The following is a 72089-nucleotide window of genomic DNA, read 5'->3' on the forward strand; positions in this document are numbered from 1 at the left end:
GCGAGGTGGTGTAATCGGTTTGAGAAATCCGGAAAGCTAAAGTGAAGCTTCTGGCGCTGGCATTCAGGGAGTCACATCACATCGCTTTATTACCTTAAATGCCCCCAGTTCGGGGGTATTACATAAGGGTGGGTACACGTATGAACATTATATACAAAATAAACATTATATTAGTTAAATATGGCAGTTATACAATTACAAAATATGGATGGGCAGATGATTCCAGCAACGTCGTGTGGAAGGACATTCCAGTCTAAGGCTGAGCGAGGAAAGAATTATGCCGCCAACGTTGTAGTATGGGATTGTGGACGGGCAACGTGCAGGGGATGCCCGATGCTGGATGAAATGTGTGCCGGAGGGCTGACGTAGGGCGGAATTCGAAAGGAGCCGGGAATAAACTTGTGGAACAAACACATACTGGTGATTCGACGACGACATGCAAGATTTGTTAGACCGGACTATAGCATTTAAATATGAAATACTGGCATTGTATGCACAGCAGCAATGAATGAATTTAGCGGCTCGATTGTGTAGGGATTCAAGTGGAGTTAGATAGAATTGGTTTGGACTCCAGATGGGAGATGTATATTCTAGTTTTTTTCGTATCAGTGACTTGTAAGCGAGAAGTTTTACGTCTTGTGGTGCGTGGCGCAAGTGTCGTCTTAAGAAACCAAGAGATCCGTTAGCGGATGATAGGATGTTGGTGATATGCGCATCCTAGGTTAGATATTTGCACAGGGTACGCCTAGGTATTTATAAAGTTTGGTTAGTTCAACTCAGACACCTGAGATTAGGTAGGGGAAAAGAATGGGGTTACGTTTGTGGTGGAACAACACGTGCTTGTATTTAGTTGGATTGAGTTTCATGAACCATTGGCTGCACAAGTCTTGTACACAGATTAAATCGTTTTGAAGGGCTAGCTGATCAGATGTGTTGGTAACCGGGCGGTAGACGACGCAGTCATCGGCAAACATGCGGATTTTAGAAGTAACTGGGAGGGTAAGTCCTTTATGTATAGAAAAAATAATAGAGTGCCAAGCCCAGACCCTAGAGGGATGCCTGATAATACTAGAAGAGAGTCAGAAGACTGGTTAATAATATAGATGAACTGCGGGAGGGGAAGGGGGGGGGGGGGGGGGGGTGATAAAAATTTCTTTATCCATTCTAGTACATTAGGGTGTAAATTTAACTGCGCAACCTTAAGTATCAAGCGTTTGTGAGGCACTTTGTCGAAAGCCTTAAAGAAGTCGAGAAATATTGCGTCAGTTTGAATGTTAGAATCAAGATTCATATGCAAATCATGAATAAAAAAGGCTATTGTGTTTCACAAGAAAATTGCTTGCAAAAGCCGTGCTATGAAGGATGAAACAAATTGTTCGAGTCAAGAAATTGCATTCATCATCATCATCAGCCTGACTATACCTACTGCAGGGCGATAGCCTCGCCCATATTCCTCCAATTAACCCGGTCCTGTGTTAGCTGCATCCACTTGACCCCTGCGAACTTCTTAACCTGATCCGCCCACGTAACTTCTTGCTTCCCCCTGCTACGCTTTCCTTCCTTTGGAATCCAGTTTGATACCTTAAGCGACCATCGGTTATCATTTCTTCGCACTACATGTCCTTTTATTATATTTTTCAGAATTTTCTTTTCAGAAATTTCATTATATGGGAATAAAGGACATGTTCAAAGATTTTGCATGGTGCACTATTTAAAGAAATGGGACGGTAGTTAAGAGGGGTTTCTTTGCTACCTGATTTGTAGACTGGAATGACCTTCCCCACTTTCCAATCGCTGGGTATGTTATCTGTGTGAAGTGATTACGCGAAAAGTAGTGAAAGGTATTATGCACATACATTCCGAGTATTTTTTAAGAGTCTAAAAGTGATTTAATCAGCACCCGCTGAGGATGACAACTTTATGTTTTCGATAATACAAGCAATCTGATGTGCTTGGGGATATCGGCATTGGGGATATCGGATAAGTAGCCGCAGCAGATAGTGGCACATCAGTTTCTTAAGCGAAAATGGATAAAAAAGCAGTGTTAAACATGTTTGCACATTATACGTGGCTGGCCTTCTGCCCTAGTGCAGAAGGCCCCATCCTTTTGCACAGCGTTTGAATGCAGAGAACTGGTACCTGTCGCACGCTCGACGATTGTCTGCAACAGATACATTGTATACGGCAATGTATACGAGATACATTGCCGCAAACCGAGATGTTGGGAGAAGTATAGAGCCATCCTTGTCAAAGTAGTCAGTCAAAGGGTCGGGGTCAGCTCGCTGCCGAGACAAAAGATGTAATGCACTGAGGATGCCAGAAATGATCCGGTCGTTTTCGGTCTCGGCATCGCCATTATCGACGGGTACGGGTGCGATCAGCATTTTCATGTTTCGCCCGACTTCTGTGCTTAAGTGATGTCAAATTCTTGAAGCCGTTAAACCACAGTGCGGTAGTTGTCCCGATAGGTCTCGCATATACTTCCCAATGAGCATAATGAGGGATGCGGACGACTGTAAACGGGCGAAACTTCATGCTACCCACCGACCGCAGGGCATTCTTTCTCCGACAGGGAATAATTCCTTTTGTCGAGGGACTGAGTATGAATAACATAGGGTATTGCCATCCCAATGCCATCTTGATGTTCGACGGGGGCAGCGCCAATATAGTTCTTACAGGTTGCAAAAAATATATGTACCAGCTTCATTGGTGTGGAAGTTCTCGCTTGAATGTATATCTTGCTCAACCGAAGAATTGCAAGAGATCGGGATATACTAGTTCGTTTCACAAAGCTTTGTGCAACGGAAGGAACGAAAGCATGTAGCTGTTATTTGGTGTGAAATTAAGCTTGAGCATGTCATACGCACCATTTCCTCTCTGAAAACTGCAATCATAATGTTGACTGGAAATTTATGCTATGGGTCATGAGTAAATAGCCATACAACAAAGACTTTGGTGCTGCAAAGGCGAAGATCGACGCAGAAAAATGAGTCATTTCTTGCGGTCCTTCTTATGAACAGCTTCCTTCAATCTCCTTCTATGTCACCCTTCACCACGCTTCCCAGACACACTTCTAAAAATTGAGCGAAAAATGCGTTAATATGGTATGTCAGCCTCTGGCGCCAGATAATGTACCATCAAAGAGCCAGCTCATGAATATATATGCCTCCCAGGCGAAGGTTCCTTCCCGAAACACGCCTGCTCTCCTAACGAGCTCGTAGGTTAAACGCCAGGGTTGGGCCTCGCACGCAGGCCTAACTAAAGCGGCTACCGTTTACGCCTTTAGAACCGCGCCAACAGATTCCCGAGCCCCGTGGAAGGCAGGTAGCCGGTCGGCAGGCCCCCGGAACCCAATCTCGTGCCAATGCCAATCTGCGTGTAAGGCCGCTTTCGGGGCCTGTTTTATGGGTTCCTTCTAGGCGTTTCTCTCAAGGTGTCTGTGTTGTTCGCTGTGCCCCGCTCCATACTTTGCAGCTCCGAAGCCGTGTTTCCGACAAGGCACCAGCACGTGGTCTTCGACGGAGCCCGCCTTACCGGCGCCCTCTCACAAACGACGTGTTCTACGCGTTTCGAAGCTCGTGACAGCTAATTAAGAGCCTGCATCGCTCACCCGAAGCGGACATTTTCTTGTCTTTTTTATTTATGATTTTCTTTCATTTTGTATTTTTTTCCGATTTTGTGGCAACATGGAGTTCGGCGTGCTGCTGCTGCGGGGATTCGGCGTTTATGCGGTTTCAGCGGCTGCTTCTCGCCTGGCGGCTGATGAGCACTTTGGACTCCAAAATAATAGCAGCGGTGAAGAATATATTAATTGAAATGCAAGGGTCGAAAAGTGAAGAATTTGTTCCCGAGAGTCGAAATGGTTCCGCAGCCACACACAGGAAGCGTTTTACGCGCCACCTTTCAGTGCGAATAAGGGTCACCTAAACTGGTGCAGTGCGATGGTTGTGACAATGGAGGCGGATTGCTCGAAGGCCGTGGCATCAAATGTGTGGCGGGGCAGCCAAATATCAAAATAGTAGGCACACCTATTCTACATCGAGTTGAGGCAGACAAAGGAACCACTTATAATTTCAAACTTTGCTGCCAGTACCGGGCTTTCGTTTCAAGCACACGAAGAAAATGCTATCTCGTGTGAGCTGGTACCAGAACGCGGCATCTATATTTCATATTACAATTCAGCGGCAGTGTTGTTTATTACGAATGAAGTCCTTGGCACAATCACTACCTAATGGACAGGGTGCAAGTGTTCCCAGCTGAAGGCCGATGTCCCTTTTTGTCAGTAACTTCTCACAATCTGCTTGAGAGGATAATTAGTCTGCATGGTGGTATGAGGCGGGTTCGGAAACTAAATAGAAAAGCAGCACAATTCTGGAGAATTATCATATTTCACAAAATTTTACCCCAGAAAAGAATATTTTGCATTTTTTTTTTTCATTTTTCTAAATATTTTGCATCATTATATAAACTCCTAACCAGCTTTGGAATGCCGTGGTCATAGGTGTATCGAGTTTCTCGTGTAAAACATGCCATAACGTTTTGTATCAATTCTTTGTTAACGGTAAGCCGCTAACATGCCGTTTTCCTTTGAGATGTTTATTGAGAAGTAAAAGCAACAATCATTGAACTCTAGTCACGCGGGCTACACGCGGGCTACACGGGGGCGCTCAAAAGTCTTGCTTTTCATTTTCGTCTCAATCGAGGCCCTTGTATCTCGTGAAGCAATATGCGCCATTTATCAGTTGCCTCCTCTGTTTTGTTCAACACATCGCCACAGCTTGCAAGTTCATGAATCGCATACTGCAGGACGCTTTGACAACGTGGTCATGCGTTCCGCTCATCATCAAAAGGCTATTCCAATAATTTGTTTTTCTTCAGTTAGGCGCAGGTCTCCAGTGACAACAAACGCTCCTCCTGTTTCTTTATAAATCAAGAATATCTGTCCTATCTTCTTGGCCCACTTTGTCGATTCCCAGCATTCCTCCGCTGGGGGTTCGTATCTTGCGTGCAGGAAGCATATCAAGCATCTAGCTTCGCATTGGGCACTATAGTCTGGATCAACGTAGACGTTCCTTGCACGTGCTTCTCGATATGCTCTGACGGAGTGCAGAAAACGGGACCAGAAGGTTCAAGTTTTGCGGAGGACCTGCGCACACGCTTCGTGATTGTAGCTTATCAGCCACAGGGCGTCGTTTTCGTACTTTCTAGACACGCATCGTATATTCTTAAGCAACTTCCATCAGCGGAATAAACTCCTGCAGGCGCCAAACGGTCTGCTTGGTGTTTTGGAACTGTGATTAAACCAGCTTCAGAACTAGGGGGACTACATCAGAGTGCACAGAGATGACCCTTACTCAGACGGAAACATGTTAATACTGGATACAGAAACCATGGGGCCAATAATCAACGTCACCTCCTCACATTAGCTACCAGTGTCACGTGCTTTGCAGAAAAGAGCAGGAGCATCACAAGCGCACAAACGGATCTCGCTGATGCAGGGCATACAGCGTGAGGGACGTCATACTCTTAACGCATACAAAATTCTGCCCACTGCTCCCCATATACTATAGACAAAGCACGTATACATAATGAATGATCCGTTGCAATCACTCCTACACACCCTAGCACAGAACGCACTCTCGATTTGCTGGTCTATAAATAGTTCAGGGCCCTAGACCCAGACTAATTTCTGTATTCCGTCCCGGATAAATAAAAAAATATATTAGGTGCGTTTCGGAAAAGCGGAACTCTGCCGTGAACCCTTTTTGCTGGGCGCGCGAGGAGCATATAAGACCAGAAATCCTTGTCACTGCACTATATAACGCCGCGGGAGAGGCGAGTGCACATGTCTTTGGCTTCTGCCTCCATGCAAGAGACAAAATATAAAGCCTTCCGTGTCTTCCATTTCCTGAAAAACTCCAAGCGCGCCAACATCGCGGTATCGAAGCAGATATCAAAGAAGGGAATTCCCCCTTACACGACGCGGCCATGACCTTAACGGAGAAGACTGAGGGCATCAGCAGGCCCAAGACAGAAGGATTCCTTCTTCAACTCTTAACGTGCACTTCTCTCCTGAAAAAATGACATCTGCAAAATAAGGAAAAAAAAATTCCGAGAGCGCTGTGGAATCTGCACTGCAGAAATGCGAAAGCCTTGCTTTGCTGGTTCGCACGGTGCATCACGTTTGTTCTCATTATCATTATCAACTAAATGAACCATTATTATCATTTCTAATCCTATCATTGTCATTATCAATAATCGCAGCGTCATTGTCATCGCTACTATTATCCTCTTGGTAGACAAGAAGAATTATGATACGCGTTTCACTGTCCAGGAAGTTGCCGACAGATTCCATTTCCTCACCATAAGGTTTTCCTCAGAATACCTATACAATCTATCCAGAAGACAGATGACAAAAGTTCTGATTGACACGTTATTTCCTGTACCGTTGTATAGGCAGCCTTACCTCTCCTTTCTAGACAATACTGTAATAAAGCGGGTGGCAGCGGATGTAGATACAGTCAGCCGCAAAGACTCTTTTTTAAACTTCACACGTCAACCCACCTGTCAAAGCGTGCCTTCGTGCAAAAGGCACTTTGGTGGCTCTTGGTCCGTGGACTGTCGCCTGTGTCAGCAGCCAGACACTATAGATAATTGTTTTATGTATTGCCGTGACGCAGTGCTTGTTTTCTTTTGGAGGGGGAGGGGGAGGGGAACGATTTCAACGGACTCTCAAAAAGGACATTGATATTACGCCCTATCTTATAAGATTTTTGCCTACAGTGGATGCTTCTGAGGTTTCATGTGATCTTTTTCTGCTCATGCGACTGTTTAGCCTGTGGAAAAGCCGCATGACAGATCGTCATGCAGAGTCACCACGTTTATCGAAGTCTCTGTTCAGAGAACAGTGTGCTATGGCGCTGGGGTTACAAGCTGCGCAGCAGCGACCTCCTGCCTGGTGACCTTTACTCGATGTATGTATATTGCCACACGGATGGATGAATGGAATATAGGAGCGTCCCCTTTGAAACGGGGTGGTAGCAGTTGTTATCATGCTCGTTTTTTTCCTTATATATTAAATACTGTTTTAGATTTGTTAACTATACCATCATTCTATTTAGCCCCGCCGGGGCGCGCAGTGGTTACGGCGCTCGACTACTGTTCCCAAGGATGCGGAATCGAATCCCGGCCTTGGCGGCCGCTTTTCGATGAAGGCGAAAAACAAGGAGTCCGTGGGCTGTGCGATGTCAGTGCACGTTAAAGAACCCCAGGTGGTAAAAATTTCTGGAGTCCTCCACTACGGCGTCTCTCATAGCCTGAGTCGCTTTGGGACGTTAAACTCCACAAACCAAACCATCATTATATTTATTAAAATTTTGTTTCTACATTACTAACATTATATTACTTTTCTGCTTTTAAGCCACCAATCTTCCAATTACGTTTTGCTAGTTTCCACTGCAGGTTCATTCATCCGGCCACTGGTACCTCTAAACCCCAGGGCCTCAGGAAGAGTGATTGCGCCTGCATCGACTTCCGGATGGATACCATCACATTCGAGTATAAGACGTTGAATTGTTTCCAAATATTTACCGCATACTGCACACTGTCATCTTCTTGGTTAAATTTCTTTTTGTAGCTGCTTGTTCTAAAGCACCTAGCAGACCTAAAACTTCTTATATGGCAATGTGAGTCGCTTTCACGAGGAAGAAAGAAAATTGCGCATATTCCGCACGACCACATGCCCACCCTAGCAGATCAGATTATATCAAGCACACCAATACAACATTCCATTGCCACCTATGGCAGTGAGAGTGGCCTGCTTCGAGTAATGTGATAGAGGTCGATTTACAGCGCGCAGATAGGCAGCATGGGAAGCAACGAGAAGCAGCTTGAAGAACAGTGAAGAAGAAGCTACACTTCCATTCCTCCTAACTCCCTAATTACCCAAACAGCGGCCGAGAGCCACCCCTTTGTTCAAATAAAAGATTCATTCATTCATTCATTCATTCATTCATTCATTCATTCATTCATTCATTCATTCATTCATTCATTCATTCATTCCCGCATATATGCCCATCCCCAATGCGCTGCACGTAACTAACACTTTGGCGCACTTCTATTCGCGTCGCACCTCTGTTCAAGCCTGGCGTCACGACAAGCATTGATGCAGCGCCTTTCGCGACAGCAGACCCAGATTCACCAATACCCGTCCTGTCCTGTTACCTTTCTTTTATTAGTACCAATCAAGATTCCGCCTACCATCACTGTCATCTTCTTCGTTTTGCCCCTTGCCACACCTTAACGCAGTGCAGTTAAAAACGCACGAAAAGCATGAGTTGCGTCTTTTCCCAGCTCTGAGCCCTCCCTCTTCACGGCAGGGTCGGACCCCCCTCGTGCCGTATGTATCCTACGGCCAGCGCACTCCGCGCGACCGCATGCAAGCAAGACACCTAGTGCCAAGTTTGCCCTACAAAGGTGCGAAGTAGCGGTGGTCTAAGAATAAACAGCGTCTCGAAGCAGCGGGGTACCGAGCGCTATAAATCAGACCACGCGACTACCTACTCGCACAGGCGAGAAAAGCAATAAAAGAAAAAAAAAAGAAAAAGAGGACGGAGAAACGGAGAAAATGTACTCGAACGTTTGGCGAGGCCCCACGTCTTTTCGCGCCGATACGGCGAGAAGATTGGCTAACGAGAGAAAAATCGGGTGTTTTTTTTTTCTCTCTCTCTAGAAGCAGCCATATTTCCTGCCCTTCTGTCTTTACTTCTTGTCGTGAGATACGCCTATATTCATAGATAAAGAGCGAACCAGTGCGTCCACTCTTCTCTGACGCTTCCAATGGAGGACTTTGCGATGGTATATTAGATGGGAGTAATCGTTAGCGCTCTTAAAAAGGAATTCTAAGAGTTTATAGACTGTGCAACTTTGCGCTATTTTTTCGCTAAATTCCTCATAAACGGCGTGCATTAAAAGGCAATTAATTTCAATCTACCAACTTCTTATTAGCATTGTAAGGCGATAATATGAGGCTAAGCAGAAGAAAAGACTAGCGCCGCATGCACAACGTGAGAGGTAAGGTTCATCATGACTGAGTTTCCCTGCAAGGTAACTGCAGCATCCATGGTGGCTGGGAGACGTCCACAGTTATAATTATGCGTTAATTTCTACGGGTTTGCTCAAAAGAAAAAAAAAATCAAATAAAATAGACATGAAAGGGGCCCAAACTCACCCGGGACATATTTGAGAAACAAATGGCCGCAGAATAGAAGTGAATAACAATAAATTGACAGCTCCTCCTCTAATTTTGCTCAACATGAAAGCGCCCCATTTAAGTGATGTCATGCGTACGATCATCCAGAATCGATGACTGAATAAGGCACTCTCTTTTGAACGTTTTCGGTGCGGGGCTCACGCAGATACACTGATAAAATTCTAAAACGTCGTCGTCTAGTGGACACGCAGTTACCGCCTACTGCATTGCTGCCCTTTACTGAGAAGAAGGCCCCATACATGGCTATCGCTCTGAAGCACACGTTGACCGCAACCATTCAAAGGCGGCTCGTCAGTCTCACACCAAGAGCCACAGTGAGCACCGGTGCAGGCCCCGTCGCGGTGTACGAAGATCCTCAAAGGGAGGGTGCAGTCAGAGGCGGGAATGATGAGAGCAACGGGGTGTGCCTAAGAGAACTGGACGCCCAAAGCGCGCGCGCCTATTTCATCGGCACCATTGCCTCGTTAATTCCTATCGCCACGGGCTCTGTACCGATTCGTCACATCCAGAGCGGCCCCCCGGAAGCGATTCATTACAAGAGCCGTCCCACCCTCAGAGACTTGCGCATGAAACAAGTGAGAAAGTGGGGAGGTGCAGCAGTAGAAAGAGCTCGATGCAGTTGTGGCTACTGGTTTTTTCAGGGATGTATGCTACATAGATACCGGCGGCTTCTGAGCCTCGGGCGACAAAGCGCGAATGTCTGCCTGCATAGTTAAGTTGGCTCTCATCCCTGCACACTGGCTAAGCTAACCTGATTTCCTCCCCGCTGTGTGTCTATGCCAGAACCACACCATTAAAGTCCAACGCCTTATAGCTGGCCTCTCGAGGAAGGCTTTCAGCAGATGTGTCTTCGTCCGTCATCATCATTATTCCGACATTCATCAGAAGCCGGAACGTGTTTATAGCGCGAGAGGTTATACCCAACTGCTCTTAAGTCTTTCGCGACAGCAGGTTTGGCCTTCCGTGGCCATAACCGGGATTTTATATCAGGACACTCCTGGCAATTACTAACTTGACTACGAGTAAGGAGTCAGCAAAGCAAGTATATATATGCAGAATATTTTAGCACTTCGCTTTCTCGAGGTCAAGACTAGCGACTAAACGAAGTCTGCGCTCTTAATTCATCAATAGAGAGGCACAAAGCCGCACAAAAATGTCAGGCATTATATTTAACTGCGCCGTAAGACTGCAAAGTTTTCAAGACATGCTATGCTTTTCGGGAGAGGCTCCAAAGCTACCTTTTCTCGAAGAGTACGTTGCGCCAACTTTGTTCCACTCCTTTTTTGTACTCTAAAAGTCAGCATATGATGAACTGATGAGCGTACAAATGCGCTCAGCTTTTTTTTTTTTTTTTTGACGTTATATTTTAAAATGTAACATTATTTCCTCCATCCCTGGAGTAGCATCTACACTACTCACATTGCTAGCGTCGTTTCCCGGTGATGAATGCATATATATACGGACAAAACACAGTGGCAGCACAGCCGGGGTGTACGAAGAAAACACAGATTTGTTGTGTGGATCCTTTGGTGTCTTGGCACACCTCAGGCTTGATTACAAAGAAAATTACGTTTGGGCAAGCAGACACCACTATTACACAATTTTCAGTACTCTTTGTTCATTCCCAGCCACCGCCGCTTCTACCTGGGGCGTAGTCTCCCGGAAACAACCTCAAAACTCCGACTCCTTTCGAATCGGTACAGAAAAGGTAAAGTGATTTACGGTGAAATAGTCGTTGTATTCTGGACCGTTTACAGACATGTCAAGCCACAGCTTGCTACTGCGAAAAATCGTTGGGCTTGGGGAGTATAAAAAGCTCCCCTGCCAATAAGGGCGGCAGCCGTTCGACTGCAAGCCGTAGATGTTCGCCCGGTGAAATTGCAACGGACATTCGTTAACTACCTCTTCATACACATCCATACACGTGTTGATATTAATGAGTTTGTCGGTTTTCTTCTTCCCAGTACATAAAGTGTCCCCTTTTCTATGTGCTAATGGGACCTTGGGCGGGTTATTGTTGAGTCATAAACACCACTTGATGTGCCGCGGATGATTCATGCAGTCGCTTTTTATAGTCACTGGTGTGTTGCACGACATATAGTTAACGGGCTGTTTCTTACTCGTGGCCAAAGCGGATGACGTGTGGCGTTGCGCATATGCTCTGTGCTCAGCGAAAGGGCAATCAGTGATCATAAGGCCCCTGTAAGACTTCGCGGTAAAGCATTTGATGGAATCTTGTATAGGCTCCCAAAGCATCGCTGGGCGGCGCTGCGACTCCTTTATTAATTTAAACAGCGCTGTACTGTGGCTTCCTTTTATCTTGTCCTGTGTCTCTTGTTCGCGCTGTTTAAATTAATAATGGATGTTTACCAACTCGCCCAATAAAGTATCTTGGTAAGCTACGGCTCCTGATGGACAGCGCCATCTGTGACAAAAAAGCACAAACTGGGACGCTGTTGGCTCAGCTCGCTGACTTCGCCTGCGTGCGCCGCGCGCTTTCTCTCGCACGCACATGCGCCGTGACGTGCCCGCTCAGACGCATTGCGACACACCGCCTGAATTCCTTCTTAATGACTGGGCAACCTACCGCGGATTTCCATGGAGGAAACTTAATTAAAAGCGAGAAACTTTTTATTTACGTCTGCACTGTAGCCAGACGACGATGATTAACTCTTGATCGTAAAATTCGTTTTCCACGTGAGCGAGAACATAGTGTAGCAAGTACATTTCGAGGTAAGTCTGCCGTGTAATTATACTGTCACAAATAATATATTTTAAAATGCTAAGGTATTATCAGCGCTGTGAAATAAAGCGGCTCGCTCGTTGACCATCGTTTTGAACTGTCGCATATGGGATCAATATACGATTTTGCTTTATATTAAGACATTACTAAAAGCAAATCTCGCAGTCGAAGAATAAGTATAAAGTCCTAAAGAGATGTTTATTGAAAGGCGAAGACAGTCTCAAAAGCACATGTGTGCTCCGTGCGGTGCAGGCTACATAACCGGTTCGCTGGCTCGAAAGGCAGGTGAAATCTAAGCTTGCACTGTACGTTCGTGTTTCACTTGAGTTCTTAATAAACGGGTGTGCTTCATTATTGATAATGTTAAATGTCGCTATGTTAAATGACGCAAGCCTGGTGTGCTTGAATGAAATCAGAAAAAAATTGAGAATTAAATTTCTTAATCGCTTATATTTTTCGAAACTACGTATTGATCCATGTTCGTTATTCCATGACGTTAGGGAGAACTTTTGAAACAACAACAACATGAATTTTAATTCTCCAAACTGCACTCACTATGGACACTGTCCGGAGAGCGTCTCCATGAACTATGCGCCGCACTGCTCCGTAAACGCTGAGTGTCTCTCACTTGAAGGGAGCACGCGCACGAGCGTCCCTCTCTCGCGCCACCTACCGACCACAACACTACACACGCGCACACAGCTGTACCCCGCGGTGAAGAATGGATGGTTCCAGTCCGTGTACGTCCCTCCCCCGTTGTAAGTGGGATGGCCCAAATGTCGTGCCGTGAACGCTACAGTAGCGGAGGCGGCACCCGGAATATTCAACAATCCACAAGAATACATAACTAAACACTCCTCAAGGAAGTCCCGTCATAAGCCCAAGCACTACATAGAACCTATTTTTGCTCGCCCAGATGTCTATAAAATCTCCTTTTTTCCTCACACGATCTCGGATTGGAATGCTCTGCCGCATGATTCCCCACTGCTTGTTTCCGACGAGTAACTGCATCATTAATTGACACTGTCTGTAATGCGGAGTGTTGTTGACTTAGTGCAGTGTTTCAACTAGAGTAGTCTTTTGATGTATGATTTCACCCCATTTGGTTTTGTATAAGTTATTCAATGATCGTTTTTTTTTTTTTTTTTTGTGCGTGTTCTGTCAATACCAATGCTGTCCAGGGTCAGTTTTTTGCACTTTGTTTTGTACCATACCTCTCCTGCTTGGACCATGTTTGGTCCGCAGTATGTGTTAAATAAATAAAAAAAATAAAAATGCTTGGTTTGCATTTACAAAACCTGCGACGTGAGTGGGGTGCTCCCTGCGAGTATAGTGTCGGTCAAGCCATAGCTAGGGGCGCTTTTGTATTGTGCTTTCGACATATTTTTGTTATTGTCCAATTTGCGGAACTCTGTAAAAGCGTCTTAGCAAATAGGAGAAATGCCGGGACGTCGACGGAGCAGACGTTCTGCTCGCTTCCTGTGCGCACGCAGCGACCGAGTTGTGCCTGGCGGTTATTTAGGGATTAATATAACCTGGTGCGGTGGAGATAGGAAACATGCTGAGTTAGAGAAATAACTTGTCACTGACATTCTAGTGGAAATCAAGAAGAAATGGACATGTAGCGCGAAGAAAGGATAACCAATGGTCGCTTAGGGCAACAAATTGTATTCCAATTGAAGGAAAGCGCAGCAGGGGGCGGCAGAAAGTTAAGTGGGCGGATGAGGTTAAGAAGTTCGCCGGGGTCAAGTGGATGCAGCTAGCACAGGACCGGGTTAATTGGAGGAATATGAAAGAGGCCTTCACCCTGCAGTGGGTATAGTCAGGCTGATGATGATTATAACCTGTTGTAGCGACGGACGTCTTCTGCCTCAAACTTCTCTAGCTTTTCTTTTGTTTTGTCTAGGCTCTAGATTTTTTTCTCTTCACCTCTCCCACGTGTTTGGTTTATCTGCACTTTCTCTCGTTTTTTTTTATGTTTCATTCTTCTGCTCCTTATTAGTTTTTTTTTTTTTTTTCTCTTTGTATGTGGACCTACCATTACAATACCATAGAAGACTGCCAGTTACTTGATTATCCACTCTAATCCAATTCTGTTTGTTGCGGACTATATCCTACTCACATTTTACTCCAGTCTCGTTTTTCTATGTTTTTGTGTTATGTTCTGTGCGTCTGTATCTCTCACCGCACGTTCTTGTCATTTTTTGCATATCCGTTGTTTTGCTGCTGTTCCTTGCTTTTCCGCGGTTTTGTTTGCTTTTTTTGTCGTGTTTGCAGGTCTGGATGTTGTTGTTGTTGTCCAAATAACATATGGCACATACCCACAGAGGGGATCGGCCAAGAATTGGGTAGCAAAGAAATTTTTTGAAGTATACATTCATGTAATGAGAAAAAAAAAAAGAATGTGATTGGAGGGGTAGAGGATAGGAAACGAAAAGGGAACAAAATAAATATAAAATGAAAAGTGTTACTTTCTGGAGTTTTCTTTTATTCTTCTTCTATTTTAGGCCGACGTGGTTCACCTTGTTATTCGGACCTCATTTTTTTTTTGTAATTGTTATTATGACTATAATCATTTCACTGATTTAAAAAGTTTTCTTTTTTAATCTTGAGCTTTTGCTCTTTTTATTTATTTTTAATTGCCTTCATGCCCGGCAAAGCTTTTGCTGGTCCGGACTCCCTCTCACTTCATATGTTTTTCTTTATCTTTCTGAAAGGATAAATAAAATGGGTAAAAAATGGCGGTTATTTGGCGATACGCCGATGCAAAACGGAGTTACTAAGTAGTGTTGTTTCTTGGGCCGCCACAACAGCTGGCGAAGCGCTAAGCGACGAGACTCAAGTGTGAAACTACGCAGATCCCTTTGTAAGCTTCTCCGCAAGCCCTGTTTTCCAACCGAATGGCCTCGTTCTAAGAGGTCTCGCATTCTCTGTTTAAACGAAAAGAGCCAATTTCCCCCTTTTCCGTAAGCTCATAAATGTTTCCAGTAGACAAAGACGGCTTGGAGAGGCGTCAAAAGTGTGCCACGGTTTCATACCACGCCTATAGGGATAAAGGAGTATATCCTGCGTCTCGCTCCCCGCGTTTCTTGTTTTGCCGATTTTCTGTGCTCTCTTCCTGCTTTGTGATTGATCTGAAACCAACCAAATCAACATATATTCAGATGTTTTGAGGTTATGACCAAGCATACTGTAATATCTTAATGGATGTAATGCGCATTAGTAGATTTTAATCACCTGACGTCCCTTTTCCTAAGAAGCATGACGACAGCCGTCTAGATGTTGCACAACCACTGGCGGGTGTCCAAAAATACAAGAATTCTGTTTATGCCCCTAAAACCGAATTAGTTACCATCTTCCCTCTGCGAAGTGCCCTCAAACCGGAGCCGAAACATTCCCGGTCCCCGAATACTTTAGTGAGGCTGTGGTAACAGGAAACTGAAAGAGTTAATCATTTTCAAACGCAAAAAAAAAAAAAAAATGAACAGTTTTCAGCAGCGACAGAACAAAAGAAGAAAACGTGAACGCCCCAACAGAACAGCTTTCCGGAACGAAGGCAACCCCCCCTCCTCCTCCCCAAGAAAAAAAAAAAAAACATTTCGCTGCTTGCGTGCTAGCTGGCATAAAGACATAAAGCAACGCACATTGCTCTTGTACCACCGGCGCCTCCATAGAGCGACCACTCCTTTCTGCAACTAGGCGACGGTGTCGGCGGCTTCTTTATCTTAGAGGGCCGAAAAGCCACCGGCAGCGCACTCGGTAACAAGAAAACCATACAAGTCCTTCTTTTATGCAGTTGTTCGCAGTGGCACGCATTCCGCGTTACGATGTACCTACCGCCATCACGTGCATACTGGCGAACGTACCAACGCGTGGTCACATCAGCGCCCCACAGGACAGCGAAGGAAAAGGCCAGACCGATGAACGGTGGGCTGGGCGGTCACCTCATGATGTTCAACGAATTTCGGTATGTGTTTGTGTGAGAGTGCGTTCGTAGTGCGTAATAGACCCTCGCCGGTTGCGCATTATACCTCTCGCAGCGCAAGCCCGTTGAGCGATCACAAATGCACGCCGCTTGTCATCGAGCTGCTGCTGCTGCCATGTTGCCGGCGAGGCACCGGAAGTTCCAGTAGTCGTACCCATGCATGCACCCGACGAAACAGCGTGTGCGTATGGTGCGGCCGCTTCGATAAGACACTCCCCTGGCCCCCCGACGGCTCGAAATTGAACTGCTCGCCAGCGTGTGAGGCCCTGCCCGACAGGTGGGTTTTTGTTTTGTTCTTTTTTTTTCCTTTCCCTCTCTCTTAGTCCAACCGGCCTCGCCTCTGTGAGCTGCTGTACGTGTCCCGTTCGCTGAAGTTCGGTGCACTGCACGGTCAGTGGTGGTTCGGTAACGAATGGCTGCAACTTGGCCTGTGGTTACATGTCTAGGTTGGTTAGGTGTTAGGTGTTGAATCAATTTAGGTAAGCCACGGTTCATTCGCAAATATGTTAGACAGAATCAGTCTGACAAAATTTTCATATAGCCTACATTATTAGTTTCATATTGTAGAAAATTTTCTTGAATCTCTGGTTATTCATGCAGCATAGAACACGGTATATGTTTTTGATTTACTGTAAATGGTCTAAATATGTAAAACAGTGAAGTCTAAAGAAAGTGTTGTCTGCTACCTGCCGTAGGCCGCGAAATTAAACACGCAACGTCTAGGTCAACGTCATAGCTTAATAGCAATTCGTCTGTATAAGCAATGTGCTTTTTTGTTATTGTAGTTTGGTATAGGTTGTCTGGTGATCCACCTTTGTACTTTGTAGCTTGATCATGGAAAGGCGCTAAATAAAAATAGTTTTTGTTTTTGTTTTTAGTTTTTAAAATGATGCATGAAGACAAAAAAAAAATGCCACAATACTTTAGCTGGGTTTTCTGGCGATCATCATCATCATCAGCCTGACTATACCCACTGCAGGGCGAAGGCCTCTCCCATATTTCTCCAAATAACCCAGTTCTGCGCTAGCTGCATCCACTTGACCCCAGCGAACTTATTCACCTCATCCACCCACCTAACTTTCTGCCGCCCCCTGCTACGCTTTCCTTCTCTTGGAATCCAGTTTGTTACCCTAAGCGACCATCGGTTATCCTCTCTTCGCACTACATGTCCCGCCCATGCCCATTTCTTCTCCTTAATTTCCAATATAATGTCGGTAACTTGAGTTATTTCTCTGACCCACTCTGCACGCTTCCTATCTTTTAATGTTACCCCTACCATTTTTCGTTCCATAGCGCTCTGCGTTGTCCTCAACTTAAGTAGAACCCTCTTGGTTAGCGTCCACGTTTCAGCCCCATAGGTGACTACGGGTAAGATGCAACTGTTGTATACTTTCCTCTTGAGCGATACCGGTAAGCTGCTAGTCATAATCTGCGAGTGTTTGCCAAATGCGCTCCATCCCAATCTTATTCTTCTTGTTATTTCCTTTTCATGGTCCGGATCTGCGGTTACTACCTGTCCTAAGTAGATATATTCGCCTACTACTTCCAGTACTTCGCTACCTAATGTAAACTGCTGTTCCTTCCCGAGGCTGTTGAACATTACCTTAGTCTTCTGCATATTGATTTTCAAGCCTACCTTTCCACATCTCCTGACTAGGTCATCAATCATTATTTGCAGTTCATCCCCCGAGTTGCTTTGCAAGGCAATGTCATCAGCAAATCGCAGATTACTGAGGTATTCTCCATCTACCTTTATCAACTAACTGCTCCCATTCCAAGTCTCTGAATACTTCCTCTAAGCAAGCTGTGAATAGTACTGGGGAGATTGTGTCTCCTTGCCTAACACCTTTCTTAATGGGAATTTTGTTACTTTCTTTATGCAAAACTATGGTTATTGTGCAGCCACTATATATATTTTCCAGCACTCACGTAGGGCTCGTCTATCCCCTGATTTCGCAATGCCTGCATCACCGCCGAGGTTTCAAACGAGTCAAATGCTTTTTCGTAATCAATAAATGCTATGTATAAGGGCTGGATATATTCCGAGCATTTTTTATCACCTGGCTGATGGTATGGATATGATCGATAGTAGAGTACCGTTTCCGAAAACCTGCTTGATCCTTTGCTTGATTGCAGTCTAAGGTTGTCCTGATTCTATTAGAGATCATCTTAGTAAATACCTTATACGTAGCAGACAGTAAGCTGATTGGTCTGTAATTTTTAAGGTCCTTAGAATCCCCTTTCTTATGAATGAGGATAATGTTTGCATTCTTCCATGGTTTCGGTACCGTCGATGACAGCAGGCACTGCGTATACAGGGTGGCCAATTTTTCTAGCACGATATCCCCCCCCCCCCCCCCCTCTCCCCTCCCCGTCCTTCAACAAATCTGTAGTTATCTGATCCTCTCCAGCTGATTTTTCCCTTTTTATAGTTTCTAATGCTTCCTTGACCTCGTCCTTCGTCACTGCTGGAACGTCAGACTGTCTTTCCCTACCGCCAATCTCATTACGGTCCTGCCTATACTTCGGCCACTGTAGAGATCTGTATAAAACTCCTCGGCTACTTTGACTATCTTGTCCACATTCGTAATGACGTTGCCCGCCTTGTCCCTTATCGCATACATCTGGTTTTTGCCTATGCTAAAATGTCTTCTTTACCGTTTTAAGGCTTCCCCTGTTCTTTACAGCATGCTCAATTTTCTCCATGTTATACTTCCTTATATCTGCCACTTGCGCTTATTGATTAGCTTTGATATCTCGGCCAATTCTATCTGGTCTGTTGGATCGGAAGCTTTCATACTCAGGCGTTTATAAAGCAAATCTTTCGTCTCCTTAGACAGCTTACCGATATCGTCTCTAAATATCCTTCCGCCTACTTCTACAGCGCACTCAGTAATGGTATCTGTGAAATTATTGTTCATTGCTTCTAGGGTAATGTCGCCATCCTCGGTTAGAGCTGAATATGTATTCTGTAGCGAGATCCTGAACTCTTCTGCCCTCCCCCTCACCGCTAATTCGTTGATAGGTTTCTTTCTTACTAATCTGTTGCGTTCCTTCTTCAGATTTAGGCTAATTCAGGACCTCACCATTCTGTGGTCCCTGCATCGCACTTTCCCGATTACTTCTACATCTTGCATAATAGCGGGGGTTGAGCACAGGATGAAGTCAATTTAATTTTAGTCTCCCCGTTAGGACTTTTCCATGTCCATTTCCGGTTCGTCTGTTTGCTGAAGAGGGTATTCATGATTCGTAAGTTATTGCGCTCTGCAAACTCAACTAGTAACTCCTCCTGCTATTCCTAGAACCAATGCCATAGTCACCTACTGCCTGGTCTCCTGCCTGCTTTTTCCCTACCTTGGCATTGAAGTCGCCCATTAGTACAGTATACTGCGTCTTTACTTTTCACATTGCTGTTTCTACATTTTCGTAAAAGCTTTCAACTACCTGGTCATCATAACTACATGTAGGTGCATAGGCCTGTACAACCTTCAGTTTATACAGCTTATATTAAGCCTAATAACGATGCCTGCCACCCTCTCATTAATACTATAGAATTCATCTATATTACCCGCTATATACTTATTGACAAGGAACCCTACTCCTAGTTGTCGCCTCCCTGGTAAACCTCGATAACACAGTACATGACCATCCTTCAGTACAGTATATGCCTCATTCGGCCTCCTAACCTCACTAGGCCATATGACATCCCATTTCATACCCTCTAGTTTCTCTAACAGCACTGCTAAACTAGCTTCACTAGCTAGGCTTCTTGCGGTAAACGTTGCCAGGGTCAGTTTCCTATAACGGCCTGTCCAGCGGAGTCAGGAATTCTTAGCACCCCCTGCTGCATCGCAGGTCTGACCGCCGCCGTGGTCAGTTGTTCCGCAGCCGCTGGTGACTGAGGGCCGAGGTTTTATGGAACTAATCATGAGAGGTTGCTGCTAATTACTGCACCAGGGTGGCCAACTCCTGTTCTGGTGAGGGAGTGCGTTGCCGGAGGTGTTCACCGGCATCAGGTCGCACCCCAAACCTGTTTATGGAATTCCATCAATACACGGATTCTTTTTTCTTTTTTTTTTTATCCGGTGGAGAATTGCGCGGCACCGGGATTTGAACCCCGGTCCTGTTGCATGCGAGGCGGATGCTCTACCGCTGTGCCACCGCTGCGCAACACATAGCCATCGGCATTTCTTTTTTTTTTTTTTTTTTGGGGGGGGGGGGAGGGGGGGGAGGGAGGGGAGGAGGGGTCAAAATATAATCGCTGAAAATACCACTCACAATTCTCATTCCCCAACAGCATACACACATTTCCGCCTTTAGGAACAGAAATATACACATATAGGAGCAGGGGCGTATTACATCTTGTCTCAGGAATAAGACCAACACAATGCGAAAACCGTCTGTCCAGCGGCGTCAAAGCCACACTCTCGATCTTCCGCAAGATGAAATACCGACGCACACGCAGGTATGCGCACACACTGGCATCCGGACTGCAGTGGCTCAACTCCCTCGAATGCGGACTCGCAATGACGTTGAGGAAGGAGGCGAAATGGCTTGTCATGGACGCGTGTCACCATACAGGGGCATGGGAAAGGAGGTACGTCCTGAAAGATGAACTGGTCTCTAGCAAGCGCACGTTCCCGCGTTCGTCTCGGGGCGAGAAAGTGCGCCCAACGCAGGATATCCATCTACCCCCCGGGGTTCCCTTGTCGAGGAGCGCGCAAGCGCGGTAGCTCCTGGACTCTGGTGGGAAAAGGAACACAAAAATTAAGAGACCTCCACTGGACGGCGCTTCGAAGGAAGGGGTCAACGCACTGCTCCACTTTCATCAAGCTTCTGCAGCCTAACGTTTTGCACGCGATTTTTCATTGACCACTACGTACTGACAGCTGTCACAGGTGACCTGGAGAGCGCCTCCGTAGCTACTCGCGCAAGTGTATGGCGTAGGTACACTTGCGTGCACGACAGCTATGATGGCGACGCGTTCTGCTTTACGGCACAATGAAAAGCAGCAATGAATATTTTCAAAAGTTTTATCATAACTATATCCCAAACAACTCCCTTCCTTTAGCCCCAATTATTACACAATGTACAGAAATCACAACAATGGATAATCCCCGGTATGCGACAGAAGCTCAACTGGTGTGGCTGGGAAGGGATATATATTTTTCTCAGCAACATAAATATTTATTTCCCATGATTACAGCCGCCATACCAGCGTGACTAACATCAAGTTGTCCTTATCACTCACAAGGTTACAATCACGTCGGGATATCGCGCTTATCTGCTTGCTACATAAACTAATCTACAGTCACCATGCATCAACAGTGCCACTTACTAGACCGACTCGCACCTCCCACCGCCTGAATAATAATATAAATTTTCAATGTCTATTCGGCCGAACAGATGCATTTAACTTCTCTGCCTTGCCACGGGCTATAAAGGGTTGGAATGGTCTTCCCGAACGCATCGCTAACATATCTGACCCACTAAAATTCAAAAACGAATTGAGTACCTTTTTGCAGTCAGAATAACTTTTTTATATTGCGTTCACTGTGTGCAGGTTGATTTCGTCCAATGCCTCTAACTATTGTATAATGTCATAATCCTCGGTTTATTACTTCCCATGCATGCTCTAATACTTATTTGCAGTTCCAGTCCTGTATTACTGTTAACTTTTGTATTTTAAACTATGTACCATTGTTTCTTTTGATACACTGTAACCCCTCCCCCTCACAGAATGTTCCTGTTTGGAACCTGTGAGGTATTTGTATAAATAAATAAATAAATTCTCAAGGAGAGAGTCGAGAAGTGCGAGACCATTGGCTTTTCCTTGTTTTCGTGTAAGGGTTAGCTCTTGGTTACCAAAGAAAGTCATGGTGAAGAGCGCAGTGTATGTAGTCATTGGCAAGAGGTGGCTGTACAGTGCCTTCCGCCCAAATTATGAGCAGGCAGCGTTAGAGGGGCTCGTGTATTTAGTTCAAACGTCAACTCGAAAAATGCCTACAAATTTAATCCGAATACCAGAGCAAATAATACAAGCGCCAGCGGATTCAATCCGGGTGCCAACCAATTTAATCCATATGTGGAAAATGAATGCGGTAGAGGGCTCCAAAGCACGAAACTTGAATTCAAGAAATAAATCGAAATTGAGATCATTTTTCAGACCGTGCGATGACTAAGCGAAGCGTCAACTTATAGGATAGCTAATAAGGGAGTACTTACTCATTGTCGTCCACCCGAGCGTAGCCATACGGCTACAAAGGACAGCTATATAGCTTTCTCAGAAACTTCGTAGTTGAAGAAAAATTCGTCCTGATCCGGGGATGACAATGAGTAATTACTCCCTTGTTAGAATTCTACTCCACCTTGGGGGTTTCCCCTAAATATTTGACCAACATTAAAGGATAGCTTTTGTCAATATTATGACAAATATTGCTTGATGCGAGTGTTTTTAGAAGTCGTTTGAAACGCATAATCTCGGTACTAAAAGGGTCCCAGGGCTGTGGCTTACTGGCTCTGTATTCCGGGAGAACAAATTAGCCCGCAAACAGTCGGCGAGGCCAAGGAAAGCATTGGGGATTATGTTTTATGTCTTTTATATCCCTGTCACACGGCCGACTCGGAACTACCTTGAACTTCCTTGGTCTAAAGGAGCGCAAGGGAGTCTCAGGGAGTTTCGCCTTAAAGGAGTTGTCCCCGTGTCACACGGCTTGCAGCGAGCTTCTCAGAGCAGCCAACAGGGGGCCATTAGGCGCTGTTTATTTTGCACAAAGATATAAAAAATAATGTCCAAAACAAACTGAAATATTTTTTATACTACTATTTTCCTCGCAAAATGCAATTAGCTTTAGTCATATCAATATAAAAGAACACACATTTGCTGAAAACAACGACCATGCTCTAAACATAGCCATTTTTTCCGCTCTGCTGGACACCATGCGCGGCGTTGTGCAATACGTGGTGCAGTCGCGACAATTAAACGCAACTAACCGAGGTAGAATACAATTTTATGCAATAAAACTAATATATTTAGGAGTAAAAATTACATTATTGAAGAAATATGTTATTTAATGACTCGGAAGCAAAGCACATTGGAAACGAGAGTACTCCCTTCGCCCATCAATGGAGATCGTCGATCTCCTTTGCTTCAAAACTCCATTTAACTTCCTTCCATAATGGACTGCCGTGTGACACGGCACGTATCTCCCTCGAGGTAATGGCTACCTTGGTTGAAGGGAGTTGAAAGGAGTTCAGCCGTGTCCGTGTGACAGAGGTATTATTCTTTAATTTTTACTTAGAGTAATGTAATTTGTTTAGGGGTAAGATAATTAAACACAAAGTAGAAGAAAAAACAACGGGCCGATGGTGGGAACCGAACCCACGACCCCCGAATATCGCATCCGGTGCTCTTCCAACTGAGCTACATCGGCCGCAGTCCCCCCTGCTACTTGCTTGGGTATTTATGTTGCCTGTATACGAACCTTGAGAGTGTTCACCAGCGCCACCCTCAACCATAGCGGCGGACGTGGAACGTCCTTTGTTACCGCCAGCGTCACGTAGAACCGGATCAAGAGCGAGGGCGAAAGCTGTGCTAGAACCCTCTTACGCTACCTATGGCTTCAAGACTGCCAGAACCGAGACCCCCGTAAGCTACAAGCAGATCAATTAAGGGGAAATGAGGGTGCTTGTTATAATGCATGAAGGAAAGAAGCCAACAGTCGGCGAGGCCAAGGAAAGCGTTGGGGAAGGTACTTTATGTATTTTTTTAATGTTTACTTGGATAATCACAGAAATTAGTAATGTAATCTGTTTAGGGGAAAGATAGTTAAACACAAAGTAGAAGAACGATGGTACGATGAACAGGAGTGGTCACGAGAGGCGGCCGCGTAGGGTCGTCCGCAGGAGAAGGGATCATCGATTGCACCTCCACCAGTGTCACGACTCAAGTCACAGGGAGCCGTGAAAGTACACGTAGCCGAGGACCCGAGAATAAGGTCGGCTTGTTGTTCCGATCACAGAATCCAGCACCAGTGCGCCGCTCGTGCCAACAACCGCTTCGTCGTCACCGGCACCAAGCACGGCTGTCGCGCGGCGCTAGGCACGTGGCAATACATACATATATATATATATATATATATATAGAATTAAATAATGTCTTAGAGGAAAGACAATTATTTTATCACACAGTTATAAACGTTTCAATAAACCGTATTTAATTTAGCTCTACGTAACTGCATCAGCAAAATGTTACACAGAGAATGCTAAAGAACTCCAGAGCAGACGCCAAGTTTTGCGCTTTAGTTTACTCGTTGCCGGATTGTCGTCTGCCTTTGTGCATTGTCAGGAGAGTAGAGGAGAGCACAGACACGTGCATTCACTATTAGAAATGGGTGTACTTTATTTTGTAAGAAATAGAAGTGTTTTCTCAAGAATATAAAAAAACAATTAGATGGAGCTTAGCTTTAGTTAAGCCCAGTAGGTTGCGAAACCAATAACAAGTGTATACGCTATAGTAGGCTATAGTACGCTATAGTACGCTATAGTAGTACGCTATAGTATCCTCGAGGATAGGCGGGTAACGATACCCGTTTAACACACTGTAAGGGGGGACCTTCTGGTCCTTAAGGCTAGCTCAACACGTTCTACACACCACCGCACTTCTCATAGTCTCCTCGTCCCATTCTGGATAAGCTAGGTGAAGAGTAGGATACATGAGCTCGTTTAACGGAGTCAAGCAGTCTTTATGCCATAGGTGATCCCACACCGAGCACACACTTCTGAAGGGATTATTCGTGAATTGTCTGTGAAATTCACGCGTAGCCGAGTCAAAATCACTAAATCTTCTCGCATACTCTGAACGTCGTTGCTCTTCCAAGTCCCCCGTTGACACAGTGAAACCAGCCTTCACAAGTGTCACATCCCGTTTCTTTTTCGCACGTACAGCTCGTTCTTGCGACGTCTCTTCTGCACGCCGTTTCCTCCGGGTATCGATATACTTTACTTGTCGAGCAGCACGACCAACACGCTCCTTTTCAAGCCGTTGTTGCCGTTCTTCTGTTTCCTGAACGGGTCGTTGCCGCCTTGTTGCATTCCAACGTTCCTGACTGCTGCTTGAACACGTCGACAAAGAGTCTTCACTGTTCAAAGCGTCCATTACAGTGTTGTTTTCCTCCTCTTCCTCTCAAGTTTGAGAGAAGAGGTGACAGCAGTGCCTCTACTTGGTAGCAGCGCGGCTCCAGCTGCAGCGCGCCGTGCCTACCGACCGCCGCCGCCACCCGACGACTCGACTTAGTAGCCCATCTCTCGCAGCTGGTATTACGTCACAGTGACGTCATCATCTCATCCGCGGCGCGCCGTGCCTACCATAGATTTTCTTACCGACCGCCGCCGCCCCGACGACTCGGCCTAGTAGCCAATCTATCGCAGCTGGTATGACGTCTAGCCATCACGTACCTACCGGCCGTAGCTACGCGAAGGGCTGAAAATGGGTGTAGTATTGCTTTCGCAATAAAACATTGCTAAAAACACACAAGACAAGAGAGTTTCAAAGCAGGGGACAGTATTTACGCCTCCATTGTGTGTGCCGCATTGTCGTCTGCATTTGCACGACGGAGTAGAGCCATGCGGTGGCGGTGCGCACTCGTATAGTATAAGCATGGTGGTAGTTTGCGCGTTTTCATTCATTTCGCATGAACTTTAACCAGCAGTATTTCCTTCCATGGAAGCCGATGAGCAGTGCTCTGGCATCCTAATCGGACATCGAAAACGGCGAGCACCGTTCAAGCCTCCGGGTGCACCAAGAAGAAAGAACGGCAAAGTCGCCTAGCTTGACTGGGCCAGAATTCTTGAAGTGTCGAGGCGTGGAGGTGTGAAAAAAAAAATGGCAGACACACTCGGCATCAATTTAAGAACGGCGAGATCCACTGCAGCTAACGATAGAGAAGCGTTGAAGAAAGGTGGAACATCGAAGAAATCCGGAAATAAGGTTGTAACGGCTCCAAACAGATATTGTGGATAACAACCCTACTTCCGTGCTAAAGCAAATAAAGCAAGCAGCGATAATAATAAATAAATAATAAATAAAGACGATGATGTTTCCTCCACAGCGCGACATGACAAACATGCAGCGCATGAGTATGTGGCGTCATCTGTGAGGCGCATGAAGTACTAGGTTCAGGAATAACACGAAACTCGCAGAAGAACACGTTACTGCTTACGCTCTAAAACCCGAACAGTGGAAAGGCTTAACGTCGTCAAGTACGTGTATTATTTGAGTCCCTTCCAAGGTGATATCACCGCTTCTTGTCTTCAGTATTCATCTTAAAAACAGATTATTGCGGCAGATTAAATTGGCATCATTTGCGTGACAAGATTGCGACCAAACGTTGATTCAGGCACCTGTACAAAGCCGCATTCTTTACACTCGGTGAAAAAGGTTTTTCATGAAGCCAGCACTTAATATACTTACGCGTAATAAGACAGGAGTTATGGCTCAAATACAAGTAAGGTGGGTCCCAGGTATGTAGCAGGAATGGGTTTGGGCGCGATATGAAATGCGCTCGCAGCATGCATGAAGTAGGCAAATATAAACGCCCGTCACGAAGTGACGGTTGCGGCGTGGCATGAGAGGGATATATCGATCACATCGCAGTTTAAAAATATCGATGTCTCGATGCCGTGTACTCCGTCCGGCCCCGCGCGGTGGGGCACTGTTGGAAGCTAATTCAAGTGCATCTAGTAAGTATGTATGCATGTCTGTCTCCCTTTCTTTCTGTCTCTCAATGAAATCGAAGAACGCAGTACCCAGATGTTTTGAAAAAACACACCGCTAGTAAGGCTGGAGTGCATGCATCGTGCGGGGATGAAATGAAGGAGCGGCCAGATGATTGAACCAGCTGCTCCTTCCCCTTGGCTTCGAGCTCTTGTTTTTCTCTCCACATGCGACCGTTCCATATCAGAGACTTCCCCCTTTGCTATAGCCGTCGTCGTCGCAGCGCACCATGTCCTGATGGAGAACTGATTTGCAATGAGGAAATTGTGCGGGAAGGGCAGGGCTTGAATTCTTTGGAGGATATGCGAGTCAAGCAATAGTGGATCTGTGACGTCATCTCTAACTTTTATGCAACAACAGTATTCGAGGCTGGCTGCTGGCTGGCGCATCGTCGTGCACTTCAAATGCACCAAGGCTTCGATATAAAGGAAAGTAAAATAAAACCTACTTTCAGGGAAAATAACGAAATTTACCTATAGATGTGCAGGCTTGCCTGGCTGTTCCTTTCTTGAGTTCGTGGGCAACAATAAAGTCTTATTTGCAGCGACAGGATGAGAGGTTGGCTTGAGTGATCGCTGGCCTAACTGCTTGCTACTCTTTGCCATGGAAGAACGACGAATTAAAGAGGCGTGTCATAGTTTATACCGAAAAGAGGGGCGAAATGTGTCAGACTACTAAATCGGACATGCGCCGCTTAAAAAGTGGAGTGACTCGGCAATGGCTTTCAAGATTTCCGCCATCGCGCTGAGAACGTCGGTATTACGTCTGATGGGGCCGAAACAAACGCCACTCTGGAGTGGCCAGCTCCCCTACCGATTTCGCCCCAGTACAGGGGTCATATCACAATAATGGGAATATCACAATATCACAAAGCCTAGTTTTTAGAGTCTGCACGAGAGCGACCAAGTGAAGGTGCACATCCACGTGAAATCACGCCCAGCCTATATATGCACAACTGTATCGCACTGCATTCACCACCCCGCAGTTTTAAGCGCGATGTTGATAATCATGTTTTGCGTCCCTGTGCGTGATGCCTATTGATCCTTGTGCCTACCCATCGCACGGGAAATGAAGGCAGGTGGTCTCCGTAACGGAATGACTGATCATACACTGCCTGTGAAAATGCTAAAGCCTAGGCGTTGCTGCTGCACACGGTACATCGCGAGCCCCTTGTCGAAATCAGCATTCCAGTGAACGCACAAAAGCTTACCGGCATTCTATAATTAGTTTACAAGAAGGGCGCAGTATCTGTCACGCGCAATCTCGCTGTTACATCTCGCGGATAAATGAACCTAGAAAGGCTTTCGCCTCAAAAAATAAAAGAACATGCGGAACATGTGTATTTAATTTTTTGTTATTGAATGTGACTACTGTATGTATGACAGATTTGGAGATTTCCTTCACCACTCCTCTGCTGCTTGTATGGGTTTTTTGGACACTGTCAAGCTGCGAAGGCAGCTTTTATCCGGGAAACCCTCCAGTTGAACCTGGAAATAAACTTATTATTGTATTGTATTTCATCACAATGTCGCCAGCTTCCCAGCTGCTATCATAATTTCCGCAGTGGGGAATCTCCACAAGGGGCGTACGATACACTGTGTGTAGCAGCAACGCCCAGGCTTACGCATTTCTCTTGTGCAGAATCTGCAGTGCTTCAGGAAAGTTTTCTTTTTTTTTTGCGTCTGGGGGATTTTTTTTTTTTTTGAAGCTTGAGAAATACACACGTAAGGCTTATTTATTGCAAATAATAAAATGGGGGTTGCTGAAAATGCTATCCAACATACTTCAAATCCCATTTACCACCTACAGCCAATATTTATTAATTTCGGTAAATAACCTTAATTGCGGATTAACCAATTGCTAAAACAAATTACCTGTGGGGTACAAGGCGGTATACCAACGGTATACAACGGGTTTCAATGATCTGACTCCACTGTTCCATTTTTTACCATTTGACCAAAATTCGCTGGGACATCTGGTTTTGTAGATATGGATTAGTTTATAGGGTTTAACCTCCCAGGCGACTCAGGCTATAAGGGCAGCCGTAGTAAAATCTGCGGAAGTTTCCGCCACGTGATTTTATTTAGCGCGCGCCGACATCGCACAGCACACGGGCACATTGTTTTTCACATCCATCGAAAAGCGGATGCCGCGGCCGGGATTCAATTCTGCGTCCTCAGGTTCAGCAGGCGAACACTGTAACCGCTGAGCTACCGTGGCCGGGTGGTATACAGATATTGCACATAGGTGTCTCTCATATAAATGTAGCCGAGGAGGCTATTATAACGCAAGAACCGGAGCAGACTTCGCGGCTCCAACTGTTGTCAGTTATCCATATGAAAATGTATTCCGTATATAGCTCTGCAATTTTCCTAATAATACCTCACCGTGCTATCTGACACACGACACAACGAAATGCTGAACAATTTCCGCACTGCCGTGTCTTGGTTGTAACATTCACGTTAGCAACAGTGAACAGAACTCCTAACGTGAGCTTGACAGCTATCCACTAGAGCGTCGGCATGTGCTCAAAAGACGCTCGCCGTCTCCGGTGTCTCGGTACGCAAACACAGAGACGGCTTAATCATGAAAGCCGACGCACTCCGTCAACTCGCAGCGGAAAGGCAAGCGGCCGTCGGTTGGTGTCGGCTCGGCTTTGAAGCTGAAGGCACTGGCTCTGCTGACCTTGTACGTTGAGTTTCCGAGCGAAGCGGCATCGCCAGACTGCGCGAGACGGTGGTATCCAGCGTTTCTCAGGAGTTGTATAGGACACGCTTTGCGCGCAGGTTCTTTCGTTCTTCTTGCCTGAGAACCATGACACTCCAGTGGTTTGGCACACCACCTGCAATGTCTCTGTCTCGGTGCAATAGATGGATATGATTGTGAGAATTAGATGCACCTAGATGTGTTTGCTTCTTCAGGTAAATGAGAATCGGTCTAAGTTTTGCCACACTTGCGTGTGCAACTTCTGTACTCACCTATGGAGCTGAACCGTGGAGCCTAGCAAAAAGGGTTCTACTTGAGCTACGGACAATACAAAGAGCTATGGAACGAAAAATGGTATTAAGAGATAGCAAGAGTACTGAGTGGGTCAGAGAAATAACTCGAGTTAATAATATTCTAGTGGAAATCAAAAAGAAGAAATGGGTATGGCCAGGGCATGTAGTGTGAAGAGAAGATAACCGATTATCGCCAAGGGTAACAAATCAGAATCCAAGTGAAGGAAATCGTAGCAGGGGAAGGCAGAATGTTCGGTGGGCGGATGAAATTATGAAGTTCGCAGGGGTCAAGTGAATGAGGCTAGCGTAGGACCGGATTAGTTGGAGTAATATGGGAGAGGCCTTCACCGCGCAGTGGGTATAATCCGGCTAATAATGATGATGATGAGTACAATTTCAGCCTCTATATTCTTTTTTTTTTTTCATTCTGAAATCATAGGTCCTACAGTGGGAACGCCAAAGAGTATTCGTTCATTCAGAAGCACGGCCGCTTTGTCTCCCCGCGAACACGACGTATCTGCTTCTACCACGGTTTCACGACGGCTCTGCAAGGAACACTCTTCAGAGGGATGACGTGGACGGCTTTTTATCGAACCGATGAAGCACTGCGCTTGTCGCCTTCTCGCCGTAAACAAAAAGCCCGTACTCTCAAGATTTCTTTTCAGCATATATAGGTAGCCCATAGAAGCGATGTGCCTCAATTTAACGTTGGCGCTCAAGCGCCTGCATGAGGAACCGAGGACTGATAGAAGCTAGACAGAGCTGATGGAGACTACGTGAACTAATAAGATTTCGTAGAAGCACATGTTTCAGCCTTTATTTTCAGTCCGTTTGCTTTCTGTTCTCTTAAGTGGTGAATAAAACACACTGTCCATGGTAACAGCCACTTGGAAGAACTCGTCTACAGCTGACGGCAAATTTTTTACAGAATGTGTGGGCCCGGTAACAATGTAACATGATAGTAACAATGGAGTCATGTAGTAACAATGTAGTAATACTGTAGTAACAGCACACTAGTTACTTGGCTTTGGCACTTGGAAAAGTTATGCTGCTGGCCGAGCTGGTTGGTCGCACTCATTCTGGGAAGAGCAGCGCTGGCAGACGAGAGCAAGAGTGCTTTGGGAACTCGGCCGAGCTGTGGACAAACGCTTGTGCGAAAAGGAGAGAATCGAAGTACTGAACACACATCACGACATTACGCGACATTACAGGCTAGAAGACTCTCCCTCCCACCTAAGCACAGATATTTAACGAAAGAAGAGGAAGCATACTTTGGAGGCAAATCCAAGCCAAATCGCTTCCAAGTCCCATCGCCCTTCATCACGTGTACCCGGATAGATAGAAGCCAGAGCGCCTCAAATGCGACAACAAAGCCACCGTTGCTCACATCTTCCCTGACTGCCGGGCAGATCCCATGTACTATATACGTTTCTTCCCGTGTATATACGTCCCGTAAACTTGTACTTCTTTTACTTCTGCCTGTACGCATATGTGTGTGTGCATGAGCGTCAGCGCGAGTGTGTGCGCACGTCTCTTTATTGCTTTTGTTTCCTAAACTGTCTTTGTTTCGAATACACGAGGACGGAGTTTTAGACAGTCTTGCAATGCGAAGATAATGAATTTGTGGCAGAATTAACCACAACGTTTGCGCACCCGAAAAACACAGACTCCGACACTAGTGCGTTTTGAAGCGCTATACTCGATCGACTGCCAGATGCCCTTTGTAGGCTCTGTGCAGATCAGACAACGTGCATTTCTTACATAGGCACAGTAACAGCAGGCAGTTGATTCAGTGATCTCAGCACAAACCTGTAATGCACATGCAGAACACCTTGGGCTTCAAAAGAAAATTCATAGGTGCAGCGCAACAAAAGACAAAAATGATACATAGCCCTGTCATACCACGCATTTTGACTATCTCTATTTCACGCAGTCAATGCATTCATTTTTTTAACAGTTCAGCTTAACTCGCAGCACCAAATATTCGTGCCTTCATTCTTTCTAGAGGCACTGAAGGTGACAAGATACCATTACTCACACGTACCTTGAAAACCACATCATCATTCCCCCTGATTCTGTACCATTCCTTGGCATGCATTAAGTAAAAAACTTTCGTTTGGAGTAACGGTAGTAATAACTAATATTTTCAACGAAATATTCGCCTGTCACATCATTATACATTCGCTTGTAGTAACCTTAATTAGTACTTAGTTACTTGGCGTTACAAACGGTGTCATCTTCCATCTCTTCCAAAAATAAGGTGTTCGCATATCACTTTTAGCTTACACCACACCCAGTGTTGCATTTACAATCTTCTTTATGTTTTGTCCTTCTATGTTCACAAAATCTGAAACTGATAATTTTTCTGAGAGAGTTAAGTTTATGATAAAGTACGTACCTGGGTGATGGAGACAGACCACAACGAAGGAACAGAGCGCAACTACCGAATGGATTATTTCTTAGAAAGGAGCTAAATTTGTAAAAGTGAGAGCAACCACAAAGATCAAAACATGCCATTCATGTCAGCTTTCCGGATGCATATTCCTCGGGAGTTGGGGTATCACTATACGGAGAGGAGGAATAAGAGAGCCGAAGCGCTAACAAAACGCTTCGGAAAAATGGATCCCGAAGAGGTTGCCTACGTGAACGCAGCTAGTGGGAAGTCTGGCGTGGCGGTTGCCTCAGTAGTCAACGGACTAGGAGCCCCCAAGTCGGCAGCCACTATTCGCAGCCGCAACATAGAGATGGCCGAAGAAGTTGCTGTAGCGCTCGCTTGCGTTGGAATGGAAGCAAAATTTGTAGTCAGCTATAGTAAAACTGCTATATGGAATTTCCTCAAGGGCAGAATCTCGCCGGAAGCGGCGAGGATCATAGCCGGCAAAGAGTTGACCCGCAAAGTCAACCTAATATGGACCCCAGCGCACGCGTCGGTTCCTGGCAATGAAACGGTACACGAGTTAGCCCTAGCTATCTCCTCCGGGCAACCGTAGAGCCGTCTGATTGCCAGAACTTAGATGAACGCGCGCAAACATATTGTAGCGTGTGCAACAGCAGCCGCTAGGCGGCTGCTCATCGAGAGTCTCGTGCACGGACACGAAGTGCCCCGTGGCGTTCGAGAAGAAGCTGAAGTTAGCTGCCATCTCTCGGTGCTCCGACCCTGTTCTTCTGCGCCTGCTAGCTCAACCCCCCATTAAAAACCCAACCTTCTGGTTACGGGCCTAAACGGCTACGTGACACTGGTGGAGGTGAGGCCTTGTTCTACATGTCTCGGGCCTCTCGCAGCCGCTCATCGAGTCCCAACCGGCTTCCGCTCGTATCTACACCTGTTCATCGCTGCAGCCGTCGCCTCCGGGGTCTGGCGCCGGAATTCGCTCCTCTACCTGAACCGACGCCAGCTGACCAGCAGTTAGAGACTTCTGCAATGGCCCAGGCAAGTGAGCATCAGTTGCTGCTTCAGCAGCCTCGTACGCCCCCCAGTTTCCATGGCGGTACTGGGGAAGATGTCGACGACTGGATCGACCAGTTCGAGCGAGTGGCGCAATTTAATCAGTGGAACCCGGCTCAGAAGCTGCGCAATGTGTATTTCGCGCTTGAAGACTGTGCTAAAACGTGGTATGAGAATAGGGAGGCCAGTCTTCAAAACTGGGATTCCTTTCGCCAGCAGCTGCGGGAAACCTTTGCCAACCACGACCGCCGTGATCGCGCACGCCGCCTCCTAGAAGCCCGTGTGCAACTGCCTAACGAAAGTGTGACCATGTTCGCCGAGGACGTGACGCGTCTTTGCCGACGGGCTGATACCGACATGACGGAAGCAGCGAAGTTGCGCCACCTGATGCAGGGCGTAAAAGAACCCCTCTTCGCTGGTCTGGTTCGGAGTCCACCTCAAACCGTCGCGGACTTCATCAATGAAGCTACCCTCATTGAGCGAGCCCTGCAGCAGAGATACCGGCGCACGGAGTCTGCCTGTGGTCAGCCCTTCAGCAGTGTGGCCACATTGAACAGGTCCACTGACGATCACTCTCTGCGTGAGTTGATCCGCGAGATAGTTCGCGAGGAGCTCCTCAAGTTCAATCTTGGATCGCCTAACCCGACTGCCGTGGCTGTCACCGAAGCCGTGCGGGAAGAAATACGTCAGACATTGTCACCGCTTGAGTCACTGTTGGAGCCACGTTCTATGAACTACGCAGCGGCTCTTCGTCGGCCTGCAGTGCCTCCTGCGCAACAGCTTCGTTTCGAAGCACAGCCGCCGCCCACTTTGCAACCACCGTTCTACCAACCGTCCTACCAGCCGCCATCCCAGCAGAGCCTCGTCATGCAGCCGTCCGCTCCTCAGCCACTGTTCTACCAGCCGCCATCCCAGCAGAGCCCCCTCATGCAGCAGCCGGTTCGGAAGGCAGACGTCTGGCGCACTCCTCGCCAACGGCCGCTGTGCTACCACTGCGGAGAACCCGGCCACTTGTACCGTCGTTGTCCATACCGGGAACTCGGTCTTCGGGGTTTTGCTCGTGATTCCCCGCGTCCCCGGGTCGGCGAACGCCCTCCAGAAATCGCAGAATATCTGGCAACCCGTGCAACCTCTTCGAGCGACAGTACACAGTCTTCTCCCGTGCGCTCCTCGTCATCCGGCCGCCGTGAGTTTAATCATGTGCCGAGGCGGCCGTCACCAAGCCCACACCGGGGAAACTGAAGGCGGCGACCTCAGGGGGGCAGGTTGCTGACGAACGGAATCGATGTCCCGAAGACCCTCCCGTGACGACTCAGCCCGATGCTGTGACTACGATGCCTCCGCCGCCCCGTGAACCCGAAACTCCCAGTCAACCTCAAGCCGATCACGTTGTTAGCGCCGACCTTTCCGTTCTCGTCGACGGACACCCAGTAACCGCTTTGGTAGATACCGGAGCAGACTTTTCAATAATAAGCAAGAATTTCGCAGATCGGCTCTCCAAGGTTAAAACTGAATGGCTGGGGCCGCAAATTCGTACTGCTGGCGGTCACCTTATGACGCCGATTGGACGATGCACTGCCCGAGTAACCATCGCTGATTCAGCCTTTGTAGCCGTTTTCGTTATACTGCCGCATTGCTGCAAGGATCTCATACTCGGCATGGACTTTTTACGTGAGCATGGAGCCATTATTAATGTTCCTCGCCGAACTGTCACGTTTTCGACGCCTGCAAGGACGACCGCTGACTCCGAACGACGCCACGCACCTTTACGCATCGTTGACGCGGATTTATCTATGCCGCCACGTTCGTCTGCTCTCGTCACAGTCAGGTGCGACGACCAGTCCTGTGCTGCCGGCGTCGCCGAACAGAACACAGAGCTTCTGTTGCATCATGGAGTCTGTGCTGCACGCGGTATAGTTCATCTGACTAATGGTCTAGCTCACGTGCTGATTACGAACTTCGGAAACGAACGGCAACGCATCGCTAAAGGCACCACGGTAGCCTACTTTGAAGGTGTCGTAGAAGCAGCCCACGACTGCTTTGTTCTTGAGACCAACACGTCTGCAAGCCAAACGCCCAACTTCGACCCTGATGTGAATCCCGCTCTATCACCGGCAGAGAAGGACAGACTCGTCGGGCTACTCTTTCAGTTTCAAGACTGTTTCTCATCCGCCTCCGCGGTTAAACAGACGCCCTTGACCAAGCACCGCATAATAACCGACGACCGCACCCGACCAGTCCGACAGAACCCCTACCGAGTGTCACCGCGGGAACGCGAAGTCATTGCTCAACAGGTAGACGAGATGTTAAATGACGGTGTCATACAACCATCGAGGAGTCCCTGGGCTTCGCCTGTTGTCCTCGTTAAGAAGAAAGACGGAAGTCTAAGGTTCTGTGTGGACTACCGTAAGCTCAATCAAGTCACAAAAAAAGACGTCTACCCGCTGCCACGCATTGATGACTCATTAGACCGGTTGCGCCACGCGCGCTACTTTTCATCGCTTGATCTTAAGAGCGGTTACTGGCAGATCGAAGTCGATGAACGTGATCGCGAGAAGACAGCGTTTGTCACGCCCGACGGACTTTATGAATTCAAAGTCTTACCTTTCGGATTGTGCTCCGCTCCAGCGACATTCCAGCGAATGATGGACGCAGTTCTATCTGGTCTTAAATGGCAGATGTGTCTAGTCCACCTGGACGACGTTGTGTTTTCACCGACGTTCGAGGAACACCTCCAACGTCTCTCCGCTGTGCTACGGGCTATCAGATCTGCCGGCCTCACGTTAAAACCACAAAAATGTCACTTTGGCTATGAAGAGCTCCTGTTCTTGGGCCACGTCGTCAGCCATCGAGGAGTTCGTCCCGATCCCGCTAAAACAACAGCCGTCACCAAATTCCCTACTCCATGTAACAAGAAGACAGTTCGCCGTTTCTTGGGCCTCTGCGCCTATTACCGCAGGTTTATTGAAAACTTTTCGCGCATTGCCGCTCCGTTGACACGTCTCACCCGGGATGATGTCACCTTCACCTGGACGGACGAAGAGCAAAAGGCATTCGACGAGTTACGGCACCGCTTGCATACAACACCTGTGCTTGCCCATTTCGATGCGAATGCCGAGACTCTGGTCCACACAGATGCAAGCAACGTGGGTCTAGGCGCTGTACTCGTCCAGTGGCAAGACGGTGCCGAGCGAGTTATTGCATACGCCAGCCGGACTTTGTCCCGTGCCGAATCGAACTATTCCACCACCGAAAAAGAATGTCTGGCTGTTGTATGGGCGGTGATGAAATTTCGACCCTATCTTTATGGCCGGCACTTTCGGGTTGTGAGTGACCATCACTCTTTGTGCTGGTTAACGAACTTGCGAGACCCCTCCGGACGCCTTGCACGATGGAGTTTACGGCTACAGGAGTTCGACATGACCATCGTGTATAAGTCTGGACGTCAGCACAACGACGCCGACTGCTTGTCCCGTTCACCTGTCGAGGCTGCGCGGGAAGACGAAGAACCAGACTTCCCCCTTATCGCAGCCGTCGACGCGCTCACTGTTTCGCAGCAGCAACGTGACGACCCGGCTCTCGCACCACTTATCAATTTTCTGGAAGCGCACTCTACAGAATTTCCCCGTCTCTTCGCCAGAACGCATTCATCGTTTTGCATGCGAAACAATGTTTTATACAAGATCAACTTCGCTTCAACGGGAAGAGATTACCTCCTCGTCGTACCAGAGTCTCTTCGAGAAGAAATCTTACAGGCATGTCATGACGAGCCCACCGCGGGTCACCTGGGGTATGCTCGAACTCTGGCCCGAATTAAAAAGAGTTATTACTGGCCAAACCTTGCGGCCGCAGTACGACATTACGTGAGGACATGCCATGATTGCCAGCGACGGAAAACACCGCCTGTGAAACCGGCCGGTTTACTGCATCCTGTTCAAGTGCCAAGATACCCATTCGAACAAGTTGGCATGGATCTGTTGGGTCCTTTTCCAATTTCTGATTCGGGCAACAGGTGGATAATTGTCGCTACAGATTACCTCACGCGTTTCGCTGAAACGAAGGCTCTCCAGCGCGGTACAGCAACCGAGGCAGCGAAATTTTTCATCGAACGCATCGTCCTGAGGCACGGCGCCCCGACAGTTATAATAACAGACCGAGGCACTGCTTTCACTGCCAAGCTACTGGAATCTGTCATGCAACTAAGCGGCACTACCCATCGCAGGTCAACCGCCTACCATCCACAAACTAATGGCTTAACAGAACGTCTGAACAAAACTCTCGCCGACATGATGTCCATGTACGTGGATGCTGAACATCGGTCGTGGGATAACGTCCTGCCGTACGTCACTTTTGCGTACAACACGGCGCAGCAGGAAACAACGCAAATGACGCCGTTCTCCTTATTGTATGGTCGCGAAGTTTCGACAATGCTCGAAGCCATGTTGCCCCACGACGGCCGGGGCCTCGAAGTTGGCGCCGAGGAGTTCACTCAACGCGCAGAAGAAGCGCGACAGCTGGCGAGGGCACGCATCCGGAACCAGCAAGGTCGAGACGCCCAGCGTTATGATCACCGCCACCGTGTAGTGACTTTCCAACCGGGCGATAGAGTGTGGCTTTGGACTCCGATTCGACGTCGGGGACTATCCGAAAAACTTCTGAAGCAGTACTTTGGCCCATACAAAGTGCTCCGTCAGCTGAGCGACGTCACGTACGAAGTGCTTCCGGACGGCTTTTCTTCTACTCGTCGCCAGCAGAAATCCGAGGTTGTCCATGTCGTGCGCATGAAGCCGTACTTTTCGCGAGGAAATTAGCGCACCGCCTACCGCATGTTTCTTGCTTTATTTTTTTTTATCTCTGCTTTCGAATTCATCAAGTTGACATTTATTTTTTTTAGAGAGGGGGGTAATGTAGCGTGTGCAACAGCAGCCGCTAGGCGGCTGCTCATCGAGAGTCTCGTGCACGGACACGAAGTGCCCCGTGGCGTTCGAGAAGAAGCTGAAGTTAGCTGCCATCTCTCGGTGCTCCGACCCTGTTCTTCTGCGCCTGCTAGCTCAACCCCCCATTAAAAACCCAACCTTCTGGTTACGGGCCTAAACGGCTACGTGACAATATTGTTACGGGGTGGCATGACAAGCGATGGAACACGGCGACACAACAGAAACAGAACGACGTGATTACATGACGATGAAATATGCTTTAATGGCCAGTGGGCCTGGCCCGAGCGCTCCGCCCCGCGCCACTGCCCGTTTCGTCATCTTCGTAGCACTACCCGGGGCCACCTAGCGATCGTCCCGATCGATTGCTAGAAATTAATTGCACGAAGTGACGATGAACATGGACACAGGATTAGGACATGAAATGCTGGACATCACAATGAATGTGAAGATGGGATGAATACTTGCCCCGGAGCATCAGGTCCAATTTTCACCGTTTGCTGAAGGCCAAGGCACATGGATACGCCGAACGGCTTGGGCTGGGGTGCTGTCTTCGCTCGAGTGGTCGTGAGGTAGGTCGCTTCGTCATAGGGTCAGTCGGGTCGGCTTTGGGCTCTTCTTGGTCGTCATGTGTTGTGGTCAAGGCTGGGGACGAGGCTGGGGAGAGCGGCTGGTCGGGTCTGAGCACAAAGGGCTGGGGTAAAGCTGGGCGGCCATCTCGACGGGCTTTCGGCCGATGGACCCGGCGTACGGGTGGCTTCAACGGGGCAAGGCGAGGATGGGAATGAACCGCACCTCCAACCAAATGTTACGGGGTGGCATGACAAGCGATGGAACACGGCGACACAATAGAAACAGAACGACGTGATTACATGACGATGAAATATGCTTTAATGGCCAGTGGGCCTGGCGCGAGCGCTCCGCTCCGCGCCACTGCCCGCTTCGTCATCTTCGTAGCAATATTGTAAAATCGTTCAGAATTATACATTAAACAGAAAACTACTGCCACCACCGGTACGAAGTAATAGCACGGCCGGTCTCGAGGGAGAGAGCGCGCTTTCTTACGGCCTTCTCAATCGCCGCGAGAGCAATGGGAACGTTTCTCCTTGAGTTGCGCTCTCCGCCGCCACAAGGGGCGCGACCTGCTCACTGTTCGCTCCGCGTCTGCTTCAGCGGCGGCGGGTGGCTTTTGCCTGGTTTCGCGCTGTCGCTCTCGGGTTTCGTGATGAGTGCATCCACGAAGTGAAAGAACACATAAAGTAGATGCTGCAGCGGCATGTCGTCATCTACTACACACGTGAACGGAGTCATTATATTTACACCGTCACTCAGCAAATGTTCGACAAACATATGACATACATTGCGGCATGGTAGCTAATTTTGTCCATTTTAGTCCAAATTTTTCTCAAGCCTGTACAATAAAAGGAATAAAAAACAACTAAAAGAGCAGTTATCACATCGAAGCTCCTTCAAGGCTAACATGACAGCAACTCGTCTGCAACAGCAAAACCGTCTTTCACCGCTAGATGCGAACCCATGTAGCACCGAAAATGAAAATAATTTCATAAAAATCTAATGTATATTGCAAAATGCTTGCATAATATAATATAGGTACATAGTGCATTAAAACCCTATTAAAGAGATTAAAGAGTACTTTGAGTAAAACAGCCCTATAGAGATGAGTGAGGGAAAGTTTATTTATAAGGCTCTTAGGCCTAAAGACAGGAAAAAGGGTAGGAAGGGTTTGTCAGAGACAATGAAAAAGGATCGACTCCAAGCGAAATCCAGAAGTGAGTAAAGCACTGTCTTTACAGAATCCGACGATCCTCCCGGTGTTCAGATGCAGGTCTCGCACGAGAGTACGTCAGCCCTAGGTCCGGGTAAACCCGTCACTCCTAGACCAACGGTAATGCGGCAGGCCCCTCGTCGAGAATCCACTTGGGGCACGCCGGTACGGGGCCCGCCTGGAAGTCAGGTCCTCGGACAAGGATTTCAAGGTTCAGCTAGTGCGTTGGGATCAGCTGGCGAAGCGGTAACGTCACTTCGTCGAGGCATGTACCCTCGTCATCATCGTCGTTGTCTGGAGCGATAAACAAACAAGACGTGTAAAGGCCGCCATAAATGGCAGCTTTTTTTTTTTTTTTTTGGTTTAGGGGACGCTGACCCTGTGAGAACTCGCGATCCCACGCATCTTCGCTACTAGCACGTCGGACCAGCCGCCGACGATGCCTGTCTCCTTTGCTGACCGGTTCAAGCTCCAGTCACTGCGGGGGATTAAGGGCCGGTGCCGTCACATCGCGACACCTTTCTTCGGAGGCGACTCGGAAGGGCGCACACTTCCCATTCAGGGACTTCAAGGAAGATTTACCAAACAATGCCCCTCTCTCTGGACGATAGGCGCTGGCTTACCCCTCAGCCATGAATAGACGCCCCCACGCGCGTCTGGATGATCCCTTTCAGGCCCCCGGGGGCTAGCAAAATAGCTTCCTCGTCTCAAACCTCCTCTCCCCGCGGCGCTTCTTCGAAGGAATGCGGCAGTTAATGGAGCCTTTGGACAGACGGCGTCTCTCCCGTTTCGGGCAGCAGGGACGGCAACGAGCATGTCTATTTTTCCATGTAGACCGTGGGGTAGAGAAAGGAGGACGAGCGCCGATGGAGAGAGGTTGTTAACCGTCGAGTGGAGAGAGTGTGCACCATCCACGCTGCATTTTTATTTTAAAGAAAAAAGGATCTAGGTCCGAGATTATGGCCGTCCCACCGGGGTAGGTCTTATTAACCGATTGGCTTGCGTAATTTTGAGGCGGATCATGTGAAGCGACCGCCCTCATGTCTTTGTTTGTCGTTGCCATGAAAAAGTGGCCATCAGACCCGGTTGAGAAGTTCTGTCCAGTCGAGCACAAGTTGGCGACTCCGTACTCGGCACATAGCTTTCCTCTGTGTGAGCTAAGCGGTTCTCTGTGTGAGATGTTTTGTGCTTGTGATGTACCATTTTGCTAGGGAACTGAAAGCTCTGCGTGAGGCCACCAGTATAAATTCAGTCGTCATTTGTGTATATAAACTGTAAATATATCATCCCTCTTCGTTCAACTTCAAGACTGCCTGACTGGCCATATTACTTCACCAACCTGCCGAACACGAACATCACTGGCGCAGTACGACAGGGTTCGGCGAGCGACTACGAGCATCACCCAGAGCACCCAGGCCCTGGGAACCCACTAGGCAACAAGCGTCCGCACGTCCAGCCAGAAGCTGCAAGGTGATCCAGGCCCCGAACCAGAGACAGCGTTCTGAGGAAGGACTCCGACGAGGCTGCGGCACCAAGGGACGGAGGCCCCAACTGGCGACACGAGCACGGGTAAGCTGGATTTCTTGCGCTTTGTTGAAGTGGCTATGACTCAAGTGTAAAGTGGCGTATGGTTTTAACACGGAGCATGATGGCGAGCGTAGGTGAGATAGTGACAGGGGCAGATATAACAGATGACAACGAGCAGTCGCAGCAAGCGACAACTCAACCTATAGCAGGAGTGCTATGTGAAGTACCGGTTGGTTGGTTGGTTCACAGGAAGGGAAAGGCGCAGTATCTGTCACACTTGCTCCGTGGACACCTGAACCGCGCCGTAAGGGAAGGGAGGAAGGTGGGAGTGAAAGTGGAAAGAGAGAAATGGGAGCCGTAGTGGAGGGCTACGGAGTAATTTCGACCACCTGGGGATCTTTAACGTGCGCTGACATCGCACAGCACACGGACGCCACTTCCGATGCGGTGGCAATTCGCCACATGGAGTTAAATTTTGAGGTGGAAAAAGTGAAAATTCTTTCACAGGAACGCCTAGAGTTATAAAAACTTGGGCTAGATCCAGTGGTTGCAATGGCGATAGCGGGAAGCGGGCAGACGTCTGTAAGGTCAGACATTGATGATCAGCGTCGAATGGGGCCCGATCCAGTCTCCCAATGTGCTAAATTCCTTAAGGGATTGAAGCTGCCGTGTGACGCGGACGTGCCGTTATGGTTCGAGGAAGTCGAGAGAATTTTTACGACGTACAAGGTGCCAAACGAAAGCCGCGTTCACTTAATCATGCCATCACTAGCTGAGCGTGTCAGGTGCCTTCTCCGTAACATCGGGGACGATGAGTGTGGCAGCTACGACTCGGTAAAAACAGCCGCTTTAATGAAGCTGAAACTTAACCCCGGAGAATACCTCGAACGCTTTGAGCGCACGACGAAACGCCGCAATGAAACTTGGACGCAGCTCTCTTCGCGCACTAAGACGTACCTCCAGTACTACCTTCGGTCACGGGACGTAGAAACTAACCCGGTATCACTGATCATTGTAGATCGCATGAAAGGCAGCTTGAGCCCTGATGGCTTAGAGTTTGTGCATCTTCGTGAGAGGTGGCTAAAACCGAATGAGATATGCGACGTTCTCCAGACGTTCGAACTGGCTAAGGGCGTGCAGCGAGACAAATTGTCGTGTAGGCGGAAAAACCGAAGGGACCCCCGCAAGCGGTGAACAATGATGGAAAACGGCCGATTCAGTGTTCTGAGTGCCGCGCATCTGGCCACCGGGCCAAAGAATGCCCTCGCGCTTCGCAATGTGCGCAGAAGTAGGAGAAACGCGCTCGAGCTCAAAAGGTAGCTGTAGCCGACGTAGAGGCATGCGAAACACCGGTGTCAGTAACCTCACAGACAACTCTGGTAGACATTGTATGCGCACTTTCTGATAAGCTGGCGGAGGGAGTAGATTGTTTGCTCTCCAGGGAGGATTGGGAACTGCTTTCGGAGATAGTCGTTACGAGGCACGTGTTACGAGTGAGGCTCGCCCTCTGTCTGAAGCAGTTAACGCGTCCGTCACCATGGCGGAGCAGAGCACAAAGCTGAGCTCTACATCACATGAGGAGCAAGCAGCGGGGCCTGAGGCAGACAAACTAATGAGTGGTGAGCGGGATGTAGCAACGGAACAGCCCTGTGAAGTAGACCGGGAAGAAAGCGAAAAGGAAGATGTTATCTCGACCCAGGATGACGCGGACAAAGCCCTAAAACAGCGCCAGGTATTCAGATCCGACCAAGTATCAGACGAAACCCTAAAGAAAGCGTGGGCTGACGCAAAGGCAGGGAAGGCCGGCATGTTTGTTTCATACGGCTTGTTGTATCACTGTGACTCGATCTCCGGTAGCAAAGTAAAACAGCTCGTGCTCCCCCTCAGCAAGCGCGAAGAGGTACTCTCCCTTGCGCACGAGTCTCTTTGGGGAGGGCATTTAGGGCCAATGAAGAGAAATACTAAAATTAAGTACAGCGTTTTCTGGCCAGGCCAGGGAGACATAACGCGACACTGCAGGACATGTCACGGCTGTCAAATCCGCTCAGACAGGCGAATTAAAGACAGGGTTCCCTTCACACCTCTCACCAGACCCTACCACCGGTTTCAGGTCGTAAATGTCGATATGATCGGGCCGCTCGATATTTCGTCAGGCAGGGGTCATAGGTACGCTCTCTGCCTAGTCGACTTCGGCACGCGGTGGCCAGAGGTGGTCTGTTTGCAATCCCTGACCGCTAGGGCAACATGCGATGCCTTGCTTACGATTTTTAGCCGCACGGGCATACCTGAGGTAGTCTGTTCGGATCAGGGAACAAACTTCACGGCGCAGCTAACGCGTGAGATATTAGCAAGACGGAGGAGAGCCGCGTTTTTCGACTCCTGAGCACCCGGAGAGCAACGGGACAGTGGAAACGTGGAATCGCGTGTTGAAGAACATGTTCCATGTTATTGAAAAAGATCCCAAGCACTGGGATAAACTGGTCCCGTTCGTTTTCGGGCGTACAGGGAAGTCCCTCATGACACTACAAGCGTGGCGCCGTTCCGACCTCTTATTCGGTAGGAACCCTATCAGACCGCTAGCAATTTTGTAGCGAACATGGACAGGCATGTGCACGAGTTGGTGCACATAAGATAGAGCGGCACGAAGGCCATCAGCTCAAAAGCACTTTCCCATATCGCGTGCCGGAGTTATTAAGGAGTGAGGTGAGCCGCCAGGTAAACGAGTTGCTGTATGCGGAGGAAAGCGAGTGCGCCCATCCCGTTGTATGCGTGGGTGAGAAGGATGGATCTGTGTGCATGTGTGTTGACTATCGCGCTCTAAACGCAGCGACGCGCGCCTTTCCAATGACACCCCCTAAAGAGCTAATCATGAGGTTGGACCTCGCTAGGTATATCACTCTTATCGAATTGCGAAGTGGGTATTGGCAAGTGTCGGTACCTCCAACATCTGATCGCTTCCGTAACCCATGAGTGACAATATGCTTGGCGCGTCATGCCGTTCGGGCTAAAGAACGCCGCGGCCACCTTTCAGCGGTTAATGAACACCCTTCTCTCGAAACATCAGGCTTTTGTGGCCGCATACCTCGATGACATCGCAATTTTCTCTTCCTCGTGGGCTGAACACTTGCGGCGCTTGAAAATCATTTTTGATTTGTTGCGCGACGCCAAGCTTAAGGTGAGCCAGGAAAAGTGTCTGGTCGCACAGTCGCACATTAAGTATCTAGGACACATAGTGGGAGGCGGAACCCATGGGCCCGATCCAGAAAAGATATCGGCCATTCGAGGCCTCGTGCCCCACGCAACGAAGAAACAGCTCCGAAGTCTGCTAGGCTTATGGGGTTACTACCACGATTACGTTGAAGGCTTACCGTGGTGGCAACAGCACTCACGCCTTTGACGAGGCGAGGTGTATACCTAACACGATTCCGTGGTGCCAGGAAGCGCAAAACGCACTCGATAGGCTCAAGTCAGCTCTGTGCAAAGCTGCAACGCTGAACACCCCTGACATCAAAAGGCCATATTGGCTGTTCACCGGCGCGTCCGACGTTGCAGCGGGGGCTTGTTTAGCGAAGATAGGAGACGAGAGACGGGAAAGGACGATAGCGTTTGCCAGCAACCAATTCACGCCAATGCAGACCCGCTGGTCTACGATCGAGCGGGAAGCATTCACCATTATCTGAGCACTAAAGAAATTTGATCATTGGGTGTACGGGGCAGAATTAACGTGGTGTCTGACCACAACCCCCTCTCCTATTTCACTGCTAGTACGCCTCATGGGGCAAAACTCGCGCGATGGGCGCTGGCCGTACAGCGCTACAATGCGACGGTGACCCACAGGAAAGAGTCAAGCAATAGGAACGCCGACGCGTTATCCCGAGTCCCCAATGTTACTTGGGGCGCAGAGCAAGCACAGGCTTGAAAAATGGCCTTTCGGCGACACGTGAATGTTCCCGCGCACCTGGTGCAATGTGATGTGAACGGTGAAGTGCACGTGAACTCCATGTGAGGACATCCAATTGCCTACGCGCGGAACTCTCACGAACAATGCCCGGTCCGCCGATGCGACTGTGTGTGATTCATTCTGTGTTAGACTCATTTTGTGTCGCGAGATTCATTTTGTGCCGCATTCATGTGTGAAGTGTCATACATGTCTTGTTTTCATCGCAGTTTGTTGCGGCCTTTGCGGTATTAGGCTGGAATGAGCGGCCTCCAAGCTCATCATCCTCTTAGGGGAGAAGTGTAAGGCCGCGATAAAGGGCAGCTTTTTTTTTTTTGGTTTAGGGGAAACTGACCCTGTGAGAAATCCCGAAGATGTTGACTCCCACGCATCTTCGATACTAACCCGTAGGACCAGCCGCCGACGATGCCTGTCTCCTTCGCTGACCGGTTCAAGCTCCCGTCACGGTGGGGGAATTAGGGGCCGGTGCCGTCGCTTCGCGACACCTTTCTTCGGACGCGACTCGGAAGGGCGCCCACTTCCCATTCAGGGACTTCAATGAAGATTTACCAAACAACTCCCCTCTGTCTGGACCCTAGGCGCCGGCTTACCCCTCAGCCATGTCGGCTCCTGTCGTGAATAGACGCCCCCACGCGCGTCTGGATGATCCCTTTCAGGCCCCCGGTGTCTAGCAAAGTAGCGTCCTCGTCTCAAACCCCCTCTCCCCGCGGCGCTTCTTCGAAGGAATGCGGCAGTTAATGGAGCCTTTGGACAGACGGCGTCTCTCCCGTTTCGGGCAGCAGCGATGGTTGGTTGGTTGGGGTCTTTGGGTTATTCTCGGGGGTGGGATACCAGACACGGGTTATGCCGGCCTTAATTCGCGGCGGCACTCTTGGTGTCCGGGGGGAAGGGGAGATGGGATGTTGGGAGGGGAGGGGGGGTCATCATCGTCGTGGAGTAGCTCTCGTCCTCCTTGTCATCGGCTCCGTCGCCAGCGCTGTGGCCAGCACATATATTTTTCCATGTAGACCGTGGGGTAGAGAAAGGAGGACGAGCGCCGATGGAGAGAGGTTGTTAACCGTCGAGTGGAGAGAGTGTGCACCATCCCCGCTGCATTTTTATTTTAAAGAAAAAAGGACGTAGATCCGAGATTATGGCCATCCCACCGGGGTGGGTCTTATTAACCAATTGGCTAGCGTAATTTTGAGGGGGATCATGTTAAGCGACCACCCTCATGTCTTTGTTTGTCGTTGCCATGAAAAAGTGGCCATCAGACCCGGTTGAGTAGTTCTGTCCAGTCGAGCACAAGTTGGCGACTCTCGGCACATAGCTTTCCTCTGTGTGAGCTAAGCGGTTCCCTGTGTGAGATGTTTTGTGCTTGTGATGTACCATTTTGCTAGGGAAGTGGCAGCTCTGTGTGAGGCCACCAGTGTAAATTCAGTCGTCGTTTGTGTATATAAACTGTAAATATATCATCCCTGTTCGTTCAACTTCAAGACTGCCTGACTGGCCATCTTACTTCACCAACCTGCCGAACACGAACATCACTGGCGCAGTACGACAGGGTTCGGCGAGCGACCACGAGCATCACCCAGAGCACCCAGGCCCTGGGAACCCACTAGGCAACAAGCGTCCGCACGTCCAGCCAGAAGCTGCAAGGTGATCCAGGCCCCGAACCAGAGACAGCGTTCTGAGGAAGGACTCCGACGAGGCTGCGGCACCAAGGGACGGAGGCCCCAACTGGCGACACGAGCACGGGTAAGCTGGATTTCTTGCACTTTGTTGAAGTGGCTATGGCTCAAGTGTAAAGTGGCGTATGGTTTTAACACGGAGCATGATGGCGAGCGTAGGTGAGATAGTGACAGGGGGAGATATAACAGATGACAACGAGCAGTCGCAGCAAGCGACAACTCAACCTATAGCAGGAGTGATATGTGAAATAGCGGGTATGTCGGAACCCAATGCGGTGGCAATTCGCCACATGGAGTTAAATTTTTAAAGACCCTAGTCTGGGACTCCAGCGGCTGCCGCTGCTATCCGCGCGCGTGTCACGAGGGTCCGTTGGGCCTCTAGTCCAGAACTGGATAGGAGCCTCCCACCCCTCAATTATTGGCACTGCATTCGGGTCATCTGGAGGATTGCGTGGGCAGGTCCGCACCATGTGGAGTAATAGCAAAATGTTTCCATATTAGGATGCCTGGTGGGAATTTTGTCGACCATCGGTGAAGTTGGTAAGCTTCGAGGGGCTTTATAGTAATTTTTTTCGTTTACGCTGACGCTACGAGCCGCCGAATTTCAAGCGTATGTCTTTCTGGTGTATTAGGAGAAGGCAGGCCTTCATCTAATACACCAGAAAGGCACACGCTCGAAAAGCGGCAGCGTAAACGAAACTGAAATTACTATAAAGCCCCTCGAAGGTTACCAACTTGACCGACGGTCGACAAAATTCTCACCAGTCATCCCAATATGGAAACAGTTTGCTATTACGCCACTCTCGCCCTAATGGCTTTTTGTGTAGTATTATGAGAGGGAAGACACGTTATGGGGGAAGATCACACATTGGCGAGCCTTCACATCGGGAATCAGCTCGCGCAGGACAAGCGCGCTACCTGAGGAGGTTACTAATTTGGCAGCTTAAAACGCGTGTAACTCCGCAGGTGCATGACATAGGTGTCACCAAACGATAGCACCGACCGAGTATCGGAAATTCGAGAAACGAACGTGGAAAACGTCGCCACGGAAAGAAAGTGAGCACGCTGAGCTGCTTCCCCTCTGACGTAACACCGACAAAGAGCTCTGTGACTACAGCTAGCGATGCGCAATACCTCTTTCGGTAGCATCGCACGTGACGCTGCCGGAAACTATGAGGAGAGGTGCCATCTTTTCATTACATTTTTTTCAACGCTAACGGCACACGAATACCGCGTGCACGGGCGGCATGCATTTTGGATTCTCTGTGACGAAAGAGGGAGAGAATGAAAGGTTGCAGGGAAGGGAAGTCTCAAGCAGGGGCAGCCTTGACCTCCAGCGTCGAAGGTGGCAGGACCTCAGCAACCCCGCGGTCATCCGTGAACGAGCACAGAAGAGGGCAACGGGCAAGACCGTCCGGCGCGAGCCACGCCAGATGTGTACCGCGTCTTTCATCGTGCTGTCCGCGCTCGCAAGCCGGACGTATGGCAAAAACACTCTGATGACTGCGGACAAGAAATTATACCAGGAAATTTAGATGGTTGTGGACGCACAACAATCTCAAGGTTGTCGACAATGTCCACAATATCCACAATGTCCACAATGTCAACCTGAGCGGCTTACACTAAAGTACCATTACCATTCGCCTTTTGTTCTTTTTTGTTTTACACGTTTTTCTCGCCCATCATTTGCGCGGATGTTTAGCGACTGCTATAGCCATTTGCACTATGCTTTCTCTTGCGTCTGTTGTGTCTTTGTATTGGTGTCACTATTCGTATTTCTGAAAAGAACGGAGAAGATGGCACGATGACTTCCTACTCAAAGCAAGAATTTCGGTAACATAAAGCGTAATCGTCTATAAAATGGGAACGTCAAAAGGAGCCAGAACTTTGACGACCGCGCTTTATGTCAATGCACGTATTAGGCTAAACAAATGCACACGTCGAGGGCTATTCGTTGCACGCACCACTCAAAGCTCGAAACAATCACAAGACCGTAAAAAGGCCAGCAAGAATCCCATTCTATACTACTGCCACTGTGGGAATACAAAACACTAGCGCGGATGTGACCGACCAGGATCTAATAAATTGATAGCTTGTCCTGAGGACACGTTCTCTGTATTGTTATATTTCATTTCTTCCTATGTAGAGCTTGTTTGGAAGCTCCGTCGGAAGTAAAAAACATATAAGCATGCACGGTAAAGAAATTCGGGCGCGAGAACAAATATATTCCATGACACAATCGTAAAAGCGTTCACTACACACCGGTAAACTCGGCGTAGGGAACGACGAAGTATGCCCTTCACGCGAGACTGCTCAAATTATCGACGCCGACATGCGCTCGTGACGAACCCAACCCGAATAGCGCGTACACACTCACTCGCAAGCTGCGTCTCGCACCGGGGCGCGACTGCCCCGCTGCATCATACGAGGGGCCAGGAGAACGTTTGCCGCCGGGTCAAAGGTCAAGCCGCTTTTGCACTCGCTCTGTCTTTCACTCCATCCACACCCTGGCTAAGCACGCTTGCGGCATGCCGTTGGGGCATTCCGCGGAACGGCAACGATTATCCGGAAAAGGGGGGGGTCGGTAGGCACACGGCGCGTGTTCAAAAGACGCTAATGGGGAATTAGTGTGCGAACTGCCAGGTAGCCAGGTGGGTCTTCGGAAAGGTCGAAGATGCATGACCCCGAGAGGAGAAGACTCCTTCGCTCCACGGCTGCAACAGCGGGCCGGGTAACCTTGTTCAAGATATGCACGCGAAAAGTACTGGCTATTTAATCACCGGGAATTCTAAGAATTTTGTTTGCCCACTAGGGATTGTTCGCACGTTCTTCGCAGTTTGCCAGTCATGGTTGGAAGAGGCCGGAGGGATGAGCTATTCAGTGCGGGAGTTGGTCCGTGTGTATGTTACCATGACATTCTGCACAGCAACGCGAAAGCCTTCGGTGTAAGTCACCACATGCTTCACAAGTTATCTTGGCAATTAAGGTCTTGCTAGGCAAAGTGTATTCAGGTAGAACGAAAGGAAGAAGAAGGCAAAGTGTAGTTAGTTAAGCAGCGTAAAAGAAAAGGGTAGCTTCGCTGCAAATAGTCCGAAACACAAGAATAAACTGTTGAACAGGCATGAATAACGTGATACGAAATGCCTCTTCACATATCTGAAGTGGAAAAGTTTCCAGCGTGGTTCGTGAAGGATTCAAACACTTCCATCGGAAAGAAAAGCATATAACGAATAAGATCGTTAAGAATGGTGGATAGGTAAAGGTTACGCAATGCCGGCGTCAGGGTAATACTCCACTATGTACAGAGCTTAGCCCTTCTTTCCTTCTTTTCTTTCTTGGTCTCACAACAACCTTTCCTGGGAGCATCGACTCTTAGGACGGTGCATATAGGAGATGCCGAATGCGGATGCTTTTGAGATTATCCGAGATACATTAGAGGATTAGAATCAGTGCTATGCAATCCTCAAATTCAAAAGTTACGCATTTATCCGTGCATTCTTTATGGCCCTTAGAGAACAGGTCACCAGCGTTTGACGCCTAGCAATGTGCGGCGTTATGGTAGCGTGGTCGCATTATAAACCACGCACAAGAAGGCATATCCTCTCGTGTCTCATAGCCTATGACTATGAGATGATCGTACCTAACAAAATTCTTAAAAGGCGTATGCCTTCTCGACGCTCTGCTTTTCCCATCGCGGTCAGCGAAGTGCAAACGGGAAAGCGTAATGGTAGTTGCACTCCGCGTAGACTGAGTCGATGTCCCAGACTCCTACGCGCAGGCGTTTAAAAAATCCGTCGAACGGTGAGGACTCTTTAGACGAGGAAATTCGCGAGTTTCTATTTTTCTGTAACAGTTCACGAAAGCCAAGCTTCTTCTTCCTTCGCGGGGAGCAACTATGGATTAGTCACTTGGACATTGCTTATATGTAGATAGCGCTTCACACTTGTTTGGCATCGACCCACATCCGATCTGAGTCAATTAACCCGAACCTTCTAATAATAAACATTCTACATGTGAACGGAGACGGACGTAAGCAAAAAATTATAAACTTGGAAAGCCCCATGATTTGATGTTTTGACAGCAAACGCTTGCTGTTGACTGACTTGCGCACCTCATTCTCTCAGACCACGATGCTGTCTCTATTTCTGTTGTTTAAACACCCTAAACTTGCAACAGGCTTCTAGGTGCTCTAAACAGAAACTCAGCAGCTCGAAAAAAACTCAAAGAAGAAAAGCATAGAAATATATTCAAGTATAGTTTTTGTAGTTTGTTCGCAGGTCTCTACATGTAATTCACAACGACAAAAACTGATATGACGAGAAGTTCAGACAAAAAGTGATAGTTTATAGCCATTTTACACCGTAGAGGCAAAGGGGAAAGATAACGATGAAAACGCCACCAAGCTGATATAATGCTGAGAGGACGCGCTAGAAGACGACCGGCCATTTGAGCAGATATTGTTGGAAACAGAACGTCAACAGCGCCTCATCCCGAGCTTGCTTTTGCGGAGAAAATTAGCTGCGATCTCTTGCCCTCAAAGCAACCGCCTGCGCTCTCTCAGAACCTAGCTGCGCACGCAAGCGCACCGCGGAAATCGTGTCTGCAGCGGCTGCGCCGGCGGATGTACCGCGAGGGTCATAAAACACGACAAGGTCTCCGTCAATCTCCCATGCTCCACGGCTTGCTTCGAGCCCAACGAAGCACTCCATCGTTGTCGGCAACCTCGTTCGCGTGTTCTCTTATGCAGCCGCGGTGCGAGAGACTGGGAACAGACAGACAGGTATCTCGGAAGCCCTCAATCAAGTGTTCGCTGCTGTTTACGAGGAGGCAAGCAAAACTAGTCTATGGCAGGATTTGTGCTTTCGTTTCTCGCCGTGTGGCTTGATGAAAAAGCTTGGCGCTTGCTTACCAAGTCGGCACGCATTTCTCGTAGACATTTTTTTTTTTTCGCGGATGACGAGCAGCTTAATTCTTGGCGGATCGAGATGATTCCTTGCCACTCCTTCAAATGCCTTTTTTTTTGTTGTTTTTCAGTAAAAAATACGCTTTTCTTCGCGAATTCTTAATAAATTTTGTACTAGACACTAGCTTTAGTATCGTCGCTCTCCGCTAAAATAAAAAAAAAATAAAAAAACTATTATGATCGCTATCTACTTTTCAAAATATGCCTGCGGGCTTCATAATACCTATTTACTTACGAGGAGAGACCAAGCGACATTTGCGAGAGCTAAGGCGTTTGCACTGATAACACAAAAATGTTCTGAAAGATCACGCTTGGAAAAGCTGGATCCCGCGCTGTCTCTGCGTTTCTGCCGGCTTGAGTGCACCCAACAACCATTACTTTATATTTTGTCTCCCCTATTTTCTCCTCGCTAACTGCATTGCAGTCGACTAGGAAAAGCTTTTCCAGGTTTGCGTAGGAATGGATACCAGATACCACTGACAAACGGCACCGTCTTCCCATAACTCTGACACCCCGCATTTCTGCACGCATTGTGGCTACCGTTTCCGACATGTGTTGCGGATAACGGAGCCACTTAACTCGTGGAGATGACCGAGTGGACGTTAGAGCGCACTCGTTATCTATAGCTTCACTTCGACGGACCTCTCCCCCTCAAGGAGAAGAAAGGTCAGTCTTCGTCAGGGATAGAAAACGTGTTTGCTTTCCTCATCCCCTAAAACAAATAACTGAAATAGCTCACCAATGCTGCAGCCCAAATGGGAGGTTGGAAGCCCCTTAGTACTTGCCACTTCTGATGTCTATATATAGATGCCATCTGAAGTACTACGTAGCATAAGGCGTACTTTACGTAGTGCAGACCAAATCAAAAAAAGTTCTCTTGGCTTAACTACTCATTTGTGCGAGCTGAAGCTTTGCACAAAGTCGACTTTACGCGGTAAGTTTTCTTTTAAACTGGTTTACGCCGTGTGCTTGCCTGGACCGGTGAAAATCAACAGAAAGCGCACGTTGCGCACTTTCGAACGATGACACACACACACACACACACACACACACACACACACACACACACACACACACACACACACACACACACACACACACACACACACACACACACACACACACACACACACACACACACACACACACACACACACACACACACACACACACACACACACACACACACACACACACACACACACACACACACACACACACACACACACACACACACACACACACACACACACTCACTCACTCACACACACACACACACACACACACACACACACACACGCGCACACACACACACACACACACACACACACACAAACACACACACACACACACACACACGCACACACACACACGCACACACACACACACACACACACACACACACACACACACACACACACACCATCAAAGGTGAATTCGCAACGGATCTACGGACAGCGCCAGTTGTTGACGCCAGAATGACAAATGCAGACGAAAGCAGGATGCGAAACACTCGCGCCAATCTTTGGGGGGCGAGAGACAACGCTGCTTTTGCAGCTGGTGTCAGGGAGCAGAGTTGTACGACTGTTCTCCCCGCGTTTTCGCCGCTCGTCAAACGTTCCAATTTGATGCGGTGCAGCCGACTTCACAGATACAGCGCTGCTTCTTCGCATGCTCAGATACCCCTGAGGAATCACGTGGCTACTTCATACAGGCACCTGGCGTCACCTCAAGTACTGGCGCTCTCACTGCCGGTACCCGCTATGCTGACTCTTCATTTAGCTTTGAGTGTACTGTCGACCAGTGTCAGAGCACCGGGGATACAACTGCACATCTGGGAGATCTAACGGAGGCGACGATGGTACCGAGACGCAGTGTCGATGCTTGGCGCCTGGAGTAGAAATTCACAGACTACTGCGAGCTGAAGTTTCACCGTGGTGTTTTATTTCGAAAGAATGCTGCACTCTTTACATCAATGGCTGTGCATTTAGACAGGAAAAAAACGTTGTTTCTGATTCATCGTGACTTGCAGGCTATGAGAAAACAAGCACAGTACCGAACACCCCTGGCAGGGCAGTAATCAGGGCTCCTGACACACGAGGAGCCGCTTTCCCGCTGAGAATAGAACGAACTCGCGGATCTTCGCGCCACCCTGCTCCCTTCGGGAGCATACACACGAACACTGAGCTGGTGCGAACAATCAATAACGGTGCAACGTCGTAGCTTACTGTACGGACCCTCGATCAATCGTCATAGATTCATGCTACTATCCGACCCAATGATGGCATAAATTAAAGCTTGCTTTCAAGGGTCACTTCTGTGCGAATTTTGGTTTGAACAGCAGGACGACTCGGCTAAGAACGTTTATTTTATTTGAGCAACGCAGCTCTCGGTACCGAAGATGTTTTCCTATATTGATTTCAACTTTCCTTTCAAAGTAAGTGTAAATTTATCATGCATTACGGTGAGGTTCCTAGCGATGACGTTTTCTCACGAAGCATAGCGGTCAAAAACAATATTAATGTATTATTTCTTTATTCCCGCTCGTCAAATACGTAAGCCACTTTACCTCCAGTTTTTCCGTGCGCTCAAAAGCGTAGAATATTTAACATGTCACACCATTTTAGAGACTCTTGCAGTTCAGAAATAAAGCTTGTGAGTGCACACTCTGCCCCAATCAGCCAGGGATGAGGTAATCGGTTTGAGGTAAATCCGCGGAGCACCTAGCAAACTTGTATATCTATAGGGTGTTCGAATATTATAAAAGCTTTTTATGTAGTGAATCGAATATATTTGCATTCGATTTGATAACGAATAGAATAGGTCACACTTGAAGTTGTTTGAAAGAAATTGGATCCGTTCGCAAGTCTGATTAGTTCGTGTACGGCGCAGTTTAACCTTCAGTAGCATGAGCGCGGCATTCTCACCGCCCGCTTCTTCGCATGTGTGGTGCGCGAAGGGGGGCGGTGCTCCATTCGTCTGCTGCTGCTTCGCTTCTTCACACATCAGGCAAACTTGATTTGTACAGATACGTATCACCGGTTTCCGCGAAGCGTCGCGCCTGACGTCATCACTTAGCTATGCGCCTCATTGCTCATGCGCGGTGCTATTCAGCTGCGGCGCCGCAGCGCGAGAGATATAAACCGTGGAGCAGCCGCTCGCTTGCAAAGGTATATATATATATATATATATATATATATATATATATATATATATATATATATATATATATATATATATATATATATATATATATATATATATCAGAACTGCGGCGATTCTATGCTGCTAAGTGATGAATGAGGCAACAACGCTTAGTGCGAGCGCTTGCTACGTTAACGTATACAAGCCGAATCTACTCATCGTGCCGACATCGTTTGCCATGAAGAAGCGGCACGAACGAAAAATGACGCGATGTAAACTCCCGAAGATGGTTAAGGGAGGCTCGAAAAGCTACGACGAAAGGCGGCGGAGAAGAAGGTGTGACAAGAACAACAATAGAGAAAAGATTTGGTCTCATGCACGACTACTAATGAGTTCGCTTTGTACATCCTGACTTAGTTAAGACACTGCGAAGTTTTTTTAATCGTTGACATGGGTGTTCAGGAAGCTTTAGCAAGCGCTGTATTCATGGCCCGTTAATAATGGTATTCATAGCCCATTAAATTGAGCGCTGGGTTGTTCGCTGTCTCCACTCATAACGAAAGGTCAGCATCCCTCCAGGCATATCCTGACGGTCGAGCGTTATTATTCTCACCCTGAGCTTCATCCCAGCGCGATCACTATTATTGCGTGATACTGCTTTTAGCAACTCCTCTAATTGAAGCGCAGTTAAAAGAACTTAACTGTTTCGCATGCATTTTTACTTTACTTACACGAGCTAGAAATAATCAGAAATATTTGAGGAGTATTCTGTTCATCTCTATTCTTTTTGCATTTGATTTCACTTTTTGCTGCAATATTCTTTTCCGACCAGGTTGTAAGGCTATTCATTCAGCTTCGAAGAGTAATTATTCATGCATCCTTGCTAATTAAATCAAAAAGCATAGCGCAGGAACAAAAGAAGGGGACGACGACGAGACAGGATAAGCGCTTGTCCCCGTCTGCTTTTGCTTTTTTATTTACGGGGTCTAACCAAAATGCCCAGTCCTATTCACTCCTTACTAATTAATTGTCACGCCAAATTTGATTTCATTCTAAACGCTAGATAGATACTCTCTGCTTTGTACCTCGGAAACTGAAAAGAGTTCCCAACGTCATGTAAATATTTTAGGTTATAATTATAAATAAATAAATTCATCATTCGAATTGCGTGGCAAGTCCAACGTAAATGCAGTAAGCATTGTGCAGGAAGATTGAGGGAGCGAAAAGGGGGAAGAGTTTTGCATCTTGCTGACCAGCCTAATTGTTCTGGTATTAGTTTTTTTTCCCTAGCTTCTTTCTATCCGACCCTCGCCCGACATCGACTTTGCGAGCCCTCTCGGAATTCATAATGATGTCGGAGTTCTTAGACTAAATGCAAAAACCTCTTACAAAAACGTATTATACACATTGCATGTAAAGTGCCGTATTTCTTCCACACTGCAAGCCTTTTCCATCAACACAATGTTATACAAATGAAGTACATCACTATAGGCTGTGCTATAAATATAAACTCGCCATAATGAAAAATGATGACTTCTTACTTACACTTGCTGGGTTAGAGCAAAGCAGAACTGTGTATGATACCCGCGCAGCAGAACCTTGTCATGTTGAGAAATGCCGCACAAATTATGGCAAACAAATGTTGCAGCCTTCCTTACCGACACTTCTGAACCAGTTGTACTGCTTCGAAAATATAGATTTATCAAATATTTCTCTGAAAAAATTGCCCCAAATGTTCCTGTAGTTTTGTATTGTATAAGTACAATGTACTGCGTACTGAACGTACATGTCTCTTTCTCTATACAGAACATATGTGTTGTTTTTTCTCTCCTCACGTTTTGTTTGATGTTGTACTCCGCCGCCGTCAATGCAGCTCTGTAAAAGGAAGCTGCAGGACCTCTCAAGCTGTCTATACAGCTTTTTCCCTGGCTGTCCTTGCAACACCAGTTGCGGAAATAAACCTTCCAACCTCAAATCTAAAACCTAAATTACCTACGCATGTACTAAAATACATGTGCGTACCTAATCTGCCAAGGTAAACTCAATTTAAACATAGATTGCTACATTGAACAGGTCTGCCAACGCCCAACGTGGTCGTATATCATTCCAAGAAGCTAAAAGATTTTGCTTCAGGAATTCCTTCTTCCCACAAACCGTCCTGAGCTGCGATGCCATAAAATGCACAACACTTGAGGCCTTCTTGACGGCGCTTAAAACCTTTTCTTGTTCACAAACGTTGTATCTGCGTGTCTTTGCCTATTCCATTTTTCAGCCCTGTTCTTGCGTAATCTGTCATTCTTTGCCTCACATATTTTTTCAAATGTGCTTCTATGCGTGCGCGTGAGTCTTCATATTGTTTTTTTTTTAATGGCGGCGCGCGTGACACTAGTTATTTTGTATTTTACAGCGCATAACCTTTTATGCCTGGGTTGTGTGCATCACTCCAATATCATCGTCTTCAGTGAGCACATCGGCCGTGTAAGTCGTGTACAAGGCCTGATTCGGTGTAAGGTGCACAGCACGTTTTTTTGTGTTTGCTTGATATTTGTAATTATCAATGTGTTTTGTAATGCCCACTTCTTCCAAGGGCTTTTACACAATGGCTGGCAGTATTCCTGAAATAAATATATGATAATAAAAATAACAGTGATGCCACCACGCTTTTCTTCCATCATTTGTGCTACAAGCTGTTCGACAACTCTTCAGCAATAAAAAATGCAAAAGCAAGCCGCATATTGGAGACCGTGTCAGGAAACGGGAAGCTGCCCGGAACACACAGAAGCGGCCGTGAACAGAGAGGAACGTTAAAAAGAAAACGAGACCGGTGATTGCTTAGCAGTACGGTTGTTAGGCCAGGGGTGGTTTATAGCGAGATCCGCAAGTGTATTCTGCACAATGAGATGCAATAAAACAGGTATGAAAGTTTCCCACCCGGGAAGCGTACGTACTACATCGACGTGCCTTACAGCCACACCTCTTCGCAAACGCCCGCGCTCGCAGCGTTCAAGGACAGTTCGGTGGCATTCAATGCGGAAAACTCAGCGGCTGAATTATTGCATGCCTCACGTCACCCGTTTATTTGAGCGAGTATACACCTCCCAGCTTGGTCGGAGTCATGGCGGTGGAGTTGCAGCTCTCGATCAGCTGCATGTATTTGTTGCAGTCGGCCGAGGAGAAAAGAAGAACGCAAAATGTGAAGTCGCCGCGGGTGCTCGTTCGGCGCGGGAAAACGATGAATTGAAGCAAGACAAAAAATTTCGCTGTTAGAAAGGAAAAACAAGTGCTAAGCCATGGGCAGAATATAATGCTAGGCTCAGGGAACCTTCTGATGTTTGTGAACTAGCCCTAAAGTAAAAAAATAAATAAATAAAAGAATGAATAAACTTGTGCTTACTTCAGCTTTCGGACCCGCGACAAAGAGCTGTGAATTGGCCGCACAAACATCGCAGAAATGATCATACTAAGTTACAAAGATAGTTAATGAGGCTATGTATTAAGGGTATTTATCAAGGTACAAGGAGGCTCCTATCCAGCGCCGCTAAGCCTTGCCGTCAATCACGGTTCAGTGGAAGAAGTCTTGTCTTTCGGGAAGTCTAATTGTACTAATAATGAACAGAAAATATTTTTTCTTCTTTCTTGTTGAGGGGAGGGGGGGGGGGGGGGGGCGTAGCAGCCTATTTAAATTCAAATTCAAATTTTATTCTGCAAGCAAAAGTTTACACGGAGGGCAGGAAAAAAGCTGTCAGAACAGCTTGAGGAGCCCTGACCCCCAACCACACGGGCAGCAGAGGAGCGTGCGGCTAAGGGAAAACAGTACAATGACGAAAGCATACAGGATTCATGAAACATCGTTTAAAAAAGGAATATTATAAAGCAAAGAAAGTGAAGTCGCTATGTTACATCATTGTACAAATATTGAGCGCAGTTCTCTTGGCGATATACAATAGATGTCAGTGTCAGTTTCTTGAATTATTCTATTTAGAATTGTGGGTAATTGGAATTTCAACATCTGATGCCCATAATTTGTTCTACATTTGGTTATCATGCCACCTTTCATGATGGCGTACATTATAAACAGGGAAGTTTTTTGTTAGCCGTGCGAGGCTTGCAATAGCATCATTATTTTTTAATACACCAAGTTTATACATGCGGCATAGCTTGTAATCATACATTGATGAAACAGGAATTATGTTGTGCTTCTTAAATAAACCTGCAGTGTGAAAACGATATGGAACTTTACACGCTATAGGCGTAAAGCTCTTTTTTGTAAGAGAGCTAGTTTGCTAATGTTTCCCGCTGTTGTTGTTGACCAAACCAGAAACGCGTGACCTAATAAAGAAGAGAATAAAGCATTGTATATGAGAATGTTAACAGAGGTAAGAAAGAAGTAGCAGTGGCGGCGCATAATGCCGATTGTCCTTGACAGTTTATTATTAGTGTAGTTCACTTGTTCATCCCACGTCATGTTTTGTGAAAAGTACCCTCTGAGTGATTTAAAGTTTTCAACCACTTCGATTTCAGAGTTATTTAATAAAATATGGGGCAATTGTACATGTGTGTGGCGAGGGTGAAATAAAACAGCTTTCGTTTTATTATTGTTTAGTTTTAGGCAGTTCATTTGAGCCTATGCAATAACTTTGGAAAGCGCGCTATCGGCCTGACTGCCGAAATTGGCACATGATCTACCTGAAAAAAACTAACTAGTGTCATCAGCATAAATTATGTAATGTGCGGTTTCATCAATGCGGACTATCTCATTAATGTAGAGGATGAATAGAAACGGTCCCAAAATGCTTCCCTGAGGGACATCTGTTTTAATGTATTTTATCGAGGACTGTTCTCCTCCAATTCCAATGGTGACCAACTGAGAACGATATTGCAAGTAGGATTCAATGAATTTGTGTGCGATACCTCTTATGCCATAGTGATCAAGTTTTTAAGGGATAACTTTATGATTAATTAAGTCAAAGGCTTTTGAAAAATCCAGAAAAAGCCCAAGTGCCATATTTTTGCATTCAAAGTTTTCTAAAATGTATTCCTTTTGGTCAAGCAATGCGAGTTCTGTAGATTTATTTCTACGGAAACCATACTTTGAAGAATTTATCAAGTTGAAGCGGTCAGTGAAAAAAGTCAGGTGTTTCAAATTTTTTTTTGTCCAAACCTTTGGAAAACACGGGTAAACTCGATATAGGTCGGTAGTTGGACATGTCATTTTTATCACCTTCTTTAAATACAACAGTTACCTTTGCTATTTGAATATTGCGGGGAAAATGTCCCGTCGACAAACAAATATTAAAGATGTTGGTATGACAAGGTGCCAGTAGATCGATTACATGCTTTATAGGCTTCATTTGAATATTTCAGGCATCTACGGCTTTACTATTGTTCAGGGATAAATATCGCTACAACCTCACTATTTGAAACTGGTTCTAAAAATATGGCTGAATTACTTCGGTTATTCATATAATTTTGGTCAGAGCTTTGGGTGGTAGTGTCACCGACTGAAAGAAAGAAGTCATTGAATGCGTTGGCTAACTCAGCGCCTTGAATTTCTACACTATCATTAACAATTTTAATTACAGATTCGGGTGTACTATTAAATACACTGTTAAGTGCCTTCCAAACATTGTCAGTGCGTCCCTCTGTAGAGTTAAACAGGTTAGAATAATGCTTTTTTGTATTACGAAGGTGTTTGGTTAGAAAATTTTTGCATTTTTTGTACTCTTTTAACGCTTCGGGGGATTTGCTGACTATAAATGGTTTGAATAGTTGATCCCTCTTTTTTATAAGTTTCAGACTTTATTTACCCATGGTTTCCGACTTTTTTTGCATGTTTTAAATGTCTTCAACGGAAAACAACAAATGTATATTTCAGATAACTTTTCCATAATAAATCATATGCCAAATTGGGGTCGCTCACTGCAAACACATCGGCCCAATTTACGCGGCTTAAGCTGTCTCTAAAAGCAGTTAGCGTTTCGGGAGTTATGAATATTCCGAACGCAGCTGTTTAGGTGTGTTAATAACTTGATTGACAAACATAAATATGGGCAGGTAGTCACTAATATTGTTATTTAAGGTTTCAGCACTAACAAGGGAAGAATCTAAGTTGGTTATAAACAGATCTAGAAGTGTTGTTGATTGTGGGGTGATCCGTGTAGGGGAAATTATGAAGTTTTGACAGGAATGAGAGTTTAGTAGTGCTTCTAGTTTTATATTAGCCCTGCTACCTGCTGATATGTTAATGTTGAAGTCGCCACCTATAAATAATGCATATTTTCTTTCACTGACGAATTCTAAAAGAGAATCTAAAAAAGAAAAGAACAAACTGGCATTATATGAGGGAGGTCGGTAACGAACACAAAAGATTGATGTACCACATCAGACAGCGAGCGTCTCATAAAAGGGTGTGATGAAGCAGAATTCAGACATTAATTCAGAATCTATTGAGTTTGAGATTGACATTGCTACGCCACCACCTCTCTTTCCTGTGCGATTCATGTAGTAAGATTTGTACGTTGGAAAGGTAAACACGTCTTCTTCAGAGGCAAACCACGTTTCTTAAAACATGACAACATCAAAGCGTACTTGCACTTCACTAAAAAAATGATCGAGTTCATCATGCTTATTTCTACCCGATCTTAGGTTAAAATGAACACAACTGAGGCACTTTCGGCAATCAGTGTCATACAAGTTTTTAAGGTTCGTGACGTCTACTAGCTCAGTTGAAAAAGGAGACATGATGAAAGGAAACCAAAAGAAAGATCAGAAGGCACTGTCACGTGAAACAGTGTCAGAGCTTATCGAGGTCAGCAGCACAACGAATGAGAAGAGCACTATCAGCCTCTCTTTTTCTTAAAAGAATCTTGCCATTGCAGTGCCAGGTAAAACGGTAGTCATTATTCTCTGCTCATTCTTTTGTGCAGCGGAGCAGCTCTCTGTTTTGCTGGGCCATGTTCTGAGTGATTTAAACACTCGATGAATTATATCTGAGAGCTTTCCGCTTTTCCAGCCACTTATCCCGGGTTGACTGCTAAGAAAATCGAACAATAATGACTGGCACTTTATTTGGCTTTGATGGGAGCCTGTGCATAGCGCTAATATCCTTCCCTGTCAGGTCTGGCAGGTTTACCGCCTTAGCCACATAATTCAACTTAGCGAGCAAGTCCTCGTTTGGCGAAGCTTGGACGCCATGCACTTCTATGTTTAGCTTCCGGCTACGGAACTCTTCATTGGATCACTGCCTTGTCGTGGCGGAGGGGCTTGCTAAACTCGATGAAGTCGTGAGCTCTGCTGTGTAGGGCCACCCAAGATAGACAGGTCACGGCAGAGAGTTCTGACAAAATTTGATTCACTGGAGAAGGTAATGGCAACCCACTCCAGTATTTCCTGCCAAGAAAACCAGTCACAATACCATTAATGACATGGCGCCGGAAGATGAGCCCCCAAGGTTGGAAGGCGTCCCACATGTTACTGGGGATGAACAAAGGGCGATTCCTAATAGCTCCACGACGAATGAAGCGGCTGGGCTAAAGCCAAAAGGACGCTCAGTTGTGGATGTGTCGGGAAGCGACCGGAAAGTCCGATGTTGCAAGCAGATATATCACATAGCAACATGGAATGTAAGATCTATGACGCAAGGTAAACTGGAAGTCGTCAAGCGAGAAATGGACAGATTGAACATTGATATCTTGGGTATCAGCGAGCTCAAGTGGACCGGAATGGGAGAATTTAACTCCGGCGACCATTATGTCTTTTATTGTGGGCACGAATCCAAGAGAAGTAATGGGGTCGCTCTCATAGTAAACAGAAGAATGGGCAAAGCAGCGCTAGGGTACAACCGCAAAAACGACCGAATGATTTCACTTCGGATCCAAGGCCACCCTTTCAACATAACAGTTATCCAGGTCTATGCACCGACCACTACTGCTGAAGAAGCTAACGTTGAGAGATTTTATGCGGACCTACAATGCCTTTTAGACCACACCCCATCATCAGATGTCGTTTTTCTCATAGGAGACTGGAACGCTAAGGTCGGGAGTGAAGAAATATCCGGAATTATAGGCAAGTTCGGTCTTGGCGAGCCAAATGAAGCAGGGCAGAGGCTAGTACAGTTTTGTCAAGAAAACAACCTGACCATAGCGAATACTCATTTTCAACAGCACAAGAGGCGCCTGTACACATGGACTTCACCGGACGGTCTGTACAGGAATCAGATCGATTATATTCTTTGTCGGCAGAGATGGAGAAGCGCTACACAAGCAGTAAAAACAAGGCCTGGGACCGATTGTGGCACCGATCATCAGCTTCTAGTTGCCAAAATTAAGCTTCGATTGAGGAAAACGCAGAAAACTAGAAGGCCTTTCAGGTATTATCTGGATCAAATTCCATTAGAATGTGCTGTGGAAGTGAGGAATCGATTTTAAGAATTAGGTCTAAAAGACAGAGAGCCCGAAGAGATGTGGACTGATGTTCGTGATATAATACAAGAAGTTGCTACTAAGGTAGTTCCAAAGCAAAATAAATGTAAGAAAGCAAACTGGTTATCTGAAGAGGCTTTGCAAATAGCTGAGGAAAGGAGGATGGCAAAAGTTATGGGGAAAAGAAAAAGATACAAGGTTCTCAATGCGGATTTTCAGAAAATAGCAAGGAGAGATAAGAATGCCTTCCTGAACATACAGTGCCAAGCAGTTGAGGACAACAGCCAATTAAGGAACACAAGAGCTCTGTATAAGACAATCAAAGATGTCAAAGGAAGCTTCTGTGCTAAGCTGGGCGTGATAAAGGACAAACGAGGCAAGGACCTCACTGAAGCCTCAGAGATAAAGAAGAGGTGGCAGGAATACACAGAAGAACTGTACAAGAAGGACCCGAATGTGCATACCCAACATAAGACGATTGTGATTACTGATCTCGAGCCGGGCATCCTGAAGAGTGAAGTTGAATGGGCCTTAGCCAGCCTTGCTAAAAACAAAGCTAGCGGAATTGATGGCATTCCAGCTGAGTTGCTTCAAAACCTCAACCATGACGCTGTTAACATTCTGCATACATTATGTCAGAAGATTTGGACAACCCTGCAGTGACCACAGGATTGGAGGAGGCCCGTTTACATCCCCATTCCAAACAAAGGCAGTGCCAAAGATTGTTCCAACTACCGCAAGATCGCGCTTATTTCGCATGCTAGCAAGGTGATGTTAAAAATCCTGCAAGGTAGGCTGCAGCAGTATGTGGATCGGGAGCTTCCGGACGTGCAAGCTGGGTTTCGCAAGGGCAGAGGAACTAGAGACCAAATTGCCAACCTTCGCTTGATCATGGAAAAAGCAAGAGAGTTCCAGAAACCCATCTACTTCTGCTTTATTGATTATGCGAAAGCGTTTGACTGCGTAGATCACAGAAGATTGTGATTGTGACACAGAAGAGGCCACAGTCAGAACTGAGCATGGTCTTACTGATTGGTTTCCGATTGAGAAAGGAGTGAGGCAAGGCTGCATACTGTCGCCCTGCCTATTTAACCTATATGCAGAGTGCATCATGAGGAAGGCAGGTCTGGACGAGTCTTCAGCTGGAGTGAAGATTGCTGGAAAACGTTTCAACAACCTTAGATATGCGGATGATACCACTTTAATGGCAGAAAGTGAAGTGGAACTCAAGAAACTTCTGATGCGCGCACAAGAAGAGAGTGAGAAGTTTGGGCTTAAACTAAACATTAAAAAGACAAAGATCATGGCGTCTTGCCCTATCAAGTCCTGGAGCATCAATGGACAAGAAGTGGAAGCTGTGACAGATTTTCTGTTCTTGGGCTCCAAGATTACCTCGGAAGGAGACTGCAGCCATGAAATTAGGAGACGCCTGCTTCTTGGAAAGAGAGCAATGGTTAGCCTTGACCGCCTAGTAAAGAGCAGAGACATTAGTCTGCCAACCAAGATCCGTATATCTCACGTATATGGTCTTTCCAGTTGTGATGTATGGATGCGAGAGTTGGACTGTGAAAAAGGCTGATCGCCGAAAAATTGACGCGTTTGAATTGTGGTGCTGGCGAAGACTCTTGAGAGTTCCTTGGACTGCCAGAAGATCAAATCAGTCGATATTGTCGACCATAAACCCTGACTGCTCATTGGAGGGTCAAATTCTAAAGTTAAAGCTCAGCTACTTTGGTCATCTGATGAGAAGAGAGGAGTCACTGGAGAAAGATTTGATGTTGGGAAAGGTTGAGGGTCGCCAGAGAAGGGGTAGGCAGTGAATGCGATGGTTAGATGGCATCCTCGAGGCACTGCAGATGAAGTTATGTGATGTTAGGAAGATAGTGAGAGACCGGAAAGCGTGGCGTGACATGGTCCACAGGGTCACGAAGAGTCGGACACGACTGAACGACTGAACTGAACTGAACGGAACTCAAGATCGCTAGCAGTCGCTTCTTGTTCCTTAATGTCAGAGGAAGCGCATACCGTCTCCAATTTGCCTACACGGCTGTTCAAACCCCTGATGTCTTTATCCTCTTTAATCTGCCGATTCAAGATGTGATCGTACTTTTGGGACAATAACTCAATTGAGCCCTTAATCTCGCTAACTTGAGTAAGCAGCCCAGCAAGAGCATCGAGCCTTTGAATCAAGTCTGCCAGAAAAACAGTTAACTCAGAATCAGGTTTCGTTTTGTCCCCACATTTGGCTTTTGAACGGCAAGCTGCACATCGCCATGCCCTGCGGCTACTCTCGCCTTTAGTCTTAAATGGTGACTCTGACCAGCCAGAACCACTACCGATAGGGTAAGAAGACTCACATTTGATGCACTTCAGGAAGCGTCCGTCATCTGGCAGGGGCTCGTCGCAGGACTGGCATGTGTTTGCCATGACAGTTGTTCCAGATACGCCCCGTAGCATTCAGTTAAACAAAACGTAAGTACATGTAGCAACCAGCACTGAGCAAAATCACGAAACACGGTGGCGACCGCGATAGTAGCTGAGCAGCATACTGCCCTGATTGATTGCTCAACTGGCCTTCTTCGCTTAGACCAGCCCTACTGCTCCGAAAACCCCGATGTCAAACCCCGCCTCCGATCCGCCGAATTTGTTCGTCTACCGCCCGAAGCTGCTATTCATGTTCCACTGGCCCCGTTCCCCGCAGTTCCTGACGGCACATACGTCACTTGCCCAATTACCGATGTTGTTCTCCGTCGCAACATTATACTCCCTCATACCGTTGTGACTGTCACTGCTAACCGCACCTATCTTCCCGTCCTTAACTTCAGCCGCTCGACCCAAGTTTTACATTATGGCATCGCACTTGCTGATCTGTTTCCTTTGGCGGACTGCGAAGTTGCTGCTCTAACGCCTCAGCATCTGTCGGAGCAGCATATATCAGCTTCTTCACATTCGAACCTCTCTTCAAGCATGATATCTGCGGATCTGCCAGATGACCAAGACAGAGCTCTCTCCGACTTTTGCTGTCGTACACTGATATATTTGATTTCGGGGACCGACCATTGGGCCAAACATCCGTTGTGACCCATCGAATCAATACGTGTGACGCCAGCCCCATCCACAGACGGCCTTATCGTGTTTTCCTTACTAAGCGGCATGCTATACAGAAAGAAGTTGACAAGATGCTGACGCAAAACATTATTGAGCCTTCCTGCAGTCCCTGGGCATCCCCTGTCGTATTGGTCAAAAAGAAAGACCAAAGTTGGAGATTTTGTGTCGACTATCGCCACCTTAATCAAATAACAAAGAAAGATGTTTACTTTGTTAGAACTGATGCTTGGGCGAGTTGGTATGCCATTTTCTGAAGAACAGTGCGACTTGGACAAGGACTGAAGCGCCTGTCCGTGTCGTCTTCCTTCAGTCCTTGTCCAAGTCGCGCTGTTTTTCAGAAAATGTTTACCCTCTTCCGAAAATTGACGACGCGCTTGACTGCTTGCATGGTGCCAGCTATTTGTCTTCCATCGACATGCGTTCAGGCTACTGGCAAATTGCTGTCGATGAACGTGATCGCGAAAAAACCGCATTTGTCACCCCCGACGGACTCTATCAATTTAAGGTGATGCCATTTGGACTCTGTAACGCTCCTGCGACATTCGAGCGCATGTTGGACTCGCTCCTCCGTGGCTTCAAGTGGCTTCAAGATGACGTCATCGTTTTCTCTTCCACGTTCCCAACCCACCTTGATCGACTTTCTGCAGTCCTGGCCGTTTTTCGCCGCGCCGGTCTTCATCTGAACGCCAAAAAATGCAGCTTCGGTCGACGCCAAATCAAAGTCCTGGGTCATTTGGTTGATGCAAATGGTGTTCAGCCCAACCCTGAAAGTTGCAGCCGTGCGCGAGTTCCCTACCCCGCGTAGCTGAAGTGACGTGAGAAGCTTCCTTGGCCTTTGCTCCTACTTCCGCCGCTTCATTCGGAACTTCGCAGACATCGCTTGTCCGCTTACCGCTCCTCTGAAAAAAAAAAAAAAACGTACCTTACACAAGGGGTTGTGAGCAAGCCTATGCCTTCACGACGCTTATTTCCGCCCTCACTACACCACCTGTTCTGGCGCAATTTGATCCTTCTGCAACTACTGAACTGCGCACCGACGCTAGGGGCCATGGTATTGGTGCTATCCTTGCCCAGTCCCAGCATGGGTCCTCCCGCGTCATTGCTCATGCCAGCCGCTTGCTTTCGTCCTCTGAGCGCAATTATTCAATTACAGAGCGGGAATGCCTTGCACTTGTTTGGGCGCTGACCAAATTTCGCCCTTATTTGTTTGGGCGGTCCTTCTGTCTAGTGACAGACCATCATGCTTTGTATCGGCTGCCCTCACTTAAGGGCCCCACTGGACGTTTAGGTCGCTGGGCCTTGCGAATACAAGAGTACGAATTTACTGTGGTATACAAGTCCGGCCACTTACGCCAAGACGCTGACTGCTTGTCACGCCATCCCGTAGATCCTTCCGATTTGTCCGACCATACTGCTGACGACTACATTTTGTACATCTGGGACTTTATAAATATCGCCTCCGAACAGCGTCGGGATCCTGCCCTGCAACCAATTATAGATCAGCTGCGCAACAACCCCGATTCTTCCGCCAGCATGTTTGTGCTCCATAACGAGACATTATACAGACTCAATATGCGTCCAGATGGCGCAGACCTTTTACTGGTTGTTCCGGCTCATCTGCGCTCTACTGTCCTCGCCCAACTTCACGACGCCCCTACAGCAGGACACTTGGGAGTATCACGCACGCACGACCGTGTGCGACGCCGATTTTTCTGGCCTGGTCTCTACCGCTCTGTCCGTCGCTACGTCGCTACGTCGCCGCTTGTGAGCTATGTCAGCGCCTTAAGACACCCTCGCTTGAACCTAGTGGGCCCCTGCAACCAATCTCTTTGCCGACTGAGCCGTTTTCTCGTGTGGGCCTCGATCTTCTTGGGCCTTTTCCGACGTCGACTTCTGGAAACAAATAGATTGCTGTGGCGACTGATTATACTACCCGATATGCTGTAATCAGGGCAATCCCCACCAGCTGCGCCTCCGACGTTGCCGACTTTCTTTTGCATGACGTAATCTTGATTCATGGCGCTCCGCATGCTCACAGATCGTGGCCGCTGTTTCCTTTCTAAAGTGGTTCATGACCTTCTCCGCTCATGCGCTACTCGTATCATATTCAGATATGTGGCGCAAAAAAACACAAACAAAAGAGAAGATACACAACACACGCGCACACTACCAACTGTAATTAGAATTTGAAAACACTTCCTCCTCACCACGGCCTACCATTCGCAAACGAACGGTCTTACTGAGAGCCTTAATCGCACACTGACCGACATGCTATCTAAATGTATGTGTCCGATCACTATCGTGACTGGGACATCTCCTTACCTTTCGTCACGTTTGCCTATAACTCCTCACGCCATGATAACGCCGGATACTCTCCCTTTTATCTACTTTCCGGCCGCGGCCCTTTTTCTACCCTTTGACACCTTGCTGCCTCTTGACGACTCTTCCTGTAGTTACGCTTCGGATGCCATCGCCCGCGCTGATGCCGCCCGCCACATTGCTCGAGACCGGCTTGGCGCGTCTCAGTGCTCACAAAAGCGTCGTTATGACCTACATCACCGAGACGTCCACTACTTTCCTCCTGGTTCCCTCGTGCTTCTTTGGCTTCGGACCCGCCGTGTGGTAATGTGCGAGAAACTTCTGCCTCGTTACGTGGGTCCTTACTGTGTCCTGCAACAAGTCACCGATGTGACCTATGAGATCGCCCCTCTACAGCCCAAGTATCCTTCAACAACCCCTCATCCAGAAATCGTGCACGTCGCCCGTCTGAAGCCATACCCTTCAAGTTCTCCTGTGTAGGCAGCACCGGGACGGTGCTTCTCCCACGCGGGGAACACTGTTACGGTGCGCAATATCGAGATGACGACGACGACGCGCTGGTGTGGTGGTGTGAAGAAGACGACACTCAGGCTAAGCTGAGTTCGTTCTAGTGGTATGTGCTTTTGACAGTTATCTAGCGTTTACCGTGTGTACGTTTCCCTTAACAATATAAAGCCCCGCTTCAACCGAGTCGTATGAATGTGCCTGCGTGGCCTAGGGATAACGTGAATGCAAGTGTCTTGAAGTTTTGAAGTTGTTTTTTAAGTTAAAGTGAAGTGTTTTGGCAGGCTGATTGTGATATCACCCTCCCATATAGAAGGAGAGTCCCGAGTTGGCAGCTCTTGCCAAACGTAATGTCAGGAAGCCCTACGTCCAGTTAGGGCTTGGCCATGTCAGCTGCCAGCTGCCGCCTCCCACGACTTCTTCTTCTTCGTCTTCTCCTTTCTCTTTCTCCTCTTCTTCTTCCTCTTCTTTCTTCGCTCTTCGGACAGGCGCGGACAGGCACGGCAAAATGGCGAGACTGTGACCAATGTGGCTCTTACTATAAAATAATACAATAACGTAACTATTCATTCCCGACTACAACGCTCTAGTGACCTCAAGTGTTAGCGCGCCGTCTCACTGAACACGAAATCGAAAATTCGGATTTAAAAAGCGAATATTAAAAGAAAATTTAAATAGGCGAAAATTAAAGTCCTACTACTGACGCAGAAATGACGCACCAAACTGCATGATCGTTTGACAGTGTTTTCCTCTTCGTCTGCATGAAGCGGTGCTTTAGAGAGGAGCGTAACAGAACAATTATAGTTTCTTGCGCTTTTGGCGTAAGCGATCCTTCTTTGCAAGTGGCACCAAATTACGACCGACCAGTAAATGCATCCCAAAACATGCCAACAGGACTGACTGCGAAACAAGCAATATAGCTTGGTAATGAAATAGAGCCCAACGCACTTGACCTTGCGCACAGCGTTGCTTCGCTAAACAAAGCGAGGTCGTTCCAATGATGATATTAAAACGTGATTCTGAGGTTACTGTTCAGTGCGAAACGCGATGCGCTTTGCCACAGTTCCAGTCGTAACGCTTGGAAGAAACGCTGCGCATATCGCGACGCATCATAACACATGTTCTTTTCGCGCATCGTATAATAAAATTCACTTTATTATTACTGCAATACAACGCTAAATTTTGTAACATCAGTTGCATAACTGCAGTGTAGTGAGGTAGCTAGATGTCGATAGCGTCTCTTGCAGCGTATAGGAAGAAGGTTGCGTTAGACCGTGAAACATTTGCTCATGCACAGACAATAATACATAGATCAATAGTTATGGCTAAGCCCCACAAATTCTTGTGAAAAGCTTTCTTGGCTCCTCACTCTTTAGCCTGTGCCATGTGCGCTCTTCACGCTGTAACCGCCTCACCTTCGGCGTCAAACGCTGCACGACCTCCACGCCGCATCCCACTCGAGGCGGCTCCGTTGGCGAAAATTGCGGAGTATTTTTCAAAATAAAAAATAAAAATATATATATATTTTTTAAGGAACAGCAGCATTAAGCATAAAGCCCGTGCGGCAATTGCTTTGCAAACCATAATCTTAGGGGACACATGAAAACTATGGAGTTTCTTCCTAACCCCATGCCTTATAGGATATTTAAATAGTTATAAGCAAACATACTTAGTGAGGCTAATGTTGTGCTTAACCTTTATCAGTACTTCGAGACATGGAAATATCTTAACGGTGCTTTGAAAATCAGCATTACCCAGCATTGCAAAAGTCCAAATATATATATTTTTTTGCCGCCCTAAAGTACAGCAAAGAAGACTGCAGCAAACCTTCTGAGCTTTCAGAAAACTAAACACGTTCATTGGGATCTTCACAGAGCATGTACTTTGCAAACAGAGATAGATTTAACCAAGAAAATACGAATATATGTGTCAGCCGTGATTTCGGAGAAGAAAAAGTATGAACACGAACTGCAAGATTTCTCTCTACCTCGCTCTTCTGTACAACCTGCTAGCACCCCAAGCGGTCCTCATGTGAGAGGCACCACGCTGACCTGAGCGGCCCGTTCATCACTTAGCGCACTGTACACCTCTGCCACAAACACTGCTACGGCGACTGCAGATAGCTGAGCGCATGGCGAGCCTTGCAGGCTGGCAGGCCAGATTGTTGACCATGTAGGCTGGAGAACTAGCTGTTAGAGGCCGAAGATAAAAGGAATAAAGGTAAACAGTCGTGTAATACAATGTTAGGGGTGAAGTTAAAGCCTGGTAAGCTAATAGTGCACTGCTGAGTCACCTTTATAAAAGAGTCTCTTACGTAGAAACAAAGCCGGCGGCAGGAGCGCGCGCAGCAATTGGAGAACACGCGTGGTCGCCGCCATGGAGGAAGAGGGAGGGAGTGTGTGCTGCCCGGCTGCGGAGCTAGTGAGGGACAACGGCGACGACGAGAAACGCAGAAACGGCGCCAAAGAGCTGCGCGCTGAAACTGAACAGATGTATGAACATGGAGGAGTCGTGCTTCACTGCAAATGTTTCGCTTGAA

This window comes from Amblyomma maculatum, chromosome 10, assembly GCF_055883805.1.
Source record: "Amblyomma maculatum isolate TAMU_Amacu chromosome 10, ASM5588380v1, whole genome shotgun sequence".
In the NCBI taxonomy this organism is placed as follows: Eukaryota; Metazoa; Arthropoda; class Arachnida; order Ixodida; family Ixodidae; genus Amblyomma; species Amblyomma maculatum.